The 72,089-nt window shown below is 44.5% G+C and overlaps 1 protein-coding gene across 3 annotated transcripts; it reads right to left on the reverse strand.

Annotated features, from left to right (window-relative positions):
* Positions 1 to 20,143: 20,143 nt before the first annotated feature.
* On the reverse strand, positions 20,144 to 33,555 carry vstm2a (V-set and transmembrane domain containing 2A). Of its 3 annotated transcripts, none has more exons than XM_068050036.1 (5): positions 32,927 to 33,553; positions 31,607 to 31,776; positions 27,238 to 27,288; positions 22,947 to 23,310; positions 20,144 to 21,227 (listed from the first exon to the last, which is right to left on the reverse strand). In XM_068050036.1, exons 1-5 carry the CDS (start codon positions 33,003 to 33,005, stop codon positions 21,142 to 21,144), a joined length of 750 nt encoding a protein of 249 aa, XP_067906137.1. In that variant the 5' UTR covers positions 33,006 to 33,553; the 3' UTR covers positions 20,144 to 21,141. The 3 variants fall into 3 exon arrangements, with proteins under 3 accessions (XP_067906137.1, XP_067906138.1, XP_067906136.1); XM_068050037.1 differs by having other exon boundaries at positions 21,139 to 21,346; positions 32,927 to 33,554; XM_068050035.1 differs by lacking the exon at positions 20,144 to 21,227 and adding an exon at positions 21,362 to 21,510 and having other exon boundaries at positions 32,927 to 33,555.
* Between the last annotated feature and the right edge of the window lie 38,534 nt (positions 33,556 to 72,089).

Genomic DNA, 72,089 nt, shown 5'->3' on the forward strand with positions numbered 1-72,089 from the left:
GCCCAGTACTCTGCATTCCTGTTACTCCTTCCAAAGTGAATCACCTCACACTTTTCCGCATTAAACTCCATTTGCCATCTCTCAGCCCAGCTCTGCAGCCTATCTATGTCCCTCTGTACCCTACAACATCCTTCGGCACTATCCACAACTCCACCGACCTTCGTGTCATCTGCAAATTTACTAACCCACCCTTCTACACTCTCTTCCAGGTCATTTATAAAAATGACAAACAGCAGTGGCCCCAAAACAGATCCTTGCGGTACACCACTAGTAACTAAACTCCAGGATGAACATTTGCCATCAACCACCACCCTCTGTCTTCTTTCAGCTAGCCAATTTCTGATCCAAAGCTCTAAATCACCTTCAACCCCATACTTCCGTATTTTCTGCAATAGCCTACCGTGGGGAACCTTATCAAACGCCTTACTGAAATCCATATACACCACATCCACTGCTTTACCCTCATCCACCTGTTTGGTCACCTTCTCGAAAAACTCAATAAGGTTTGTGAGGCACGACCTACCCGTCACAAAACCGTGCTGACTATCTCTAATGAACTTATTCTTTTCAAGATGATTATAAATCCTGTCTCTTATAACCTTTTCCAACATTTTACCCACAACCGAAGTAAGGCTCACAGGTCTATAATTACCAGGGCTGTCTCTACTCCCCTTCTTGAACAAGGGGACAACATTTGCTATCCTCCAGTCTTCCGGCACTATTCCTGTCGACAATGACGACATAAAGATCAAGGACAAAGGCTCTGCAATCTCCTCCCTAGCTTCCCAGAGAATCCTAGGATAAATCCCATCTGGCCCAGGGGACTTATCTATTTTCACACTTTCCAAAATTGATAACACCTCCTCCTTGTGAACCTCAATCCCATCTAGCCTAGTAGCCTGAATCTCAGTATTCTCAACAACATTTTCTTTCTCGACTGTAAATACTGATGCAAAATATTCATTTAACACTTCCCCTATCTCCTCTGATTCCACACACAACTTCCCTCTATTCTGCCCCAACAATGCTTTGGTAATAACCTTAGGCATGCACCCTCTGTGTCTCTGTGGGAGCTGTCATCCTATGATCTTTTTGACTAAGATTGCAAATTTAGTCTGAATGAGTACTGCACTATGATAATTTGAGGCTGAATGTGGTCTCCTATATCCACTAAAAATTGATTTGAGACTGTTCAAGCTCATTGCACTGTAGATGGAAAAAGATTGGATATGAAAAGACTGCAAGCTTGAACAAAATCATAGAGTAAAAATGGGCCTGTTATTTAAGTTAACAATCTGAAGATACTGCAGGGTTGAACGTTCTTGTGACTTGGATTGATAAAAATTGCACTTGATTATATTTATTAACTGTAAGGACTATAGTGCTACTGCTGAACTCAAGAGGTGAGGTGAGAGTTACTGCCCTTGACATCAAGGTAGCACTTGACTGAGTATGGCATCAAGGAGTCCCAACAAAACTGGAGTCAATGGGAATCGGGGGAAAACTCTCCACTGGTTGGAGTCATAGCTAGCACAAAGGAAGATCGTTGTGGTTGTTGGAGGTCAATCATCTCAGTCCCAGGACATGACTGTAGGAGTTCCTCAGGGTAGTGTCCTAGGTCCAACCATTCAGCTGCTTCATCAATGACCTTCCCTCTATCATAAGTTCAGAAGTGGGGATGTTCGCTGATGATTGCACAACATTCAGCACCATTTGCGACTCCTCAGATACCGAAGCAAGCCATGCTCATATACAGCAAGAACTGGACGACATCCAGGCTTGGATTGATAAGTGGCAAGTAACATTTGCACCACACAAGTGCCAGGCAATGACCATCTGAAACAGGAGAGAATCTAACTATCTCCCCTTTAGACTCGGAGGGCGGAGTTCCGGACTGGTAAGTATAAAAAACTTACCTCGGGGATTATCGGAGAAGACTCAGAGGGCGGAGTTCCGGACCGGTAAGTATAAAAAACTTACCTCGGGGATTCTCGGAGCAGACTCGGAGGGCGGAGTTCCAGAGCAGTAAGTATAAAAAACGTACCTCGGGGATTCTCGGAGAAGACTCGGAGGGCGGAGTTCCAGAGCGGTCAGTATAAAAAACTTACCTCGGGTATTCTCGGAGCAGACTCGGAGGGCGGAGTTCCAGGGCGGTAAGTTACCTCGGGTGGGGAAAAAAAACCTGAAAAAGTGATGTCACAAGAAAGCTGTGACCTGATTGGCTGGTAGGGAATCTGTACCGAATTTGAAAATAAAACTGATAAAAATTGATTAAAACCCTAATTAACTAATTAATAAGTAGAGTAACTAAACCAGAGGGAGGAGATTACTGTATTTAGTTAGCATTTAGTATTTATTGTAGAGATCTAGCACTAGGGAAACTAGGGAGTTTGCAAGTTCTCCCTGTGTCTGCGTGGGTTTTCTCCGGGTGCTCCGGTTCCTCCTACAAGCCAAAAGACTTGCAGGGTGGTAGGTAAATTGGCCATTATAAATTGCCCCAAGTATAGGTAGGTGGTAGGGAAAATATAGGGACAGGTGGGGATGTGCTAGGAATATGGGATTAGTGTAGGATTAGTATAAATGGATGGTAGATGGTCAGCACAGACTCGGTGGGCCGAAGGGCCTGTTTCAGTGCTGTATCTCTAAACTAAACTAAAATAAACGTATAGTTAAGTGTATCATAATTTAGTAAGGGTTTAATAAGTATTTATTTATTTTATATTAACTAACTAATTAGTGCTAGAAATGACAGTTAGAGGGGTGAAGTGCTTGACCTGTGAGATGTGGGAGGTCCGTGCCACTTCCAGCGTTCCGGGCGACTACATCTGCAGGAAGTGTACCCAGTTGCAGCTCCTCACAGACCGCATGGATCGGTTGGAGCGGCAACTGGATGCACTTAGGAGCATGCAGGTGGCGGAAAGCATCATAGACAGGAGTTTTAGCGAAGTGGTTTCACCCAAGGTGCAGGCAGATAGATGGGTGACCGCTAGAAGGGGCAGACAGTCAGTGCAGGAATCCCCTGTGGCTAACCCCCTCTCTAACAAGTATACCGTTTTGGATACTGTTGGGGGGGATGGCCTATCAGGGGAAAACAACAGCAGCAGCCAGAGCAGTGGCACCACAGCAGGCACTGCTGTTCAGCAGGGAGGGACAAAGCGCAGAAGAGCAATAGTTATAGGGGACTCTATAGTCAGGGGTTGATCCGGATGAAACTGACGAGAACAGCTGCCGATACTTTAATCTCCGTTCCTGCTGTCTTCACAGTCCAGAGTGTCTGCAGCCACGGCATGCGGTAAGTCCATTGAGGTGAAGAAGGAGCTGCGGGACCCGAGAGAAGTCCTGTGAAAAGGTGCCCCGAACACCCAAAACATCCACGAACGGCCCCCTCGGCCGCAACTTCAAAGCGCCCGCGGGAGATGGCTCGGAGAGCATCTGCAGCGCACTGTCGGCAATGCTGCATGCCTTTATTTAAACCACTGCAAAAAAAAACCCTGAGCAAATGTAATCACCTCTAAGTCTGCCAAATGATGCTTCACCTCCCGAAGGACGTGGATGAGCTTTCCGGACGTCGATGGTGGGCACTGAGGAAATGGCTTATTACCTGCACCAGATTCCACCCCCCCTCCCCCCCCCCCCTTTACCCCCCTTCCACCCCCCCCCCCACCCCCGTCCCCTTCCCTGCTCCACCCTCTCAGCTCACCCCCTCACAACCCCGTCCCAGCCCGCACCCCCCTCGCACCATCTTCACCCCGCACCCCCTTCCCCTGCACCCCCCCCCCACCCCCTCCCTCTACCCCTCCCCCTTGCATCCCCTCCTCCCACCGGCACCATCCTACACCTGTGTAGGGGCCCCAACAACCCCACTGCCTTGTGGGCGTCTCGGGAGAGACCAAGGCTAAGGGAGTAAACCCTAACAGAAAATCCGGAGCGGAACCCCGTAGGCGGTCATGTGTCACCTTTGGCATGTTTCCGGCAGTTCCTGCAGCCATACTGGTGCCAAACGTCGTGTCCTGCACTCCTTTGGACCCCACCAGAAAGGCCGAGAGGGGGGTTTTGACGACTGGGCAACTCTCAACCTCCATAAATTTGCCCAGGCATGCGCCATGGAGAGGTCACTCCATAGTTGCCTCACAGCGACTGAAACAACACGGAAGGCAGCAGTTACGGGTTATAAGTCCAGATAAATTGGCGTAGAAACTGGGCGCCACGGGTTGCCTTTGTCGGTGGGAGAGGTCATTGCACCTCACTGGACAGCTACCGCCCGCCTCAAACCGGGCAGCCCCCGGTCAATAAGGTTCTGTCCCGCCACAGTCTGCCTGCTTCAATGGGTGCTTGGAGCTCAGGGTCATTGCCCGAAAGGTGGACTGATACACCGCACCAAACAACATGAAAAAAGGAAAGAAGGTACCAGCCCTTCGCTTTGCAAGCTGGAACGTCAGAACTATGTGTCCTGGCCTGTCGGAAGACCTTACACAAATCAACGATTCTCGGAAGACCGCCATCATTAACAACGAGCTCAGTAGACTCAATGTGGACATAGCAGCACTTCAGGAGACTCGCCTCCCCGCGAGTGGCTCTCTAGCAGAGCAAGACTACACCTTCTTCTGGCAGGGCAGGGATCCTGAAGAACCAAGACAGCATGGAGTGGGCTTCGCCATCAGAAACTCCTTGCTCAGCATGATAGAGCCTCCCTCAAATGGCTCGGAACGCATACTGTCCATCCGACTGCTCACCACCTCTGGTCCAGTACACCTACTCAGCATCTATGCTCCAACACTCTGTTCCGCACCTGAAGCTAAAGACCAGTTCTATGAACAACTCCATAACATCATTAGCAGCATCCCCAACACCGAACACCTATTCCTGCTGGGGGACTTTAATGCCAGGGTTGGGGCCGACCATGACTCATGGCCCTCCTGCCTTGGGCGCTATGGCGTTGGAAGGATGAATGAGAACGGGCAGAGACTGCTTGAGTTGTGTACCTATCATAACCTCTGCATCACCAACTCGTTCTTTCACACTAAACCCTGTCACCAGGTTTCATGGAGGCACCCAAGATCACGTCGTTGGCACCAGCTAGACCTCATTGTCACAAGGCGAGCCGCCTTAAACAGTGTTCAAATCACACGCAGCTTCCACAGTGCGGACTGCGACACCGACCACTCCCTGGTGTGCAGCAAGGTTAGACTCAGACCAAAGAAGTTGCATCATTCCAAGCAGAAGGGCCACCCGCGCATCAACACGAGCAGAATTTCTCACCCACAGCTGTTACAAAAATTTCTAAATTCACTTGTAACAGCCCTTCAAAACACTCCCACAGGGGATGCTGAGACCAAGTGGGCCCACATCAGAGACGCCATCTATGAGTCAGCTTTGACCACCTACGGCAAAAGTGCGAAGAGAAATGCAGACTGGTTTCAATCTCATAATGAAGAGCTGGAACCTGTCATAGCCGCTAAGCGCATTGCACTTTTGAACTACAAGAAAGCCCCCAGCGATTTAACATCCGCAGCACTTAAAGCAGCCAGAAGTACTGCACAAAGAACAGCTAGGCGTTGCGCAAACGACTACTGGCAACACCTATGCAGTCATATTCAGCTGGCCTCAGACACCGGAAACATCAGAGGAATGTATGATGGCATGAAGAGAGCTCTTGGGCCAACCATCAAGAAGATCACCCCCCTCAAATCTAAATCGGGGGACATAATCACTGACCAACGCAAACAGATGGACCGCTGGGTTGAGCACTACCTAGAACTGTACTCCAGGGAGAATGCTGTCACTGAGACTGCCCTCAATGCAGCCCAGCCTCTACCAGTCATGGATGAGCTGGACATACAGCCAACCAAATCGGAACTCAGTGATGCCATTGATTCCCTAGCCAGCGGAAAAGCCCCTGGGAAGGACAGCATTACCCCTGAAATAATCAAGAGTGCCAAGCCTGCTATACTCTCAGCACTACATGAACTGCTATGCCTGTGCTGGGACGAGGGAGCAGTACCCCAGGACATGCGCGATGCCAACATCATCACCCTCTATAAAAACAAAGGTGATTGCGGTGACTGCAACAACTACCGTGGAATCTCCCTGCTCAGCATAGTGGGGAAAGTCTTTGCTCGAGTCGCTCTGAACAGGCTCCAGAAGCTGGCCGAGCGCGTCTACCCTGAGGCACAGTGTGGCTTTTGTGCAGAGAGATCGACTATTGACATGCTGTTCTCCCTTCGTCAGATACAGGAGAAATGCCGTGAACAACAGATGCCCCTCTACATTGCTTTCATTGATCTCACCAAAGCCTTTGACCTCGTCAGCAGACGTGGTCTCTTCAGACTACTAGAAAAGATCGGATGTCCACCAAAGCTACTAAGTATCATCACCTCATTCCATGACAATATGAAAGGCACAATTCAACATGGTGGCTCCTCATCAGAGCCCTTTCCTATCCTGAGTGGTGTGAAACAGGGCTGTGTTCTCGCACCCACACTTTTTGGGATTTTCTTCTCCCTGCTGCTTTCACATGCGTTCAAATCCTCTGAAGAAGGAATTTTCCTCCACACAAGATCAGGGGGCAGGTTGTTCAACCTTGCCCGTCTAAGAGCGAAGTCCAAAGTACGGAAAGTCCTCATCAGAGAACTCCTCTTTGCTGACGATGCTGCTTTAACATCTCACACTGAAGAATGCCTGCAGAGTCTCATCGACAGGTTTGCGTCTGCCTGCAATGAATTTGGCCTAACCATCAGCCTCAAGAAAACGAACATCATGGGGCAGGATGTCAGAAATGCTCCATCCATCAATATTGGCGACCACGCTCTGGAAGTGGTTCAAGAGTTCACCTACCTAGGCTCAACTATCACCAGTAACCTGTCTCTAGATGCAGAAATCAACAAGCGCATGGGTAAGGCTTCCACTGCTATGTTCAGACTGGCCAAGAGAGTGTGGGAAAATGGCGCACTGACACGGAACACAAAAGTCCGAGTGTATCAGGCCTGTGTCCTCAGTACCTTGCTCTACGGCAGCGAGGCCTGGACAACGTATGCCAGCCAAGAGCGACGTCTCAATTCATTCCATCTTCGCTGCCTTCGGAGAATACTTGGCATCAGGTGGCAGGACTATATCTCCAACACAGAAGTCCTTGAAGCGGCCAACATCCCCAGCTTATACACACTACTGAGTCAGCGGCGCTTGAGATGGCTTGGCCATGTGAGCCGCATGGAAGATGGCAGGATCCCCAAAGACACATTGTACAGCGAGCTCGCCACTGGTATCAGACCCACCGGCCGTCCATGTCTCCGTTATAAAGACGTCTGCAAACGCGACATGAAATCGTGTGACATTGATCACAAGTCGTGGGAGTCAGTTGCCAGCATTCGCCAGAGCTGGCGGGCAGCCATAAAGACAGGGCTAAATTGTGGCGAGTCGAAGAGACTTAGTAGTTGGCAGGAAAAAAGACAGAGGCGCAAGGGGAGAGCCAACTGTGCAACAGCCCCAACAAACAAATTTCTCTGCAGCACCTGTGGAAGAGCCTGTCACTCCAGAATTGGCCTTTATAGCCACTCCAGGCGCTGCTTCACAAACCACTGACCACCTCCAGGCGCGTATCCATTGTCTCTCGAGATAAGGAGGCCCAAAAGAAAAGAATAGTCAGGGGCACAGATAGGCGCTTCTGTGGACGTGAAAGAGACTCCAGGATGGTATGTTGCCTCCCTGGTGCCAGGGTCAAAGATGTCTCTGAACAGACAGGGGGCATTCTGAAGGGGGAGGATGAACAGCCAGAGGTTGTGGTACACATCGGTACCAATGACATAGGCAGGAAGAGTGATGAGGTCCTGCAGGGGGAGTTTAGGGAGTTAGGTAGTAAGTTAAAAAACAGGACCTCGAGGGTTGTAATCTCTGGATTACTCACTGTGCCACGTGCCAGTGAGGCTAGAAATAGGAAGATAGTGCAGCTAAACACGTGGCTGAGCAGCTGGTGTAGAAGGGAGGGTTTCAGATATCTGGACCATTGGGCTCTCTTCAGGGACAGATGGGACCTGTACAAGAAGGACGGGTTGCATCTAAACTGGAAAGGCACTAATATCCTGGCTGCAAGGTTTGCTAGCGTCACTCGGGAGGGTTTAAACTAGTGTGGCAGGGGGGTGGGAACCAGAGTATTAGGACAGCTAGTGAAATAAATGAGGAGGACATAGTAAATAAGGCCAGTAGGACTAAGAGGAAGAGCAGGCAGGGAGATGTTGCTGAGCACAGCGGGACTGGTGGTCTGAAGTGCATTTGTTTCAATGCAAGAAGTATAACAGGTAAGGCAGATGAACTTAGAGCTTGGATTAGTACTTGGAAATATGATGTTGTTGCTATTACAGAGACTTGGTTGAGGGAAGGACAGGATTGGCAGCTAAATGTTCCAGGCTTTAGAAGCTTCAGGCGGGATAGAGGGGGATGTAAAAGGGGTGGGGGAGTTGCATTACTGGTTAAGGAGAATATCACAGCTGTACTGCGGGAGGACACCTCAGAGGGGTCATGCAGCGAGGCAATATGGGTGGAGCTCAGGAATAGGAAGGGTGCAGTCACGATGTTGGGGGATTACTACAGGCCTCCCAACAGCCAGCGGGAGGTAGAGGAGCAGATATGTAGACAGATTTTGGAAAGATGTAAAGGTAACAGGGTTGTAGTGGTGGGTGATTTGAACTTCCCCAATATTGACTGGGACTCACTTAGTGCGAGGGGCTTGGATGGGGCAGAATTTGTGAGGAGCATCCAGGAAGGCTTCTTGAAACAGTATGTAGATAGTCCAACTAGGGATGGGGCCATTCTGGACCTGGTATTGGGGAATGAGCCCAGCCAGGTGGTCGAAGTTTCAGTGGGGGAGCATTTCGGGAGCAGTGACCATAATTCCATAAGTTTTAAGGTACTTGTGGATAAGGATAAGAGTAGTCCTCGGGTGAAGGTGCTAAATTGGGGGAAGGCTAATTATAACAATATTAGGCAGGAACTGAAGAATTTAGATTGGGGGCGGCTGTTTGAGGGTGAATCAACATCTGACATGTGGGAGTCTTTTAAACGTCAGCTGATTAGAATCCAGGACCAGCATGTTCCTGTGAGGAAGAAAGATAAGTTTGGCAAGTTTCAGGAAGCTTGGATAACACGGGATATTGTGAGCCTAGTCAAAAAGAAAAAGGAAGCATTTGTAAGGGCTGGAAGGCTCGGAACAGATGAAGCACTTGAGGAATATAAAGACAGTAGGAATTAGGAGGGCTAAAAGGGGTCATGAAAAGTCATTGGAAAACAGGATTAAGGAAAATCCCAAGGCTTTTTATACGTATATAAAGAGCAAGAGGGTAAGCAGGGAAAGGGTTGGCCCACTCAAGGACAGAGATGGGAATCTATGTGTGGAGCCAGAGGAAATGGGCGAGGTGCTAAATGAGTACTTTGCATCAGTATTCACCAAAGAGAAGGACTTGGTGGATGATGAGCCTAGGGAAGGGAGTGCAGATAGTCTCAGTCATCTCATTATCAAAAAGGAGGAGGTGTTGGGTGTCTTGCAAAGCATTAAGGTAGATAAGTCCCCAGGGCCTGATGGGATCTACCCTAGAATACTGAGGGAGGCAAGGGAAGAAATTGCTGAGGCCTTGACAGAAATATTTGCATCCTCATTGGCTACAGGTGAAGTCCCAGAGGACTGGAGAATAGCCAATGTTGTTCCTTTGTTTAAGAAGGGTGGCAAGGATAATCCAGGAAATTATAGGCCGGTGAGCCTTACGTCAGTGGTAGGGAAACTATTAGAGAGGATTATTCAGGACGGGATTTACTCCCATTTGGAAGCAAACGAACTGATTAGCGAGCGACAGCATGGTTTTGTGAAGGGAAGGTCGTGTCTTACTAATTTGATTGAGTTTTTTGAGGAAGTGACGAAGATGATTGATGAAGGAAGGGCAGTGGATGTTATCTATATGGACTTTAGTAAAGCCTTTGACAAGGTCCTGCATGGCAGACTGGTACAAAAGGTGAAGTCACACGGGATCAGAGGTGAGCTGGCAAGATGGATACAGAACTGGCTCGGTCATAGAAGACAGAGGGTATCAGTGGATGGGTGTTTTTCTGAATGGAGGGATGTGACTAGTGGTGTTCCGCAGGGATCAGTGCTGGGACCTTTGCTGTTTGTAGTATATATAAATGATTTGGAGGAAAATGTAGCTGGTCTGATTAGTAAGTTTGCGGATGACACAAAGGTTGGTGGAGTTGCGGATAATGATGAGGATTGTCAGAGGATGCAGCAGGATATAGATCGGTTGGAGACTTGGGCGGAGAAATGGCAGATGGAGTTTAATCCGGACAAATGTGAGGTAATGCATTTTGGAAGGTCTAATGCAGGTGGGAGGTATACAGTAAATGGCAGAACCCTTAGGAGTATTGACAGGCAGAGAGATCTGGGCATACAGGTCCACAGGTCACTGAAAGTGGCAATGCAGGTGGATAAGATAGTCAAGAAGGCATACGGCATGCTTGCCTTCATCGGTCGGGACATAGAGTATAAAAATTGGCAAGTCATGTTGCAGCTGTAAAGAACCTTAGTTCGGCCACACTTGAATATTGCGTGCAATTCTGGTCGCCACACTACCAGAAGGACGTGGAGGCTTTGGGGAGGTTACAGAGGAGGTTTACCAGGATGTTGCCTGGTCTGGAGGGCATTAGCTATGAGGAGAGGTTGGAAAAACTCGGATTGTTTTCACTGGAACGACGGAGGTGGAGGGTCGACATGATAGAGGTTTACAAAGTTATGAGCGGCATGGACAGAGTGGATAGTCAGAAGCTTTCTCCCAGGGTGGAAGAGTCAGTTACTAGGGGACATAGGTTTAAGGTGCGAGGGGCAAAGTTTAGAGGGGATGTGCGAGGCAAGTTTTTTACACAGAGGGTGGTGAGTGCCTGGAACTTGCTGCCGGGGGAGGTGGTGGAAGCAGATACGATAGCGACGTTTAAGAGACATCTTGACAAATATATGAATAGGAAGGGAATAGAGGGATATGGGCCCCGGAAGTGCAGAAGGTGTTAGTTTAGGCAGGCATCAAGATCGGCGCAGGCTTGGAGGGCCGAATGGCCCGTTCCTGTGCTGTACTGTTCTTTGTTCTTTGTTCTTTACATTCAATGGCATTACAATCACTGAATCCCCCACTGTCAACATCCTGGGGCTCCATATGACCAGAAACTGAACTGGACAAGCTACATAAATGCTGTGGCTACAAGAGCAGTTCAGAGGCTGGGAATTTTGTGGTAAGTAACTCACCTCCTGACTCCCCAATGCCTGTCCACTATCTACAAAACATAAATCAGGAGTGTGATGGAATTCTCTCCACTTGCCTGGATGGGTGCAGCTCCAACAACACTCAAGAAGGTCAACACCATCCAGGACAAAGCAGCCCACTTGATTGGCACCCCATCCACCTCCTTCAACATTCACTCCCTCCACCACCGACGCATAGTGGCAGCAATGTGTACCATTTGCAAGATGCACTGCAGCAACTTCAACAGAAGGCTCCTTCAACAGCACCTTGCAAACCTGTGACCTCTACCACCTAGAAGGACAAGGGCAGCAGATGCATGGGAACACTACCACCTGCAAATTCCTCTCCAAGCCACACACCATCCTGCCTTGGAACTGGGTCAAGATCCTGGAACTCCCTTCTGAACAGTACTTTTGGTGTACCTACACCCCAAGGACTGCAGCGGTTCAAGAAGGCAGCTCACTACCACCTTCTCAAGAGAAATTAGGGATGGCAATAAATGCTGGCTTAGCCAGCGATGCCCACATTCCCGGAACGAATTTTTTAAAATTGGAAAGCTTCGGGCAAGAGCCTGGCAAAACACCAAACTCACAACTGCCACAAGACTAAGAATCTATATTGTCTACATATTAAGTAGGCTGTTGTATTTTGCTGAAACTTGGACTACGTATCAGAAGCAGGAACATAGATAGAATTCATTTCATATGTGTGGCTTGAGAAAGATCCTTAGAATCCTTTGACACTATAGAGTCCTCAACACAGAAGTACTGCAGCTCTCTAATTCAGAAAGTATCAAGGCAATGCTCAAGCAATGTTAACTACGATGGCTCGGCCATGTCATTAGAATGGATGATGGTCGCCTACCAAAAGATGAACTGTATGTTCAGCTTGATGGTGCCAATGGACCCACTGGGCGGCCAAAGCTAAGATACAAGGACTCATACAAGTGAGACATCATTTCATGCCAGATTGACTTAAACAGCTGGGAACAGTCTGCACATGACTGAAGCATTTGGTGCTGAAGTCTCCACACTGGAGCACAGAACTTGGAAGAACTATGTTTCAGATTTCCATAGAAAAGCACCACTGCAGGAGGGAGCATGTGACAGTAGCCCCTGCATCAGTGAATGACGACCTATGATGCTCTCATTCCAACTGGCAATGCCTTGCTCGAATTGGACTGTTCTCCCATCTGAAGACCCACAACAATGAGCAGTAGATGTGAATCATCGGCAATGATGCAAAGCCAAAGAAGAGAAAAGTAAGGAGTTACCTCACTTTAGACAATGGGTGATTGTGGTGAGAGAATAAACATTACAAAGTTGAGCAATAGCAGCTGAGTGAACTGCAGCCATAAACCACTGAAAGGTATAAAAACATCTTTTCTAGAACAACAGACCAGGAGATCCATGAGGAAGGGAAAGAGTTGCTAACTTCCCCTTAAAATGAAGAATAAAGAACCAACACTACTGTTCTCTCAAGATGCAGATTTGATTACCCTGAACTCTGAGTCACATGCTGTTTGTGCTGCTTATAATGTTTGAACTGCCATCGGAGATTGTCAGTAAAATGTTTGATTTTTAAAAAAAATCAGTGGCCATTGTCTAGACTCTAGGGGCTGAATTTTGTTGAGCTCCCGATGTCGAGCTCCGTGATGGTGGGGCGGGGGGGGCGGGGGTGGTGCAGAAGATTGCAGCGGCAGTGGCCCACCAAGTAGCCTGATGGTGGGATTGCCAGGTCCGATCTTCCCAGTGGCTTCGAAGCTCCGTGGTGGCACCCCCCACCCCCCACAACCCGCTGTTTGGCGACGTATCACAACTTTAAATATTGATATAAAGGACATGATTAAATTAACATACCATTCCCTGTGATCTTACCGGATGTCTGCGATCTTCCGTGCGATGGCCGACATTCACACACCTTCACTTTCCTGTCCACAGAAAGCTGGCACCACTGAGGTGGGGAAGGGGGATACTTAGGATTTTTAGTGTCGTGTTTGGGGAAAATGGAGTCAGCTCTGTATTTCTAGTGTAGGGGGGTGTGGGGGGGGGGGGGGGGGTGGGGGGGTGGGGGGAGAGGGGGGAAGGGATGCCTGATAATTGGCTGCCTGTGAGAAGATGGCACAAGTGGGCAGCCCTCATTTAATAAACAATGTTTTAGATGCCACCCGAGAAGTCCAGTGTGTTGACCATCTTCCAACTCAGTTCCCACAATCCCATTCACAGAGAAGATTTTTGCAACTTACTTGTGACTTCTTCACTCTTGAACCATGCAATCACACTCACTCACAGCAAAGGGTCCACAATTACCCATTGAGAGAAAACTATTTGCCCACTCTTCATTAGCCCCATCCTCCACATCTGGCATTCAACACTTTGTGCTCAGTAGACGCAATCCACCTCACACAGTTGTTTGTTGATACCACACCCTGCATTGGCACCATGCACTGCGAGAGCTGTATATTTTCTTACGAAATGCAGGACCATTGCCGCTGATACACCAGAAGGTGCATTAGGTGCATTTGTTTTAAATACGGCCATTAAAATGATTGGACCGCTTTTGTAACAGGCTTAGGTAGTAGTAATGGGTGAGGCTTTTGGCATATTTGCAATAACTTTGCAGTAAAAAAGCATATTTAGGAAACTGAAAAATGTTGCTATAAAATTACGGCAGTGAATTCAAGAGAATACTTGGTCTGTAAATTATTTTAATGCGTAACATTTACTTTTCTCTCCTGTATCTTCCTTTTAGTTTACAGTTGTGTGTCAGACAACAGGAGCTGGTTAAAGTGAAGGTCTTCCTCACAAGAGGAATAGAAATGCTTCCGTGTTTCTGGAATATGATTGGATCTTTCTGAAGGATTCAGTGGTCGACAATACCTGTCATCTGTTTTCGAGGTCAGGTTAACTTCACTTACATTGTGTTTTCAAATCATTGTGCTGTTAAATCAATAATTCACCTCGTAAAGCTAAGAGGTGCTAAACATTCTTTCGCTTGCACCAAGCCAAAGGCCAGTGTTTGAAATGTGATCTTCCTCTGCCTTTCTCGTTGTTGCTAATATACTCATTTGTAGAAAGGGCATACGCCTGCTTGATGTCTGTGGAAATAATGGAATTGGTTATACATCAGTCTGCCATTTATCTTCTCATTGCCACAAGGACTTAAGTAAAACTCTCGCAGCAACTTCACATTTCAACATTTGGGAGGGGCAAGGGAGAGCTGAAAACTACCTTGATGACCTGGACCAAGAGCCGTCAAGGGAGGGTGGGGATAGTGGGGGGTGGTTATGAATTGCACTTGTTGGACAAAATGTGAGAGCTCGGCTGTACGTTAGGTGCCCATTGATCTTGGCGCATTTAAAACTGTGGGCAGTGCCTGCAATTTCCCAATTTGTTCCCCTATCATTAGCACTTTAAAAATTGGCCCACGAACTTATTCTTAGGTGCACATTATCTAGTTCCGAATACATATTTCATCCGTTTATTGAAAACGAGTGACTGAGCAAATGTCACCATCACTGTCTGATATATGGTCGATGCCGCTGATGTAAATTTCTATGCCTCCGAGGGTCAGACTTGTAAAAATCGTCCATACACGTTACAGTCCCAAGATATCATCAGCTTCAACATCGATATGAACAAGCAATGTCGAGCCATTGGCGGCAAATGCAAAAGGACATTTGATTTTTGCAGTAACTAGTCGATCTTTTGTGCGACTGACTCAGTGATCTGAATATATATCAGATACTGGTGAGAAGACTGGCTCGCTGGCTTTTGCGTCAATCCTGTTTGCCTCACAGTACGAGAGTAAACTGTTAAAGAAATGTTAAATTATCATTGCTTCCACATTCTGAAGTAAACGAAGCATTAAACCCATCTTTCTCCATGTTATTCACTTATCAATAGTGTTTCCAATTTCATTCAATAGAACAGGCAAAAGCTGATCTAACCTGGATCATTGCCGAAATGACGTGTGTTTATGCCGATTTATTGTAAAACACTTCCCTCAAACTATAAGCTCGCAACAGTGCCAATGGTAGAGCTACTGTCACAACTGCAGGTTTAACATTTGATTAACAGTAAACATGCCGGGGTTGTGCGAGGGTTCAGTTCTTTAAAAAAAAAGGATTCCGTGGCAGCTTCCGGATTAGCAGCTCCGTCTCTGCATAGTCTCTCCCATTGTGTTTTTATTCATAATAATGAATAAAGTCGATCTAATTTCCTTTTCAAAAATCAGTGTTTTGGTGAACATTCTACTGTAGCACTTCCTTTTTAATTCATAATAAATTTCCGGAATTTTTGAAAATGTATTTGGGGATGTATTTATTTAAACACACAATGCAACCACAGAATTCACTTTGAAATCCATCTTTCTATGATTTGTATATTTAAATCATTGTTATAACAGAAATACGCATGACCTTTTCCCGATGCAAACATTAAAAATTCTCAACATTTTTTTTTACACGAACACTGTGCTCTATAATGTCGAAACAAGCCTTTTTAATTGTTGAACGTTGCTTTTGACTACAAAAGTGAGGAAGCTACACTTCAGCTGTACAGAGCCTTGGCCCAGCCCATCTAGAGCATTGCATTCAGTTCTGGGCACTGCACCTCAGGAAGGATATATTGGCCTTAAAGGAGTGCAATGTAGATGCACCAGAATGATCCTGGTCATTCACTTTAGATCTAATAAAAACAGATCAGAATGGTGAGAAGCTAGGAACAGTGGGGGAGCAAAGAGATTTAGGGGTCTATGTACAGAAATCACCAAAAATTAGTGATGAGGTGCAAACATTAAAAAGGCTAATGGTATGTTAGCCTTCATCTCGAGGGGGGCTGGAATACAAAAGGCTGAAAGTTATGCTAGTTATATAGAGCTCTGGTTAGAATGCACCTGGAGTACTGCATTCAGTTCTGGGCACTACACCTCAGGAAGGATATATTGGCCCCCCAGTGCAGATTCACCAGAATCATACGAGGCTAAAGAGGTTTAACTATGAAGGCAGGTTGCATAGACTGGGCTTGCATTCCCTTGAGTACAAAAGAATTAGGGGTGATACAATTTGGGTATTTAAGACCATTAAAGGATTTGATAGGGTAGATACAGAGAAATTATTTCCTCTGGTGAGGGACTCCAGAACAATGTGGCATAATCTTAGCTTGGCCTTTCAGGGGTGGTGTTAGGAAACACTTCTTCACACAAAGGGCAACGGAAATCTGAAACTTTTCCCCCCATAAAGTTAAGGTTAGATCAATTAAAAATTTAAATACTGAGATTGAAACATATTTATTGGGTAAAAGTATTAAGAGATCTGGGGCCAATGTGGGCTCATGCAGTTAAGTTACAGATCAGCAATGATCTAAGTGAATGGTGGAACCATGTGGGGAATGTCTGGGTGTGGGTGGGGTGGGTGTGGTGATGGTGGTTGAATGACCTACTCCTATACCTACATTCTTCACGCCAAATATCTAAATCCTATCTGCAGCATTCGGTCTCCATTGACAAAATGAAAGGGACCAAGACAGCACACCCTTCATTAGTTAGTCCTATTAGGCATCCTTTCCTTAGCTTCTTAGAGATAGTGACAACCATGGCTATGATCTACCCTTATCTTTTGCCCTATACAGTGGGCTCATGGAGTCAAAATGTTGATGGAGAAATGCAAGGTCTAACCTTTCAGTGTTGCTCATTCTGAGATAGCGGGTTGCTGGAGATGAGGGAAGGGTGAGGGAGAGGGGAACATTCCAACAGAGAAAGAAAAGGTTAGCTCGGTTTGTCCGTGACTCCTCCAAATGCAATGTGGAGATATTCTGAAAACCATACTAGACAAAATCAGGCACAGCTAAGGGTAAGTTAAAATTTCAACGATTTGAAGTTCAACACACCTTGAAACTTACTAATCAGGTACATACTTCACCAACTCTTAGATTTGGAAGTTTGCTTTAAAAAAATGTGTTCTAGAAATACCCGTCAAATTTAAATATCAATAATCCATCTTTGTCTGCACTTATAGTTGAGTCGCTGACCGCAGTTTGGGTTTGAGAGTTCTCCCCCAACTGTTAAAAATGTTAATGTTCAGGCAATATGCATGAAATGCACTGCTGAAAGTGCTGGAAGCAGCTCCAACAGCAACTTTCAAAAGAGAAGTGAATCTCTGCTTAAAAAGGAAAACATTACTAGGCTATGGGGAAAGAGCAGGAGAGTGGGTCTAACTAGCTAGCTCTTTCAGAGAGACACAAGCACAATGGGCCAAACCACCTCCTTCTGTGCTGTATGAGTCTATGATAGTAGGCAGGAAAACCTCCTGCTGTCAACACATTTAAATTAAGGTTTGGTAGGTCACATACCCAAGGACCTTCTGTATGACGAGGTAGCCTGGGCCAGACTACTAGTGAGGCGCCCAAAGCTCTGCTTCAAGGATGCTTGCAAGCGTGACATGAAGGCCCTAAATGTCAACTATCGCACCTGGGTGTCACTAACTGGTGAAAGAGGAAAATGGAGACACATCCTGTGGACTGGTGCGCATTACCATGACCACCAGTAGCTACAGCAGTTTGGCAACAGGGGGCAACGTCAAAAACAACAACTCACAATGTCACTTGGCAGCTTCAAGTGTGGCATTCGTGGCAGAACCTGCCTCTGAAGGATTGGCCTTCACAGTCATCAGGAAAGGTGGACCAAGAAGACACCCCACTTAAATGGATTGTTTGTTGCCTGTCCATCATCTTTTGTAGATGGAAGGATGTCAATCAACCAGGTTTATAAACTCCCCTGGGTCAACGCCCATAGCACATTGTAAACTAGGTTTCCCATCATATTTTATTTATACTGCTTGTGGTCTTAACCCGAGCAGTTTAAAGGCTCTTGCCACTGGGGAGAATCTAATTCCATTTTACGCCGGACTTGGGTCGGAACGGAACACAGCAAGACAGGTTTGACGTTGATGCAAAGCGGAAATTGCTTTGCGCTGACACTTGCAGTGCGAATGCGCTCTTTAAACACGTTCCCAGTTCCGAGAGAGGGTAGGGAATTTGACTGAGCAGTATGCACAATTTCTGATCAGAGCATTAAAAAAAAAATCACTGGCCCCATTGATTCTTGTTGGAACCATACCATCTGTAGCTGAGTGGAAACTTAACTTGGGGGAAAGAATTCTAAGGAAAAGAGTTCTCAGTGGATGTGATAGATATTACCACAGGAAGGAATCTCAAATAATGGATATATTCCCTCTTAAGGTCATTCTAACTCCTTTCTACCAGCACTGGAGGAAAGCAGAATATAGGAAATGGGGCATTAACAAGCTTTATTTATGCAACAAACTGGCCGATTTCAAATATCAATGTTACTGCCAGGAGTGATAGTCAGATGTTGTATTGAATAAATGTGGAACAAAATAAAAACAGAAAGTGCTGGAAATACTCAGCAGGTCAGGCAGCATCCGTGGAGAGAGAAGCAGAGTTAATGTTTCAGGTCAGTGACCCATCATCAGAACACCCAGTTACCCGACTACTCATCCGACCGGGCGATTTGAACCTTCCTGGAGTCTTAGATCAGTTCCAGCTACAGCCATTTCCAGAAACTTCCAGAAAATAATTTACTGCAGGCCATCATAACCTGTCAGCACCTGAGGGGGAACTCAATCATCTGCTTAACTTGGTGATTCATATCCAACAGACAGAACTTAAACCGCGTGAAGGGGCGCCATCCTTATGAAGCCAGTCATTGTTAAAGAGCCTCAGCTAAATGCATTATTATCACAAAAAACAGCGGGTGCAGGAGAAACCGTGATCTGTGTCCGTGCCATTTATGCCCTTGCAGCATGTTAACCAACAAATAAGAGAAAAGAGTCTGCCAGTTATTCAAAAAGTTGGCGCCGATCTGATTTTCCGGCTGGGCATCATAATAAAGCTGTAAATAGGCAGGAAACATTTGCAGGGCGGTGAGGGAGGAAAAGATTAGGAGAGCGGGACCAATTGGACAGTTCTTTCAAAGAGCTCGTACAGACTGCATGGGCCGAATGGCCTCCTCCTGTGCTGTGTTATTCTTTGATTCTACTATAAAGAAAGTTTTGCATTTATACAGTGCCTTTCAACACCCCCAGATGTCCCAATCAGCTTAACAGCCAATGAAGTGTCGCTACTGCTGTAATTTAGGAAACGCGGCAGCTAATTTGTGCACAGCAAGCTCCCACAAAAATAATGTGAGGATGACCAGATCATTTTATTTTCCTGATGTTGATTGAGAGATACCAGGCTAAATCCCCTGCTCCTTTTGGAAATAGTGCCATGGGCTCTTTTATGTCCACCTGAGAAAGGCATCCGTTTGACATCTCATCGGAAAGATGGCACCTCCGACAGTTCAGCATTCCCTCAGTATGCCCCGGAGTATCAGCCTAGATGTTTCTGCTCAACATTATATACACTAAGTGTGGTGCAGCCTGATGAATCATCCTGAGAGATTCCCGTGTTCCATTTGAACATTTATTTATTCATAGATACTTTAGCAATAAAAGACGAGCCAATAATGTAGGTAAATCCTCACCTTCAGTGTCCCAGCTCACAATATCCTTCTCCAGGGAATACATATTTGGAATGAATGGATGGCAAGCTGCATTGAAAGTACTGAATGTTCCCTATAACCTTCATGGTTTACTAAGAGAAATTAGTTTGAGAAGCACACGTTGTCTCATTCCTTTCACATCCTTCCGCACAATAAAGATGATTAAACTAATACAGACGGTTGGGGGGGTGGGGGCACACATCTTGCACATTTAGTTTCAACATTTGAACCGACCAGGACAGCAGCAGCTGTTCCTTAATTGCAATTGGAAACAGAGACGAATGAAATGAAAATAATAGAACATAGTGCTTGATCTTTTGTTTAATTCTAGGTGTTTTAGTCTCTACATAATACTTCCAGTCAGTATCTTTACGGTCTAACTTTCACCGTGTTACGATTGGGTGAGGGCGGATCACACGAAGATGACATTTTATTACAGAGAAATTAAACATGACCTAGTCAACATCAACGCGATTTGAAAGATAATTCTCAATATTCTCTTATTTTCTTTCTTAAAAATAAAACACTCACAACATACCGTCAGTTTCTTTTTTGTATTGTTCACCCACAGACCGTACGAAAATTGTTTTAAATACACAACTTGCATTTCGATAAGAGATTGTCCAGAGGCTTGAGTGAACATGTTAATCGAGGTGAAAAATCACAGATCACACAGTGTGGTATTATTAAAATTAGAATTCAGCCAGTTATTTAAAAAAAAAACCGTACTGGTGTCACAACGAGCTTTGAAATGGCAGGGGGAAGCTTTGGGCCCTTTATGGGGAAGGGTATAACGACAGCACACTGAGAAGAAGTAAGTTATCTGGGTTAGGTCGGCCCTGCACATACAGGAGATTCCAACGAATTGATATATCAAACTAGGACAGGTAAAATGAAACATCCAGGTGCTGAGCGGAGTTGCACATGTCCTGAAAGTGTCTCTATTGCAATGAGAATCCTGCACACACTTACACAGATATTTATGATGAAAATCAAGGCTTCTTATACCTTCAAAGGATGATCAGGATACCATTAAAGTGGAGATGGTGCATTTCAAATCTTGCACACACGCTGAATTGTCAGGCGTCGATGCGTTTCGTTAGTTGACAGATTTAGTTGCACCGCTAGTCTCCTGGTGCGCAATTGTGTAAGAGGATGCCCCTAGACTTGAAATCTTGCACATGATTTGCCCCCAACGTTGTTCATTATCAATATCAAATCCATTTGCAGTAAATATCCTGAGCAATGCCGCCAGTGCTGTTTTATTTCTCTGCCTTGCTCCTCTCTAAGGGCTCCCGTTTCTAGAGAATTACAGTACATTGGGTGCAGAAGGGTAGGAGTTTAAAGTCGATTTTGCTGTCCAATCCATGGATTTTACCATCCAATCGCTCTTTGCTTTAAGAGAAAGTGATAGTGGAAAAGTCAGCACTAAGACTATAGCAAAGCACCCTTCACAAAGCCACAAAAAAGCAGCAGGACACCTAGTCCATCGCTTGCAGTTACGATCGTCGTACCTGCGGAAGAAGTTAAAACATTCGCTCATCTGGAAGATTTTGTTTCCCAATATTTCTTAGTAACGTTTTTCAACACATGTACTTCAAATTAACGCTGGCATTTCCTGTTAATGCCCGTCGCTTGGCTTGGCATGCATTCACGCAACATGACATACAGTCCGACCCTGATAAAACCAAAGGGGCAGGAAGTGATCTTAAGAAGAAAGCAGGATTCTCAGAGGCAACATCTAGTTACTGAAAGAACAAAACAGCATGAGAATGTTGTGTCTGGAGCATCATAAACAGCCGGACCCTTTGGGGAAGAGCCTGGGAGGTTGCAGTTTAAACAGCCAGAGGTTCTTACCTGAAGGGGTCTCAATCCTACCTTATCAAAGATCATTTTAAAACAAAACTGCACCGTACACATTGGAAAACCCGTGTGTAATACAACATATGGGGCTAATTATATACCATAGTAATATAAATAATTACAGTCGAGTACAAGCATTATAGACTTATAGGCTTACACAATTAGACCAAATATATTACACACAGACCGGATAGAATAGATTCGAGGGGGGCAAGGTGTATCCTAACAGGGAAATAAAATAACCCATGACTAAAGGGGCAACTCTATCTTATCGGCTATTTAAGATACTGAATATATGGATACATCTGTGAATATTTGCAGAGTTTACTTGCCATTACAACCGGAATCACGTGATCTTTACTCATTGAAACATGCCCTGGTCTAAACAATCTTAAATAATGATGTTCCCTTACAAATACCTTGCATCGCGTTCAAGATCTCAAGGAACCTGGAGGCCTTTGCCCTCCTCCTCAACTGCTTGGCTCTTGTGGACTGTGATGCCATTACATTCAATGGCAGCTCGCTGTTGACTAGTGATCCATATTCATTTATGCTTAAGGCATTGCACACAGATTGCATACGCTTTATGAATAAGTACATTATATAGATATATTAACGTGTATATGGCTCCGGCTAATACTCTACAGCTGCCTCCTGAAGGAATTATAGCTTCTAGTTTCCTGGTCAACATTCTTCCCTCAAGCAACATCACTGAAAATGGAATCACTTGTCATTCATCCCATTTATACAGAAACGTGGCTGTTGCTTTTGCCTGCATAATAGTGAATGCACTTCCAAAAATTACTATTTGCTTGGGAAGCACTTTGAAATGTCCTGAGGCCCTGATAAAGGGTATCACATAATGGGAGTTCTTTCTGTAGCTCATTCTTTCTAAATTACCCAACCAGAGTGCTCCATATTATCCCTATGCAGCTGTTAGTCTATAGGCACATACACTTACTACAGTATATACTTTTATTACACATCATGAGTAAGTAATGTAGACACTTCAGATATGCATCCATCTATTGGCATATGGTCACTAGAATATAGAATATAGATTTTAGAGTACTTTCTTTTCAATAATGAATGTTTTGTTTCTATACGTACACCCTTAGTAAATATAGGTATTTCTCCAGGACATATATAAAGGTTATATATCATCATGCTTCATAAATGGGTTAACAGTCGGAAGTGTGAATGGGCCCCGCCTGATACTGGCACTGCTGGTGAAGGCTAGGCCTTGCCTACCTGATGTGGATGTGGCGCTCTGCCTGAGGATTGTGGCCGCGGGCCTGGACGTGGCTCCTGTCTGCCCTTTGTGCGCTGCTCGGCTGCTGGGGGAGCGGCGGTCCGGTCGCTCGCTGGGAGGCGCCGCAGCCGCGGGAGGGCTCCGCATGCCTTTGCCGTCGTGCAGGGGCAGCGGCGGCGCCTCGAGGGCCTGGAGGGCCCGGGCGTGGCTCGCGTTCACGTACAGATGCCCCTGAGCCTTGTACTCGTGCAGCTCCCCATTGTTGGCGTCCGTGACCCGGCATTCGTACAGCCCTTCATCATCCTTCCGCACTTTGGAGATCTGCAGTTTATGTGAGATGTCACTGCCCATCACTTTCACTGTCTGCAAAAGGGGGGAAAATGACCAGCTGATAAATAGACCATTGTCAGCACCGCCATCATCACCCTCACCCTCATCAACATCTTCATCACCCTCATCACCCTCACCACCATCACTACCCTCATCAACATCTTCATTACCCTCATCACCCTCATTACCCTCATCACCATCATCACCCTCATTATCCTCATCACCATCATCACCCTCATCACCCTCACCACCATCACTACCCTCATCAACATCTTCATTACCCTCATCACCCTCATTACCCTCATCACCATCATCACCCTCATCAACACCCTCATTACCCTCATCACCCTCATCCTCATCATCACCCTCATCACCATCATCACCCTCATCACCATCATCACCCTCATCACCCTCATTACCCTCATCACCCTCATCCTCATCACCATCCTCATCACCCTCATCACCATCATTACCCTCATCACCATCACTGCCCTCATCATCACCCTCATCACCATCATCACCCTCATCACGCTCATCACCCTCATCATCACCCTCATCACCATCATCACCCTCATCACGCTCATCACCCTCATCACCATCATCACCCTCCTCATCATCACCCTCATCACCATCATCACCCTCATCACGCTCATCACCCTCATCACCATCATCACCCTCATCACCCTCATCATCACCCTCATCACCATCATCACCCTCATCACGCTCATCACCCTCATCACCATCATCACCCTCATTACCCTCATCACCCTCATCATCACCCTCATCACCATCATCACCCTCATCACGCTCATCACCCTCATCATCATCATCACCTCATTACCATCATCATCCTCATCATCATCATCACTATCATCAGCCTCATCACCCTCACCCTCATTATCAGCATCACCCTCATCATCATCACCCTCACCCTCATTACCAGCATCACCTCATCACCCTCAACACCATCATCACCCTCATCATCACCCTTATTACCATCATCACCCTCATTACCATCATCACCCTCCTCACCATCATCACCCTCATCATCATCATCACCCTCAATACCATCATCACCCTCATTACCATCATCACCCTCATCATCACCCTCATTACCATCATCACCCTCATCATCACCCTCATTACCAGCATCACCCTCATCACCCACAACACCATCATCTCCCACATCACCCTCATCATCATCATCACCCTCATCATCACCATCATCACCCTTATTACCATCATCACCCTCATTACCATCATCACCCTCCTCACCATCATCACCCTCATCATCATCATCACCCTCAATACCATCATCACCCTCATTACCATCATCACCCTCATCATCACCCTCATTACCATCATCACCCTCATCATCATCATCACCCTCAATACCATCATCACCCTCATTACCATCATCACCCTCATCATCACCCTCATTACCATCATCACCCTCATCATCACCCTCATTACCAGCATCACCCTCATCACCCACAACACCATCATCTCCCACATCACCCTCATCATCATCATCACCCTCATCATCACCATCATCACCCTTATTACCATCATCACCCTCATTACCATCATCACCCTCCTCACCATCATCACCCTCATCATCATCATCACCCTCAATACCATCATCACCCTCCTCACCATCATCACCCTCATCATCATCATCACCCTCATTACCATCATCACCCTCATCATCACCCTCATTACCAGCATCACCCTCATCACCCACAACACCATCATCTCCCACATCACCCTCATCATCATCATCACCCTCATCATCACCATCATCACCCTCATCACGCTCATCACCCTCATCATCATCATCACCTCATTACCATCATCATCCTCATCATCATCATCACTATCATCAGCCTCATCACCCTCATCCTCATTATCAGCATCACCCTCATCATCATCACCCTCACCCTCATTACCATCATCACCCTCCTCATCATCATCACCCTCAATACCATCATCACCCTCATCATCACCATCATCATCCTCATTACCATCATCACCCTCCTCACCATCATCACCCACATCACCAGCATCACCCTCATCACACTCAATACCAGCATCACCCTCATCATCATCATCACCCTCATCATCACCATCATCACCCTCAATACCAGCATCACCCTCATCAGCATCATCACCCTCATCATCATCATCACCCTCATCATCACCATCATCACCCTCATCACCCTCATCACCAGCATCACCATCATCACCCTCATTACCAGCATCACCCTCATCAGCATCATCACCCTCATCACCCTCATCAGCATCATCACCCACATTATCCTCATCACCATCATCACCCTCATCACCTCATCATCACCCTCATCACCCTCATCAGCATCATCACCCACATTATCCTCATCACCATCATCACCCTCATCACCTCATCATCACCCTCATCAGCATCATCACCCTCATCACCCTCATCAGCATCATCACCCACATTATCCTCATCACCATCATCACCCTCATCACCATCATCACCCTCATCACCCTCATCATCACCCTCATCATAACCATCATCACCCTCATTACCATCATCACCCTCATCACCCTCACCATCAATATCCCCACAACAGCATATAAAATGCAGCTGACCACATCTTATGCAAAAACTAATTTTGTTCAAGGGCTGAAACGTTGACATATTGTGCTCCGTTGTACCGCTCCAGAGATAATCAAAATGTTGCCAGTACAGGAAGGGTCTGGTCAGGGTACACCTTCCTATAATTATCCAATGTGTTTATGGCATGATTCGAACTGCGGGTTATTCAAAGAGAGCTGAAGGTGTTAGAGCCGAGTTAAAGAAGGCTCTGCTGTCAATTGGTTGGCAAAGAAAAGCTCAATAATGTAAATTATTTAATGTGGAAAGGAGCAGAATCAGTGCAATAAAAACAGAAAGTGCTGGATATACTCAGCAGGTCAGGCAGCATCTGTGGAGAGAGAAGCAGAGTTCATGTTTTAGGTCTGTCACTTTGATGAAGGTCTCTCTCCACAGATGCTGCCAGACCTGCTGAGCATTTCCAGCACTCGCTGTTTTTATTTCAGATTTCCAGCATCTGCAGTATTTTGCTTTTAGAATTAGTGCACTGTCTGTCAGAATTACTGGGTAAAAGGAAATTCCCTATGGAGACTGGAAACAGTCCGAATGTAGGTTGAAGTTTCTGGCCCTTCTACATCAATGTTGATATTTGATGATGTGATTTAGGGTCAGACTAACGAAGATCAATGGGCGCATGGAATCAGATGGTGGTAATGATGGTGTGTTAAATTAGGACTAACGTCAGTTTGGGATTACTTGTGGGACTGCGTATCCTCGTGTTGAGATTGGTTTGAAGGACACGGTACCGCCGATTAAATTTACAACTCCAAAACAGTTTATTGAGCTTCTTATGGTAAATCCCTCGTGCGTATTTGGTTACATAATGATGGTGACAGTGACCAATTAAAGGAGCAAGATTGTTAATTAACATTATCATTCATCGCTTTTTACTCCATTAGGAATTAATCGGATTTAAATGAACTTCAAGTGCTAAATTTGATTATATTCATTAAAAAAAAACCCCTGTTGCACTCTTCCTTTAACATTGTCGCCTTCTGCAAGAACACGGTAACAGACGAATGTATAATACATCATGTTACTGGTATCCGTGTTTTCGATGGCAGACATTGGACGGCAGCTGGTGCTTTATACCCCGGCTGGTAAACGGATCACATCTCCCCACCTCCCAGCCTCGATTCCAGCCGGTCCATTTAAAGAACCCCCGAGGACTGCCCACATCTCCCAAACCGACCGTATGTCAAACACTGGCCACATCTCCCTCCCTTGCCCGTCCACGGCGACCCCGAAGCTTTCCACAATTGCAGCAAGGGGAACACGTTTTGCGCAGATACCTATCCCGCCTTAGCGAGACATTTACTCACACTTATTTTCGTCTCGTCGTTGATCATTTCGCTTTGTGGAAAAGTGTCCAACTGTATAAAGACAACACAATTGAACACTACATGAGATATAGACATCACTCAGGGCGAATAAGGCTGGCACCATTATATTTCAGATGGAAATGTACCGGTACAACACTAACATTGCAATTCCTTCCTATCAGTGATAATACAAAAGCCCTGTCGCAGGCTGAACATCACAAGTTAAATCTCGCATTTCAATCGTCCCCGATGTTTGGATCAGTATGAATTAAATTACTGCTTAAAACCTGCCCATATTTCCTGTTTACTCGTGTTAAACCGACCGCATTAATGGAGGAATCTCATGTACCTAGATGTGATTTCATATATTGCTATGGCTGGGCAAGTCTCTAAATGTATGTGTTTGCCGGTATTTTTACCGTAATGCATGATATTATAAAATAGCTAACTTTTCCCAATGCTGTACTTGGTACACGGCTGTTGGTTGTTCTTTATTTCCAAGTAATTGGGCAGGCACGGAGTCAGTTGTGAAGCCTGCCCTGTATCACTGGCTGTGTGATATATTAGCATCAGAATGGGGCAAGGCAAAGAGATTCCCTCTCCTCACCATCACAGCAGTGTGGTAACGTCTGTCTGTTAAAGGCGAGATAATTTGATGTGTTCATGCGGCTGCAATTCACTCGAATCACGGTCTGCATTTAGCCTCCACCTTTAACAAGTGACATTGCTCGGAGCTTCTCCTTGTTTCCCGTTTCTTGCGCATTTAGATTCCCGAGCCCGTCGCAAGGCTCGCCTCTTTCATCGAATCCGCGGAGAATCTTCTTGCCCGGCAAACAGACGCACAGATTTATGTTTTTATGGCCGATTTTACGTTCGTGAATCTGACAACAAAACCCAAATTTGGAGAAAAGTGCCAAACCTTAACACGAGCTCTGTTCTGTGGGCAACAATTAAGGTTACAACGACTGGATTTCCAATCAAACGCGCGGTGCGCCCTGTCGCATGTAAATCATTGTTCAATACCGCAATAAGTCACATTCTTCTTTCAAAGGCTCACATCGGAAAAAAAAAACTAATCCACAAATGGGGCAGTGCAGTTTTGGTCTACTCCCTACAATATGTATGTATTATATTTGTGTTTTATTTCATGTGTCCGAGTTACTGAAGGGTTTGGGAAAGGAGACACCACCAAGTATAAAAATCCTCTCCAAATCCAGTTAACTTTAAAACCCCAAATGGAATAATCGCCCACGTTTAAGTAAATAGATCAATTTAGCGATCCAACTGATGCAAACCAGGGTAAAAAAAAAAGCAGTATCAGAGAATGGGAGGGAATGTGAGTGGGAGTGTGTGAAGGAGGGGGGGGGGGGGCGGGGGGAGTGTATTTAGGTCTTTGTGAGGGACTGTGTGAGTGTATATGAGCCCCAGAGTGTGTGTGTGTGTTTTTAAGTGCGTGTGTGAGAGAGGGAGAATGTGTGTGAGTTTAAGGCTGTGTGTGTGTGAGGGTGAGTGTGCTTGAGGGTGAGTGTGAAGGAGTGTGTGTAAGGGTGTGTGAGGGAGTGAGGGAATCTGTGTTTGAGGGGTGTGTATGTTTGAGGGTGTGTGTGTGAGCCTGAGTGTGTGAGTGAGCGTACATGTCTTTGTGAAGGGGTATGAGTGTAGTGTCTGTCTGTGAGGGTATGTCTATGTGAGGCTGTGTGTGTATTCGTGAGGGTGTGTGAGCATGTAAGGGAATGTGTGTGTATGAGGGTGTGTGAACATATGATGTGTATGTGTGAAGGAGTGTCAGTGTGAGGGAGTGGGTGTCAGGCAGTGGGTGTAAGGGAGTGAGTGTATGCGAGGGAGTGTGTGTTTGTGAGGGAGTGTGTGAGGGAGTGTGTGAGGGTGTGAGGGAGTGTGTGAGGCGTCTGGGAATGGGGAGGAATGTTTGTGTGAGGCTGTGAGAGAGAGTGTGTGTGAGGGAGTGTGTGAGTGTGAGGAAACGTGTGAGGGAGTGTGTGTGAGGCACTGTGATTGTGAGGGAGTGTGTGGGTGAGGCAGTGAGGGAGAGGGTGTGTGTGATGGTGAGGGTGTGTGTGAGGAAGTGTATTTGAGGGACTGTGTGTGAGGGAGTGCGTGTGTGTGAGGGAATATGTATGAGGGAGAGGATGTGGCTATGTGTGTGTGAGGCAGTGTGTGTGTGAGGGTGTGTGTGTGTGAGGGGGTGCAGGATAGGGTGTGTGTAAGGGAGTGTGCGTATGTGTGAGGGAAAGGGTGTGTGAGGCAGTGTGTGTGAAGGAGTGAGTATGTGTAAGGGACAGAGTGTGAGGGAGAGGGTATGTGAGAGAGAGAGGGAGTGTGTGAGGCAGTTTGTATGAGGGAGAGGGTGTCTGTGAGGGAGTGAGTGTGAAGGAAAGGGTGAAGGAGAGGGCAAATGTGAGGTGGTGTGTGTGAGGGAATGTATGTGTGTATGACAGTGTGAGGGAGTCTGCGTGAAGGTGTGAGGGAGTGTGTGTGAGGGTGTGAGGGAGTGTGTATGTGTATGTAGGTGTGAGGGGGTGTGTATGTAGGTGTGAGGGAGTATGTATGTGTATGTGGGTGTGAGGGAGTGTACGTGAAGATGTGAGGGAGTGAGTGAGTGTGTGAGGGTGTGAGGAAGTCTGTGTGTGAGAATGTAGGGAGTGGGTGTAAGGGAGTGTGTGTGTGAGAGAGTGTGAGGGAATGGGTGTGTGAGGGAGTGTGTGAGGGTGTGAGGGAGTGAGGGAGGGTGTGTGAGAAGTGAGGGAGGGTGTGTGAGGGAGTGATGAAGTGTGTGTGAGGGAGTGAGTGTGTGTGTGTGTGAGTGAGGGAGTGTGTGTGAAGGTTTGTGGGAGTGTGCGTGAGGGAGTGAGGGAGTGTGTGTGAGGGTGTGAGGGAATGTGTGTGTGTAAGGGTGAGAGGAAGTGAGGGTGAGGGTGTGAGGGAATGTGTGTGTGTGTGTGTAAGGGAGTGAGGGAGTGTGTGTGAGGGTGTGTGTGTGTGAGGGAGTGATGGAGTGTATGTGTGAGTGTGTGAGGGAGTGAGGGAGTGAGGGTGTGTGGGTGTGTGTGAGGGAGTGTGGGTGTGTGTGAGGGTGAGGGAGTGTGTGTGGGGGTGTGAGGGAAGGTGTGTGAAGGTGTGAGGGAGTGTGTGTGAGGGAGTGATGGACTGTGTGAGGGTGTGAGGGAGTGTGTGTGTGTGAGGGTGTGAGGGAATGAGGGAATGTGTGAGGGAGTGCTGGAGTGTGTGTGTGAGGGAGTGATGGAGTGGGTGTGTGTAAGGGTGTGAGGGAGTGAGGGTGTGTGTGAGGGTGTAAGCGAGTGTGTGTGAGGGTGTGTGTGAGGGTGTGTGTGAGGGAGTGTGTGAGGGAGTGTGTGAGGGAGTGTGTGTGTATGAGGGTGTGAGGGAGCGAGGGAGTGTGTGGGGAGTGATGGAGTGTGTGTGCAAGGGACTGATAGAGTGTGTGTGTAAGGATGTGAGGGAGTGAGGGTGGGTGTGAGGGAGTGTGTATGAGGGAGTGATGGAGTGTAAGGGTGTGAGGGAGCATGTGTGTGAGGGTTTGAGAGTGTGTGAGGGAGTGTGTGTGGGGGTGTGTGTGTGAGGGTGTGAAGGAGTGTGTGTGAGGGAATGAGGGAGTGTGTGTGAGGGAGCGCATGTGAGGGTGTGAGGGAGTGTGTGTGTGTGAGGAAGTGATGGAGTGTGTGTGAGGGAGTGATGGAGTGTGTGTGAGGGAGTGATGGTGTGTGTGTGTAAGGGTGTGAGGGTGGGTGTGAGGGAGTGTGTGTGAGGGTGTGAGGAAGCGAGGGTGCGTGAGGGAGTGATGGTCTGTGTGTGTGAGGGAGTGATGGAGTGTGTGTGTGAAGGAGTGATGGAGTGTATGTGTGTGTAAGGGTGTGACAGAGCATGGGTGTGAGGGAGTGAGGGTGTGTGTGAGGGTGTGAGGGAACGAGGGAGTGTGTGTGTGATGGAGTGATGGAGTGTGTGTGTGTATGGGTATGAGGGAGTGAGGGTGTGTGTGAAGGTGTGAGGAGGTGAGGGTGCATGTGAGGGTGTGAGGGAGTGTGTGTGTGGGTGTGAGGGGGCGAGGAAGTGTGTGTGAGGGAATGATGGAGTGTGTGTGCGAGGGAGTGAGGGAGTGTGTGAGGGAGTGAGGGAGTGTGTGTGAGGGAGCGAGGGACTGTGTCTGAGGGCGTGATGGAGTGTGTGTGAAGGTTTTTGGGAGTGTGTGTGAGGGAGTGTGTGTGAGGAGGGAGTGAGGGAGTGTGAGGAGGGTGAGGGAGTGTGAGGAGGGAGTGAGGGAGTGTGAGGAGGGAAAGCTGCACACTGCAGGCGGCTGTTATCAGGAGCGCTGCGGGTTGCCGGGGGCCGGTACCTGGATCTTGCTGCTTTCGGGACTGTATTCCTGTTCTGATGGGGCTCGGATAAACCACCACTGGATCTCCAGGTAATAGGACGGGGAGCCGCTGCCCCTGAAAGCACAGGCCATTTCCACATTGTCTCCTTCTCTCGCCGTCACACTCTCGGGGAGTTCAGTGAATCGCGCTGCAATTAACAAATGGTCAGATTTTACCAAAAAAAAAACAAAGTGGAGTTAAAGCCGGACTTCTCCCGCCTAACCATTACATGGTTACATGACCAAGCTGAGCTCCATGATTCCACTCCCCCACACGTAGAGCCCGAGTGTGCAACAGCTGGACTCGCTGTTTTTTTTAAAGACCTGGTGTTAATCCATTCATTAAATCAGTCCACATTCTCTTCCACCGTGCATGTATTAATAATTATTTATAATAATACATTTAAAATACAAGTGAGGCGGTGAATACAAATGAGAACCACCGTCCGCAGATAATTCAACCTTTTTACGTGGGGACCTAAAGTAATGATTCACATTAAGTGACTGACAGTAAATTTATTCTCTCTATATATCCGCTCTCCATCCAATCTTCATTATATCCTTTCCTCAACCATTTTTACTTTCTAGTTATCCTTTCCCTTCATTCACTCCATTACACAGCTCCCTTCCTCCGACTTTTATTTTCATTTATCCTTCATTTCTCACTTTCTCCCTGTGCTCCCCATTTCTTCCCCCTTCTCGCTCTTCGTTTTCCAGTCACACATTCATTTTCCCTCCCTTCCTGCTTCCCATTCTTCATCTCCCCTTCACTTCACCGTTTAATCAAATTCCTCCTCTGACAATAGCCAAGTCTAAGCCCCACAGTAAATCTCACACACAAACACATCTTATTTTTTGCAGGACTACAATGCAAGGTTCAATCGTTGTTGAACCTCGAACTGCTGGCACAATCAGCGGATGCGCTCGGTGGACACGAGCTTATTATTCGTGGTCATTGTTTTTGCAGGTCTTTTGCTTGCTGTCGTTACACTTTTACCTGCATAACTGACTGACCGACACCATCTCTTCGCCAACAGCCCAGAACCCTGACAGTTTCTTCCAACCGCGATATTTTCTGCGCTGTTTTTTATTTTGCCCTTCACATTCCAACAAATTGTCCCCAAACCCCGTAAAATTCAAAAATTCCAATTATCAGTTGCAAACAGCAACATGTAACTCTATCTCTATGCCTTTCTCTGTCTCTCTCTCGCTCTGCCTTTCTGTTCCTTTCTCGTTTTAATCGATCACTGGAACGTTAAAAAAAGGGGTTTATTTATTTTAAAAAAGCCACAGACTTACCTTGGGATGAAAAACCCAGATGAGCGCAAAAAGCAAAAAAGCACCCAAATCCAAGAGAAAGAGGGAAGGTCCCCATCATCCCAAACAGACATGAGCAGCGAAGATTTCAGGCGTCCTGACAAATTATAAAAGCGAAACTGTGATTCTTCTGGGGAGCCGGTGTGCTAGCTGCTGCATTCTGCTCCTGGTTTGGTGAGTGTGTGTGTGTATGTTTGTTGGAGATCAGTATTTCTGGAGGTGAGCTATATTGCAGCTGCTTAGCCCAAAGCTCCGCTCCGGAGTGAAGAAGACGCTGCTGTCGAGCAGTGCCGGAGCTGCTGCTGTTCTCGGTACCTGTCTCCAGTGCGTCAGTCACTTCTCCCCATTGCGTCTTCACCCTCATCACATTCTGTAAGCAGCCCCAGGAAATATCCGCCCATCATCAGACCAATCAACCTTACACACTGCAACTTCCAGGGCTGCCGGTCCCCGTTCCGAATGGTTCAAACCGAGCAATCTGCGCTCTGCAAAAACAACATATTCGCCCACTTTTTAGCAAAAGGCAGACCAAACCAGAGCCATTATTTGCATCGCGAAACTCGTCTTCGTGACAAATGGTCGCAATCCTACTAATGCGCTCAATGCAAAAGACAAGCTTCACTACTTTGCATTCAAAGTATTTTTTTTTTATCCCTGCGTTGTAACACATGCAGTTTAGACCGCTGGACTGGGGTGGAGGTTAAATGCTGTCGGTGCCTTATTGTGCACTGCAACTTCTACAACGTATCCCTAAAACAACTCGGTGCTCATCGTTCATTTCGACTGCGCCGAGCGAGGTCGCGATTAACAATTTGTTTCCTAATCCAGTTCCATTTTGTTTTACTGTCATCTCCAGCAGCAGAGGTTTCATTTAAAATCAAGCCGTTGGGCAAGAATAAAACAAACTTCGCAAATAGGTAGTGAACTTATCCAGTAGAGTTTTTTTTATCCATCCACTATCGCTCGTTTGGTCCCCTATTAAAATGATAACCAAAGTGGGCACTGCAATATGACTAGATAATTAAACAATCTAATAACCTTCTTCATGGACAGAACATTCTTTGCCTCTGATCCTGTGTTATGCAATACTTATAAATGATCAAAGAGTTGACTGAAGGGACCAGAAAGCTTATAATACAGGCGGAACACACCCAGCCTCCATTTTCAGATCGGGATTTGGTGATTTGAACAGCAAAAGGAAGGATTTAACACACTGGGAAAACAGTTCCCCGACCACTTTTCCTGCCATCACATCGTACCCGGGCTTTTACTGCTTGTAGCTTCCTGACTCATATGTCTAATAACACTCCTAAGGATTTCATATGGACTGGAATCAAACAATAGGCCAGTTATATTTTATTAACTTTATATCATCAACAACTTGTATTTATATAGCACCTTTAACGCGTCCTAAGGAGCACTATCAAACAAAAGCTGGTACTGAGCCATATGGGGAAATATTAGGACAGATGATCAACAGTTTGGTCAATGGGGTAGGCTTTAAGCTGTGTCTTAAAGGAGGAAAGAGAGATAGCGAGACAGAGAGCTTTAGGGAGAGAATTCCAGAGCTTAAGCCCTTGGCAACTGAAGGCAGGGCCACCATTGGTGGAGCATTTAAATCGAGAGGCCAGAGTAGGAAGAGCGTGGATATCTCGGAGGAGATTGCAGAGGTAGGCAGCGGTGAGGCCGAGGAGAGATTTGACCGGGAGCCAATGTGTCAGTCAGCGAGCAAAGGGGTAATGGGTGAAAAGGACTTGGTACAAGTTAGGAGATGGCCAGCAGAGTTTTGGACCTCAAGTTTACAGAGGGTAGAATGTGAAAGGCTGATCAGGAGTGCACTGGAATAGTCAAATTTAAAAGTAACAAAGGCAAGAGTGAGGGTTTCAGCAGCAGATGTGCTGAGGCAGAGGTGAAGTCAGGCAATGTTACAGAGGTGGAAATAGACGGTCAAGTGTGATGGCATGGATATGTGATTGACAGCTCACCTCGGGATCAAATATGACACCAAGGTTGCGAACAGTCTGGTTCAGCCTCATTTAGTCACCAAGGAGAGGGGTGGAGTTGGCAACTAAGGAATGGTGTTTGTAGTGGGGTCCAAAGACATGGAAGGACAACAAATTTGAAGAAGGATACAGTACCTGAGGAGTGAGAACCTTTAACAATATCAGCTAACATGGGAGTCAGGAAGGGAAGTTGGGTGGGCCGCTGTTAGTGGGACTAATGAAATACATTATTTGTTCACAGTAAAGAGTGTTTGGGAGCGTGTTAGAAACAGCCTTGTAGAATTTTGGCCTGAGGAATGTTATCTAGTAGAAACAGATTGCTCTTGGAGGTTACGTCACCTGATCTCTACTTCCCAAATAACCTTGTGGCCCATTCTCTGTCTTATTTTGTTCCATGCTCACTGCAGGTATTATACAAATGATGAACAATAAGATTCGGGATGTGCAGATAACCCTTTGCGTCATCAGCAGGTCAGAGGCAGTGAATTAACATCATTTTCACAACAGATTGAGAGTTTCAGGCTCTGTTCCACTCCCCCATATGCCATATGTCACGTGCCCTGTGTCACATCCTGTACATGCTCTATAGAGCTACTTGTTAGTGTCTGTGTAGGTTACTCAGCAACAGCAATGAATTCCCAATGTAACAGAGTGTATGTACACAGTACCCTCAAAGATTGTTAGCTAGTTCTAAGGCAATGAAATATCATGAAAAACATTTTGGAGTCATTCTGTTTATCATTCTTTTCTTTAGGAAGAATACATGTCTCATTTTGGGCTGGGAGGCAGGAGAGGGGAGCCTGACGTCTTCCCAGTACCATGCCATATTGCCAGCGGTGGGAAACTTAGCGGCTCGGCCACCAGCAGGTGGTAAACCGAGCTACTTAAGTGGCCAATTAAGGGCTCCTTCCTGCCTCTATGGGCATTTTGCCCACGTCAGGAGGGCCCGCCACCATATGGGGAGACTGCCAGGTAAACCCTGGCAGCCTCCGAGCGGGTTCTGGGGAGATCCCCCTTTATGGGCACTCCATGGCCCATGGAAGGGTCCCCTGGTGGCAGTGGCCACCATGCTGCAATGGCACCACCAATGCTCCATGCAGCCCCACCCCCGATCTCTGTGGCCTGACTAGCCAGGCCCCTGCTATCCCCAACCCAATTCACCTGTCTTTGAGGGCACCTGACCATTGAGGTGCCCTCTTCCTGGAGCTGCTGCCTCAGCACTGGCCACCATTAGAGGTGGTGCTGCTGAGCTGTTGTTCCTCTGAATAGGCTTCTCAGTCCTCTTAATGGGCCACCGGCAATATGCCGCCCCGGGTCCTGCCACCCGCCGAAGTGGGGTCACCTCCAGGTAAGCGGCAAAATTCAGCCTTTTAATTCAGGAATGTTTTATTACCTTTATATGGTTTTGTTTAGTTACATTCTGCTCTCAGTCAAGTTTCTAAGTGCCATTATTGCCAACGGTAAAACAAAAACTATTACATCCAAATAAGATGCTCAGGAAAAAGTGTTTCATGTCTATTGTATTTTCACTATTGGCAAAATGAATGGGCAAGTAATAACATAGATCAGTCTTACATTATAGAGTAACCCCTCATCACATTACTGTCTGGTAGCTTACAAATTTAAATAATTTGCAGGTTGAGCATATCCCTCCTCCCATTTGTCTAATGGCTTCTCTTTCTCATGTTCCTTTATTTTCCCTCTCTCTCTCAGTATCTCCTTTTTCTCTCTATTTCCTCTTTTCCATGATTTTCCCAATTTCCTCTGAAGTTTCTTATCTCTGCTGTTTCCTCTGTGCGATTCTGGAGTCTTCTTTCTTTGGCTTGTGGGTTCAGTTTTTTCTTTTTTCCATATCTATGCCACCTTTCCCAGGATTTCTTTCTTCCTCACTTATCTGCACTGTCAGCCTGTATGCTTTTCTCTTGGCATTAAGTTTCTCTGTCCCTGAGGTATAATCCCTTCATCCTACAATATTGTCTCAAATTTCTACCTTAGAATTTAGCCTGCTTGATTGGCACTCCATCTACTACTTTCAATATTCACTCCCTCCACCACTGACACACAGTGGCAGCAGTGTGTACCATTTACAGGGCTGTTAGGGAGAAAGTTCCAGGGTTTTGACCCAGCGACAGTGAAGGAACAGTGATATAGTTCCAATTTGGATGTTGTGTGGCTTGGAGGGGAACTTGCAGGTGGTGGTGTTCCCATGCATTTGCTGCCCTTGTCCTTCTAGATGGTAGAGGTCGTGGGTTTGGAAGGTGCTGTTGAAGGATTCTTGGTGAGTTGCTGCAGTGCATCTTGTATATGGTACACACTGCTGGTGGTGGATGAGAGTGAATATTGAAGGTGATGCATGGAGTGCCAATCAAGTGGTCTGTTTTGTCCTGGATGGTGTTGAGCTTCTTGAGTGTTGTTTGAGCTTCACTCATCCAGGCAAGTGGACAGTATTCCACAACACTCTTGACTTGTGCCTTGTAGATGGTGGACAGGCATTGGGAGTCAGGAAGTGAGTTACTCACTGCAGCATTCCCAGCCTCTGATCTTCTCTTGTAGTCACAGTATTAATATGGCTACTCCAGTTAAGTTTCTGGTCAATGGTAACTCCCAGGATGTTGATGGTAGGGGATTCAGCGATAGTAATGCCATTGAACATCAAGGGGAAATGGTTAGATTCTCTCTTGTTTGAAATGGTCATTGCCTGACCGTGCGAATGTTACTTGCCATTTATCAGTCCAAACCTGGATGTTGTCCAGGTCTTGCTGCATCTGTACACGGGCTGCTTTGGCCTGACAATATCGCAATCAATATGAATTAATATGTTAGCTTAGCCAGATCATCAAAGTGTACATTTACTTTTTGATCTGTGGAATATTCCAAAGTTGCATGTCCACCTAATTAATGTTAGGTTCCATGGCCATGACATATCAGATATTTCCTTTTCATGAATTAATGGGAATACCCTCCACATCCAGTTTCATGGTTCAAATATTAATTGATATTTAGCATTGCAGAGATTATGTTAGAATCTACTGAGTAATATGGAAATGCAATTTAGTTGACTTACAGTAACCCAGTTATCCAACTTTCCTATCAATATGTCTTTAATGATGTGCATCCTGCTCCTGTCTCATATTCCTCCAATTTACTGATTTTTTCACAATGCAGCTCTTGTATCATTAGACTGTTTGACTCACTAAGGTGCAATGTCTTCCCTCACATGGAATTTAGCACTGCCCCCAAGCTCCAGTTGTCTTTTTCCTGAACATTTGTCTTGGGAACTCACCATCGCAGTGAAAGAAAAGGTGCAGTGACCTTTATACTTTCACAGGCCTGACATCTAGAATAGTCATTGTAAAGCCGTCTTTTGCAACACCTCCAACTCTTCAAAAGTCTCCTCAAAATCTGATTCCCCAATTAAGCTCAGACATTCCTACTAACTCTCCCTCAACTGTTCCATTTCTATTGATCTCCTGCTTTGTAAAGTATTTTGGAATGTTTTGATAATATGTATAATGCTATATAGGTGCAAGTGATTGTTGTTGCTGCCGTTGATATCTTCTGTATTTTGCATTGGCAGTGAAACCTAATCCAGGGGATGGTTTAACACTCCAGTCATCATGTGCTTGTGGTATATCTTCAGCCAGCAGTACCTTTCCAAAGTAGAATCTCAAAATGAAAACGCAGCAACAATGTGTCTACAGAAAATGACACTTTGATGCTATGGGTAACAATTATTTATCCAGTAACCATTTGGCTATGCAAGCCTGTTTTGTATTAACTAGTTTTGCAGATTTCCCCCCCATTGTATGACAATTCCTTGGCTATTTGAATAACTACTTAAATTCAAAAGAAGGAATACATGTACCTTTCACCTCCTCAGGACCTCTCAAAAAACTTCACAGCCGATAAATTACTTTTGATTTCCAGCTACTGTTGATAAGTACAGCAGCTGATTTGCACATGACAAGATCCTGTAAACAGCAGTAAGATGAATGACCAGATAAACTGTTCTAGTGGTGATGATTAAGGCAGAAACGTTGGCTGGGACACCAGGAAAACTCCAGAACTCTTCTTTGAATGATGCCATGAGACCTGTTATGAAAGATTAAGGGAGTGGACAACATTGCGGCTGGAACTTTTTTTCAAAACCTGATTTGTCCATGGTGTCACATGGTTTGCATGGGCTAATTATATGACCTGATTGGCAAAGAGTGTCACATGGTTAGAAAGAATATTATGGACATAAAAGTCTTAGTATACATAAGAAACTATAAAATAATATTTATTTTTCATGTATTTGTGACACATTTGGAATGACTCATGAGCTTTTGTGAGTTACATGACACTATGGAAATAAAATCAGAGATTTGAAATGTCCTTTATTTAATTGTAATCATTGAGATGACCATTCAGGATCATTCAGTGATAATATCAATCACTCCTATGTATACAGTAATCAGACACCATGGAGTTCTCTGCACATTGCCCAGGTAATGTGCTCATACCCAAGCTTTACTGCACTCTTGTGACATTCAGTGTTTTCTCATTGTTCCCCTATCTTCTCTAAATGTGCTTGCAGAGAGCTGGCACAGACACGATGGGCGAATGTTCTCCTTCTGTGCAGTAACCTTGCATGATTATCTGATTCTTCCATACTCTGGCAACTGTCAACTACCTTACTGCATGACCTGCAGAATGGAACAGCCTCTCTACATCAATCAGAGTTCTCACTTCTGGATTCCAATTTTCCAAAACCCCTAAAACAGCAAAGAAAAAATGTAAAAAAATATAGAATTCAGATGTTTAACTTTATTTATATTTTTTTACTTTTTCTCCAAGATGGCCACTTGATTGAAGTATATCCCAACCTCATCCACTTTGAAACATATGAAAGTGTGACCTACGTATTCTCAACAGGAGACATATTAGATCAATTAAATGCTACTTTCTGATACCACTTAAAGGGTTGCATTTTACCTAAAAATCTAATTTTAAAATTGTGGATCTCGCAGTATAATGTAAATGAAGTCTGACAGCTGCTCTATTTTAGATGAATTACATTCTTCAAAGTATTTATTTTTGATAGAGGCACTTTTTAATAAATGACTTCAATAAAATTGTTTAACAGTTGAAAATCTTTACAGCTAAACTTGTGAAATAAAATCCCCATGGAAGTCATTCAAAGAAATAATAGTTTTTAGATCCCTGTAATTCACAAAACATTGGGAGATTTAAGCTCTGTTTAACAATACACTTAGAACAGGAAGGGAAAAATAACATCAGTAAAATCAGGCTTCTGTGATTTTGTTGCAGTGCTGTCTTTTTTCAGCATTTTGCATTGAGGGAATTGGGAGCAGGAGAGGAAAGTGACATCTCCTTTTCTGCATTGGCAGGAGGTGGGGATTCTGAAAGGTTTCAGTTTTACTCAGGATAAAGACGATTAGTCTGTTTTTTTAAGTGTAAAAGAAAGCAGAGATTACAGCTGATATTCAAATTTCAGAAAGCACAGCAAGCCCCTGAAGTATTTTTTCATTGTCTGGGGGGCTATGTTCGTCCTCCTTTTCCTTTCTGAAACAAAATATGAAAGCAGAAATAGAGAAATGCCTCCTTCCCCTTCACTAACAGAGAGTTATCACCCAGTCCAGTTCTAACACCACAGACAATTCATTTCAGTAGAACGGAACTGCCAAATGTTTTTCAGGTGCTTCTCTTTAGCATCATTTAAGACAACAGACAGGGCACAGAAGTTACCAGGCGGCTTTTCACCAGGATATAAATGGAATTTGCATTTACAGATTTATATAAATGAAGTAAACAGTTCAGACAGTGTGGTAAATTTTAGACCCTCACGAGCAGTGGCCAATGGTCGATCTGATCTCTTGGCCAGGAATTGCCATGCAGTATTAGGATATATACGCTTGGTACCATTTTAGTTTAGTATTTTTATCTTTCTCATTCTCTTGCTCTCTCTCTCTCTTTCTCTCCCTTTGTCTGTCTCTCACTTTCTCTCTCTGGTTTCTTCATACTACACATCATTACCAATGGCCCAGTGTATCCAGCCACTGGGGGGCTCCTAGGATCCACTGTGTCACATCCAAATAGTTGTAAATATGGACAAAAGAAATCACGATTGTACAGAGGAGATTAGTTCCAGAAGAGATACACTTGCTCCATTGGCAACAGAAGGGGAGATGTTTCCTCAGGGACTCCTTTCTGCTATTGGTCCAGCATGGCACTGTTCTAAAATTCCACCAGCGGTTTGTTGGAAGGAAACAGTCTTGCAGGTATGATGTACCTGCCTTAGAACTTAAAATTACTCTGTCTTCAGGGTTTGAGATGGAGTTTCTAGTCTGGGGCTTAGGGGCAGACAGGGTTCCATTCCCACACACTTAGGTCAGTGGAATTTTGAGGCCAGGAATTTAGCAGTCAGCTAAGCCAAAATCTTGTACCAAGTCTACCCAAATAAAATATTGTGAGTTTTGCCATTACGGGATGAAGACAGGAATACAATGCTGCATGACTGGTTCAGTTTGCACATGATTCTCAGTTTCTTTGTAAATCAAAGATTTCCAGTAATTCTTTTCTGGTATATAAATAAAAGAGTTTCTCTGTGGAAAATCAAAGAATCTGTTTTGACCTTCAAAGAGAAGAATGTTTAGAAAATACACCAGAACATAACAATGTCAACCTGTTTTAATAGGCTTCATCTCTTTAATTTAAAAGTTCAGTTTTCCACTTCCATCTTTGGTGTGCTCCCTCTCAAATTGGCACCTGATGCTATGCACAATAATGCTGGAGAATTGAGTGCTATTAGGACTTTACTGGTCTGTTAAGATTTGCATCGGATCTTAACTATTTAGTATTGATTTGCCCCAGTGCATGAAAATCAGCCCCAAAGGTCAACCAGTTTTTGCCTAACAATATTTTGGTAGATCCACAGATCCCTCCCCAGAGTCCCTCCTTAGCCAACCACCCTCCAGTCTTGTTGGTAACCTAGATCCATACAGTGAACAGGATTCCCATAGCATCATCAGAGCTTACTGGTCTCCATAATTCTCAGACTGCAGGTATCCAGTAATTCACTGTGACTGAGAGATTCTGCACACACTGGGTAGCAGGGTCCCATTAACCTGCACGTAGGTTTAGGATTCTAAAAGTTTAAAAAAATGTAATGAGTAAAATGCCTATCCATGTACTGCAGACAAAGCACACACAGTGCCCAGTTAGCCCGTAGCAAGCTCGTACAACATTGCTTGCTGTTGTCACCTGTTTCTGTTTGGTTGTCGAAATCTCAAGATGAACCTCAGGAGACTCTGGTGTTGCCTCCTTTTTATTATAGCTGTGGCGTTGCTGTAATATAAATAGAGTCTAACCAGCAGTCTACAGTCGGCAAAGTAAGGATGACACGAAGATACTATCTCCCTGTATAACATTTATGGCTGCGTGACAGCTCAGTGGAATACACAGACATTTTAACAAAACCAGACAAGTGTTAAACAGTGGACACTTTCTAACCAAACAAAGATATACAGCAACCAGCAGACACTGTCATACCAAGAGTTCTCCAGTGAATATAGAGTGATAATAAATGCAAGAGAAACAAAACAATAGCAGTTCATGAAAAAGATAGGACTTTAATAGCTAATAATAATAAATTAATGAGCTATCTGGTTCTGTTTACTCAGAGGCAGATGTGTAATCCTTGGTGGAGAAATGTATTAACAATTTTCAAGTACAAAATCAACAAGATATACTAGAAAACAGTAAACACCTAGAGGATACAGATTTAAGGTGACTGGAAAAAGAACCAACGGCGACATGAGAAAAAACTTTTTAATGCAGTGAGTTGTTATGATCTGGAATGCACTGTCTGAAAGGGGATGGAGGCAGATTCCATTGTGGCTTTCAAAGGGAATTGGATAAGCACCTGAAAGAAAATAAAATTGCAGGGCTACGGGGAAATATATGATTCTATAACAGTCTCAGAGATCCTACAAAACTGTACACTACTAATCCAAAATGCTTAAAATTGCAGAGACTAAAGCTTTTCTCTGTCCTCATTATCGATTTTTTAATCAGAGCACTATAATTCTTTTTGTCACACCTCCATATTTGATTTAATTTAATCCCTGGTGGAAATGCATTTTTCCTTTTAGAGTGCAGTATACCGTCACATTCTCCCAATGTCAGTTTGGGATTAACTGTGCTAAAGGTCTTCCTTCGTGAGGCAGTCTTACACTACTTGGGTATGCACCAAATACAGTTTAACTCCAGTCTGGCGTGAAGCCACAAATTAAAAGCAGTTGGTTGGAAAGTTGGATGAGTGTGAAAGTTGGAATTAAATCTTTTTAATGTTAAGAAAGGTGAACCCCTCTACATGCAGTCCCATAACTGTAAAAACCAGTTCCCTGGGAAGTGGAGCTGTGCGTATGACCGAACACATATGTATGGTGTTCCTTTATGTGAAATTCAGATCCTGTATTGTACTGGAAAGATACTGGCCTGAGAACAGTAAGTGTACAAAGCAGTGGACTAAATAACTATATTAATAACAAACGGGGTATGGTAACGTAGTGGTTAAGTTACTGAGTTGGTAATCCAGAGGTCTGGACTAATAACCCAGAGAGCATGAGTTCAAATTCCACCATTGCAGTTTGAGAATTTAATTCATTAAAAAAAAATCTGAATATTAAAAACAGACTTCAGTAAAAATGATCATGAAATTGTTGGAATGTTGTAAAACCCCAGCTGGCTTATTAATGTCTTTTGTGGAATGAAACCCACTATCCTTACCCTGTCTGGCCTATATGTGACTCCAGTCCCCTTTGAAGTGGCCTAGCAAGCCACTTAGTTTGTATCAAACTGCTAGAAAAGATATTTTAAAAAAATTGGACTGCAGCTGTTCAAGAAGATCCAACTCTACAACATTCTCTGGGCACCTAGGATAGTCAATAAATGCTGTCCTTACAAGTGATATGCACATCCCAAGAATGAATAAAAATATGTGGCAGTTATATCTAAATGGGCATCAGATTGCAAAAGTCTGTCATTTAAAAAAAATCTGTTCGTTGTAATGTATTTACGAGACTTGTTTTAATGAGTACTATAATAGAGAACACAATGTAACAAAAACAAAGAAATATATCAAAGGAAACTGAATTTAATTAAAATATAATTTAAAATCCCTCTGTAGTTCACTGCTGCTTTACTGTTATTCAGCTAAAAGATTTGAAGCTATATTTATCACAAACTTTAAGGGCTGTGTTTAAGGCTGTGAAACATTTCAGGCAACAATGATACCTGCACCTTATCAGAGTTTTTCACAGCCTGCTTATTCTAATGTAATCGTGAGCCATTTCTGATTTATGTCGATCCAATGTAATTCCTCCTGTTTTAAGATAGAACAGCGCCTTCTCAATGTAATGAATTAAAGCAACATCACAGCTTCCAGCAACTGAATGTTAACAATGAAAAGGAAATCCTAAACCTTTCCACACCTAGTCAATGTAAGAATAGCTTTGTGATTCGTTTCATGAATATATTAACATCTAAATAACTCAAATGTGGAATTAATCCTTTAATCCCTTCTAACTGTTTAGCAACATTTCAAAATTACACTCCTGTTCTCTTGGACCTTGTTTCCTTTTCCCTTCTTCTGGATTTTTTTCCCCATTTTACTTTTATGTCTGCCTTTTTATTTCTTCTCCTGATTTTCTCCCCTGAAATCATTGACTTTTGCTCTGAACAGCTGCTCTGTCCAAGTGTTCTCTGATACCTTATTCTTTCTTTCTTTTCTTCTTTCTTTTGGGCCTCCTTATCTCGAGAGACAATGGATACGCGCCTGGAGGTGGTCAGTGGTTTGTGAAGCAGCGCCTGGAGTGGCTATAAAGGCCAATTCTGGAGTGACAGGCTCTTCCACAGGTGCTGCAGAGAAATTTGTTTGTTGGGGCTGTTGCACAGTTAGCTCTCCCCTTGCGCCTCTGTCTTTTTTCCTGCCAACTACTAAGTCTCTTCTGATACCTTATACACGTGTTCTAAGGTACCTTGTCTAAATGCCCATTTTATACATGTAAACCCTGGGATTGAGTTCCAACGGGTTATATCACCATGTGAGTCATCACTACTGATCCTAATTACACCCAATCTCTACATCTCCACACTTTCTAGAAAAAGTAATTGGATAACAATTAGAAATGGGAACCTTGGTTAATGTGCCCCGGCCCCACCTCCCTGTAACTGTAGTGCTCCAGCTGATGCTTTGTCTGAAATTACCCATTATCACCGATTGAGAATTGAGCCCCTGGTCCTCATGGCTTATTGGTGTCTTCATTCTCTAATCCAGTGGCCACAATAAGTCTCTGGGGTCACTTGCAGCCCAGTCACCTGATGCCCTCCACAGAAAACGGTGTGGGATATGGAATGAGTCAGTAATCAGGTTTTTCATGAAAAAAGGCAAAATAATGTTAGTCAGAGCTGGGTTTCTGCAAAGTACAGCAGAGTCCACATACAACCAGTCAATTTAGTTTTCTTTTGGCATCAGTTGAGGGATAAATGTTTTTTTTATTTTTATTTTTTATTTAGAGATACAGCACTGAAACAGGCCCTTCGACCCACCGAGTCTGTGCCGACCAACAACCACCCATTTATACTAACCCTACAGTAATCCCATATTCCCTATCACCTACCTACACTAGGGGCAATTTACAACGGCCAATTTACCTATCACCTGCAAGTCTTTTGGCTGTGGGAGGAAACCAGAGCACCCCGGGAAAACCCACGCAGACACAGGGAGAACTTGCAAACTCCACACAGGCAGTACCCAGAATTGAACCCGGGTCCCTGGAGCTGTGAGGCTGCGGTGCTAACCACTGCGCCGCCCCTGTGTTGACCAGGACGTTGGGAGAACTTCCCTGCTCTACTTCAAATAGAAGTAGAATTTTACATCTACCTGAGCAGGCTGATAAGGGCTCAGTTTACAAAGACAGAACCTTCGATAATGTTGCACTTCCGCAGCACTGCACTGAGTGTAAGCCTAGTATATCTGCTCTGGCACACTCCTGCATGTCATCACTATGTCTGAGCATCTTTAGGCAAACATCAGGGTGCCATAAACAGTAATGGAATGAATGATGGAAATACCCAGCAGGTCAATGCAGCATCTGTGGAGAAAACAGAAATTAGTTGTGTTTCAGGTCTTAAACCCTGCCTCAGGACTAGGAGTTATTACAGATAAAAGCATGAAAATAATTTTAAAAATAAGGGAAAGGAAAAAAACAAACAAACACACAAAGGAACAGAATAAGCTTGGGTGGAGAACAGGAGATGGTTAAATGGCAGATGTGACATTGGCAGGAGACAAAAGAAGAGAAACCAAAGATATTTATGGGACACAGAGAGGGCAATGTAGTCATGGCTATATTCAACTAATTTGCATAATGGTTATAGGCCACCGAGAGAGGGATTCACAGACTTAGCTGCCCTGTGTTCAATGGTCAGACAGTGTGTGATGTGAGGAGAGTGTCTCACAGCAGCAGCACAGGATCAATCAGTTAGCACTCATATTAGCAGCAGCTTTGTATCATCGCAGAGTCCTGCAAAAGTGGCAGTTGATTCTGCCTCTGAGATGAATGATGCTACAGAAACTCCAGTAAAGAGATCTGGTCCTGATGCAGCTGCTTCAGGGTTTGTTGCAAATATGGGTATTGTACCCTTGGTATTCCTGATAGCTTGTAGCAGGTTATGGAGCTACCTGCAAGGATGATCTAATAGAATAGTGGAACAGGCTTGAGGGGCTGAATGGCCTGCTCTTGTTCCTATGCTTACTCCCTCAGCTGTCAATGCAATCATAGGCCAGGAATCTCCTCAGATCTGGTCCTGCTCCATTGCTGCAACTTCACTGGAAGTGGCTAAATGCTGATAATGTTATAGTGACTGAGTGGGGCGAAGTTCCAAGCACATTCCTGGCCATAGACTTCGACAGCACAGAGGGAGACCATTCAACCCATCGGGCCTGTGCCGGCACTCTGAAAGAGCCATGCACTTAGCGCCATTCCTCTGCGTTTTCCCCACACATTTAAAACATTTTTCTTTTCAAATATGCATCCACTTCCTTTTTAAAAGCTATTAAGGATTCTGCTCACAGCACTACCTGTTCAGATGAACCAACAAACAACTGATAAAGTTTACCACACATTAAAGGACAAACGCACCAACTAAACACATTGATCACAAACCACAAGCTCTAAATCACCTAATAGAATTAATCCACTCTGAGTATATCCTGCAGTCTGTCATTCTTTTATTGTATCAATCAGAAGATGGTGCTTGCACAGTACAATGTATGCAAAGATATGCTTAAAAGATAAATCATGGACTCCTGTCCTCCACATGACAAGTGACAGGGCCAGGGAAAACAGGGGAATTCGGATTATGAATGTCAATGATATTTGCAGGTAACAGAAATTAAAACTAGTGCTGGCATTCCTGATAGGTTCAGTGAGTTTGTCGAATGAGTGGCTGAGTGATATAGTGGCCAATTTTGCCCAGATGATCCAGTTCAAAGAGCATGGTGAACCAGAATAAGGGTCAACGACTGATGCATACATGAGTGAAGTGGGATCAGAGGGACATGGGAGCTGGGTGGGAGGAGGTAATTAGAGAGGGAGGAGGTCTGTGTGTGTGTAGTATAAAAACTGACGTGGGCCAGTCGGGCTGTTTTCTGTGCTGCAGATACTGTATGAAGTTGGGTCTCTGCCCTACTTGTGCCAGGTGCAGATTGCCCGGGGAGTAGGTTCAGGATGATCCCACCTAAAACAGCTGGGAACTTCATTAAATTACTAGGGATTGACGTCCTTACGCACCTGTGCCATTCTTTTGTCTGTGACGCTCCACCAGTGCAAAATTAAAATCATCCCCATATATGTTGGGATCCAATTATATTGAAAATCAGATGCAGGAGAAATTAATTTAAAGAGCAAAACAAGATGATCAAATGGCTGGGTTCCTCAACGCGACACCAGTTTCCTTAACTTACTTTCTGTTTCCACTTCAGCTCTCATGAGCCTTTTTGCTAATTGCACAACAGCTTTTTTTCTGTATTGCCACCACAGCTACTGTCAATGGGTTTCCCAATGGGAATTCCCCTTTCTGGTCTATATGGAGGTGAATCAATGGAGTGATACCAGACTGGCCAGGCTGCACCAGAGGTTTTCTGTGCCCAACCACTGGTGACTGCACTTACCTCACCCGTGCAGAGGATGAGTCCCTGCGAATGCTCCAATTCGCAAGGTTGCTGGTAACAGCCGACTCAGTCATACAGATACATGAAGGTTGATTAACTGAAATGTGAGATGGTTCTTCCGAAGTACCTCAAATAATTGTCATACTCTTAGTGGTACAACACAAAAGAAGACATGCCAGAATGAACCCAGAGTAATTCCAGAGGTGATTCAAGGGCCAGCAAAGCATACTTGGCCACCTACATCAACATGCCACCAATTGCAGCTGCAAGCTTGTACATCAAGAGTGTGAACTTGGATTAGATGCCAGAGGATCACTGTTGCCTGCAGAGCCGTCCCCAGGCTTTGCAGGAATGTTTCTAGCAGAAAATTGGAATAGGAAAAGGTAATGGGACTGAATTGCAGGAGTCCTGCTCCACCAGAAGAGTTTGGCAAAATGGAACCCCCGGTCACCCGTGTCCAACACACACCTCATCCCAAATCCTGAGGACTGGGCCATCTGAATAGGCAGGGAAACAAGTCCATATCCATAAAGACACATTGGTAATTTTAATTCTGAAAATAGGAACCACTGGACTTGAGCTGTTCAGCTGAGTGCAAATGACGACTGATCCTGTGAAGAATGATGCCCTCCTGATATTCCACCTCACATCCTCCTGTTCACTTATGTTCAGTGTCTCACCCTTCGTGATTTCTCTTTCGTCTCTCCCCTGACACCCCCCACCACACCCCGGGCAGATTCCCTAATGCCCTCCTGGGTGCATGTCTCTTGGCTGGTGCTTGGTAGGGAAATGGTGGATGATAGGCAGTGTGTTTCAGTGCTGGAAGAACTGGAAGAGGGAAGAATTGGCAGATATTCTTCCAATTCTGTTCTTCTGTACTGTTCAGAGGATGAGGAGAAGAAGAAGAGAAAGAGTAGAGGTTCGAATGGGCTGCAGAGGAGTAGAGTTCTCTTGGGACTCACAAAAGATGGGGTAACATAAATTTGCAGGACTGGCTCTGAATGTTGTGTGTGGCCCAGTAGAACAATGGAAGAACAGCAGAATGTCAAGACGAAGCTACAGCTGGCATTTGCTCTCCCACATCTGTACCAACATCCCCACTGTTGACTGCTCCAGGAGTTCCGGGACATCCTCTTCACAGAGCATGAAAAGGCTAAGGTTGGGCAGCCATTCTCTGTAGCCAGTCTCTTCTGTGCATTATGAGATAATTTCTCCCGTAAGAAGAATGCGGATAGCAAAATAGTTCTTTGGTTGGCGAGAGATACAATGCAACCCAAAGACCCTTAAGCAGACCTTTAGATGGTGATTGATTACTGTAGATACTGTGGAGACAAACTGTTTTCTCTCAAGTTAATCAATTAAGGTAAAGGTGCTTGGAAACAAGTTGGAGTGAATTTGAGTCTAGCACCTATTATGAGGTTGTCAGGCTAAAATCACCCAAGTGCCTGCATCTCTTCTGTTTACCAAAGGCCAGCGAAACAAATATTTAACTGAAAAGGTGGACTGTCAGATTGTCCCTCTTCTCCTGCTCACCTGTTTCCCCTCTGAAAAGGATGATGGGTTCCATGAAAGAAGAAAATACCATGTTGTTATCCTCCTGTGTTTGCTGTTTTATGCAACTCATTTAATGTGACTTACACCTCTATTTGTGTATACCACACAACCTCTCGATGCAGCTTTAAACCCAACTCCTACTGCCCAGTCTGAGAATTCAGGTGGATGCTAAATGATTCTGTGGGACTATATGAAGAAGGTAAGCATGTTCTCAAGGAACAAAGAACAAAGAACAGTACAGCACAGGAACAGGCCATTCGGCCCTCCAAGCCTGCGCCGATCTTGATGCCTGCCTAAACTAACACCTTCTGCACTTCCGGGGCCCATATCCCTCTATTCCCTTCCAATTCATGCATTTGGCAAGATGTCTCTTAAACGTTGCTATCGTATCTGCTTCCACCACCTCCCCTGGCAGCAAGTTCCAGGCACTCACCACCCTCTGTGAAAAAAACTTGCCTCGCACACCCCCTCTAAACTTTTCCCCTTGCACCTTAAACCTATGTCCCCTGGTAACTGACTCTTCCACCCTGGGTAAAAGCTTCTGACTATCCACTCTGTCCATGCCGCTCATAACTTTGTAAACCATAATCATGTCGCCCCTCCACCTCTGTCTTTCCAGTGAAAACAATCTGAGTTTTTCCAACCTCTCCTCAGAGCTAGTGCCCTCCAGACCAGGCAATATCCTGGTAAACCTCCTCTGTACCCTTCCAAAGCCTCCACTTCCTTCTGGTAGTGTGGCGACCAGAATTGCACGCAATATTCTAAGTGTGACCTAACTAAGGTTCTGTACAGCTGCAGCATGACTTGCCAATTTTTATACTTTATGCCCCGACCGATGAAGGCAAGCATGCCATATGCCTTCTTGACTACCTTATCCACCTGCGTTGCCACTTTCAGTGACCTGTGGACCTGTACACCCAGATCTCTCTGCCTGTCAATACTCCTAAGGGTTCTGCCATTTACTGTAAAGCTCCCACCTGCATTAGACCTTCCAAAATGCATTACCTCACATTTGTCCGGATTCAACTCCATCTGCCATTTCTCCGCCCAAGTCTCCAACCGATCTATATCCTGCTGCATCCTCTGACAATCCTCAACACTATCCGCAATTCCACCAACCTTTGTGTCCGCAAACTTACTAATCAGACCAGCTACATTTTCCTCCAAATCATTTATATATACTACAAACAGCAAAGGTCCCAGCACTGATCCCTGCAGAACACCACTAGTCACATCCCTCCATTCAGAAAAACACCCATCCACTGATACCCTCTGTCTTCTATGACCGAGCCAGTTCTGTATCCATCTTGCCAGCTCACCTCTGATCCCATGTGACTTCACCTTTTTTACCAGTCTGCCATGCGGGACCTTGTCAAAGGCTTTACTAAAGTCCATATAGATAACATCCATAGCCCTTCCTTCATCAATCATCTTTGTCACTTCCTCAAAAAACTCAATCAAATTAGTAAGACATGACCTCCCCTTCTCAAAAACATGCTGTCTCTCGCTAATAAGTTTGTTTGTTTCCAAATGGGAGTAAATCCTATCTGGAATTATCCTTTCTAATAGTTTCCCTACCACTGATGTAAGGCTCACCGGCCTATAATTTCCTAGATTATCCTTGCCTCCCTTCTTAAACAAAGGAACAACATTGGCTATTCTCCAGTCCTCTGGGACCTCACCTGTAGCCAATGAGGATGCAAAGATTTCTGTCAAGGCTCCAGCAATTTCCTCCCTTGCCTCCCTCAGTATTCTAGGGTAGATCCCTTCAGGCCCTGGGGACTTATCTACCTTAGTGCTTTGCAAGACACCCAACACCTCCTCCTTTTTGATAATGAGATGACTGAGACTATCTGCACTCCCTTCCCTATGCTCATCATCTACCAAGTCCTTCTCTTTGGTGAATACTGATGCAAAGTACTCATTTAGCACCTCGCCCATTTCCTTTGGCTCCACACATAGATTCCCATCTCTGTCCTTGAGTGGGCCAAACCTTTCCCTGCTTACCCTCTTGCTCTTTATATACATATAAAAAGCCTTGGGATTTTCCTTAATCCTGTTTGCCAATGACTTTTCATGACCCGTTTTAGCCCTCCTGACTCCCTGCTTAAGATCCTTCCTACTGTCTTTATATTCCTCAAGTGCTTCATCTGTTCCTAGCCTTCCAGCCCTGACAAATGCTTCCTTTTTCTTTTTGACTAGGCTCACAATATCCCGCGTTATCCAAGCTTCCCGAAACTTGCCAAACTTGTCTTTCTTCCTCACAGGAACATGATGGTCCTGGATTCTAATCAGCTGACGTTTGAAAGAGTCCCACATGTCAGATGTTGATTTACCCTCAAACAGCTGCCCCCAATCTAAATTCTTCAGTTCCTGCCTAATATTGTTATAATTAGCCTTCCCTCAATTTAGCACCTTCACCCGAGGACTACTCTTATCCTTATCCACAAGTACCTTAAAACTTATGGAATTATGGTCACTGCTCCCGAAATGCTCCCCCACTGAAACTTCGACCACCTGGCCGGGCTCATTCCCCAATACCAGGTCCAGAATGGCCCCATCCCTAGTTGGACTATCTACATACTGTTTCAAGAAGCCCTCCTGGATGCTCCTCACAAATTCTGCCCCATCCAAGCCCCTAGCACTAAGTGTGTCCCAGTCAATATAGGGGAAGTTAAAATCACCCACCACTACAACCCTGTTATCTTTACATCTTTCCAAAATCTGTCTACATATCTGCTCCTCTACCTCCCACTGGCTGTTGGGAGGCCTGTAGTAAACCCCCAACATCGTGACTGCACCCTTCCTATTCCTGAGCTCCACCCATATTGCCTCGCTGCATGACCCCTCTGAGGTGTCCTCCCGCAGTACAGCTGTGATATTCTCCTTAACCAGTCATGCAACTCCCCCACCCCTTTTACATCCCCCTCTATCCTGCCTGAAGCTTCTAAAGCCTGGAACATTTAGCTGCCAATCCTACCGTTCCCTCAACCAAGTCTCTGTAATAGCAACAACATCATATTTCCAAGTACTAATCCAAGCTCTAAGTTCATCTGCCTTATCTGTTATACTTCTCGCATTGAAACATATGCACTTCAGACCACCAGTCCCGCTGTGCTCAGCAACATCTCCCTGCCTGCTCTTCCTCCTGGTCCTACTGGCCTTATTTACTATGTCCTCCTCATTTATTTCACTAGCTGTCCTACTGCTCTGGTTCCCACCCCCCTGCCACACTAGTTTAAGCCCTCCCGAGTGACGCTAGCAAACCTTGCAGCCAGGATATTAGTGCCCCTGCAGTTTAGATGCAACCCGTCCTTCTTGTACTGGTCCCATCTGTCCCTGAAGAGAGCCCAATGGTCCAGATATCTGAAACCCTCCCTTCTACACCAGCTGCTCAGCCACGTGTTTAGCTGCACTATCTTCCTATTTCTAGCCTCACTGGCACGTGGGACAGGGAGTAATCCAGAGATTACAACCCTCGAGGTCCTGTTTTTTAACTTACTACCTTGCTCCCTAAACTCCCCCTGCAGGACCTCATCACTCTTCTTGCCTATGTCATTGGTAACGATGTGTACCACAACCTCTGGCCGTTCACCCTCCCCCTTCAGAATGCCCCCTGTCCGTTCAGAGACATCTTTGACCCTGGCACCAGGGAGGCAACATACCATCCTGGAGTCTCTTTCACGTCCACAGAAGCACCTATCTGTGCCCCTGACTATAGAGTCCCCTATAACTCTTGCTCTTCTGCGCTTTGTCCCTCCCTGCTGAACAGCAGTGCCAGCCGTGGTGCCACTGCTCTGGCTGCTGTTGCTGTTTTCCCCTGATAGGCCATCCCCCTCAACAGTATCCAAAACGGTATACTTGTTCAAGAGGGGGATAGCCACAGGGGATTCCTGCACTGATTGCCTGCCCCTTCTAGCGGTCACCCATCTATCTGCCTGCACCTTGGGTGTAGCCACTTCTCTAAGACTCCTGTCTATGACACTTTCTGCCACCTGCATGCTCCTAAGTGCATCCAGTTGCCGCTCCAACCGATCCATGCGGTCTGTGAGGAGCTGCAGCTGGGTACACTTCCTGCAGATGTAGTCGTCCGGAATGCTGGAAGCGGCACGGACCTCCCACATCTCACAGGTCAAGCACTTCACCAATCTAACTGTCATTTCTAGCACTAATTAAATTAATTAATATAAAATAAAGGAATACTTATTAAATCCTGACTAAATTATGATACACTTAACTGTATGGTCCCTAGTGCTAGATTTCTACAATAAATACTAAATGCTAACTAAACACAGTAATCTCCTCCCTCTGGTTTAGTTACTCTACTTATTAATTAGTTAGTGTTTTAATCAATTTTTATCAATGTTTTATTTTCAAATTCGGTACAAATTCCCTACCAGCCAATCAGGTCACAGCTTTCCTGTGACGTCACTTTTCAGTTTTTTTTAACCAGTGGTAAGTTTTTTATACTTACCGGTCCAGAACTCCTCCTTCGGAATCTGCTCCGAGAATGAAGGTCGCGAATCCCCGAGGTAAGTTTTTTATACTTTCTGGTCTGGAACTCCTCCTTCGGAATCTGCTCCGAGCATGAAGGCCGCGAATCCCCGAGGTAAGTTTTTTATACTTACCGGTCCGGAACTCCTCCTTCCGAATCTGCTCCGAGAATGAAGGCCGCGAATCCCCGAGGTAAGTTTTTTTATACTTACCGGTCCGGAACTCCTCCTTCCGAATCTTCTCCGAGAATGCTCCTGGTGTCCTGGCCAACATTCCTTCCTAAATCAATGCCAACAAAATACACAGTTCAACTCGTCATTCATCTGATAGCCATTTGTGAAATATTAAGCGGTACTTTGTTGAAAGTTCTTAAAATCCATATAGACAACATCCACTGCATTCTCTTCTTCAACTTTCTATGTTACTTCATCAAAAAATTCAATTAGATTAGTCAAGCATGATTTGCCTTTTACAAATCAATGCTGGCTATCCTTAATTGACTTGAACCTCTCCAAGTGTGTGTTGATTTTTTCCCCGACTGTTGTTTCTAAAACCTTACCCGTCACAAATGTTAAAGTAACCGGCCTGTAGTTGCTCAGACTGTCCTTACACCCTTTCTTGAATAAGATATCACATTTGCGACTCTCCAATCCTCTGGCACTTCCCCTGTATCTGGGGAACATTGGAAGATTATGGCAAGCCCTTCCACTATCTCCACCCCCACTTCCTTTAGCAACCTTGGATGTAAGCCATCCGGAGCAGCTGACTTATCTACCCTAAGCATAGCCAGCCTTTCCAGTACCTCCTCCCTTTCAATTTTTACCTTATACATTGCCTCTACTCTCTCGGCTTCCACTGATCATTTGTCAGATTCCTTTTCCTTAGTAAACGCTGATACAAAGTACTCATTAATTATTCTAGCCTTGCCCTGCAGCTCTAATCATATATCACCCTCTTTGTCATTAATAATTCTTCTGTTACCTATATAATGGTTTTGGATGAGCAGAAGTTTCCTTCAGCTAAATATTGGGAAGACCAAACACTGTGTTCAGTCCCTAGTCCTTGGACTGAATTTTACCCTTATCGGACGGGAGCCGTCCACTGACGGAAAAGTCAGTGGCGATTCCGCCTCCGCCTGGTCTGGCGATCTGGACGGCTTATTACAGTCCTCAGGCTTTTAATTGGTCTGAGGTGGGACTTCCACCTCATTGAGGCAGGATGTCCCGCCTAATGGAGCTGCCGCCAATCAGCAGGCCAGCAGCTCTTAGTCCCAGCAGCGCCACCAGGAGCGGTGGCCACTGGTGAGACTGCAACCCAGCTTCAAGAAGAAGAGGAAGGACAGCCCTTGGAAAAGGTATGTTTTTGGGGCCTCACCAGGGGTGATCGGTCGGGCCCCAACGAGGCAAGGGGGGATTAGGGGCGACGCGGGGGGGGGTGGGGTGGGGGTTGGGTGTTGGGGGTGATTGGGGCAACGGGGGCAGCCCTCCATTAGGCACAGGCTACCTGATCATGAGGGCCCCCCCATCCCTGCCTTTGTCAGGCGGCTTTTCTCAGGCCTGGGCCCCCCGACCGGCCAAGGGTAAAATCCCCATGGTGGCGGGAGGAGGCCCTTAAGTGACCGTTAACTGGCCTGGGGTGTGTGGGCTGGTTTTTGCTGCCGCCACCCGAAGTAAAATGGCGGTGAAGGCAGGAGCGGGTTGGGACAGGCCGCCCGAGCCTCCCGCTCCATTTAACTCCCCCCCTCCCGCCAACAAACTGTTCTTTGTGTGGGGGGGGCATAAAACTCCGGCCCCTATCTTTTCCTGGCAACTTTTGGAAGCTGAACCAGACTGTTGACAACCTTTGCGTCCTATTTAACCCTGAGCTGAGCTTCTGACTCCATATTCTCTCCATCACCAAGACCGCATACTACCACCTTCATCTCAGCTCCTGCTCATCTCTGCTGCTGAAACCCTCAACCATGCATATGTTATTCATAGATACGACTACTCCAATGACCTCTTGACTGGCCTCCCATCTAGAACCCTTCGTAAGCTTGAGTTCATCCAAAACGCTGCAAGTTAGGGTATGTTTAGCAGTCAGTCCCATTCACACATCACCACTGTGCTCTCTGACCTATATTGGCCACTGGTCCGGCAACACCTTGATTTAAAAATTCTCGTCCTTGTTTTCAAATCACCCCTTGGCCTCACACCTGCCAATCTCGGTAACATCTGGTAGCCCTACAACTCTCCAGGATCTCTGCATTTCTTCAATTCTGCCCTCTTGTGCACCCCTGAGTTTCTTCACTGTACCATTGGAAGCCATGCTTTCAGCTGCCTATGCTCTAAGCTCTCCCCAAACCTCTCTGCTTCTCTACCTCTCTCTCCTCCTTTAAGATGTTCCTTAAAACTTATCTCTTTGACCAAGCTTTTGGTCACTTGCCCTAATTTCTCCTTATGTGGCTCAGTGTCAAATTATGTTTGATAATCGTTCCTGTGAAGTGGTTTAGGATTAAAGATGCTATATAAGTGAAGGCTGTTGTTGTTGTAGCAATAGTGACTGCACTTCAAAAGTAGTAACCTTGTGATGTGCTTTGAGAGATTTTGGTACCATAAGGTGCTATATAAATGCACATTGATTAATATGATCAGTCTGAAATTGCAGAGCGGCTACAATTAATTATATCTTCCCACCAAGTTGTAGGATTAACTGCTGTTTGTGAACCATCAGCAGAGAAACTTTCCACCATTTGAAACCTCTGCTAGAGAAGGGGAACCTATCCAATCAGAGTTTCTGCTCAAAATTCTCTTCATGCACGGTAATAAGCCAAAGTTAAAAATACCAACATATAAACAACTATTGCTGTAATTTCTTGGTTTTTGCCAAGACATTTCTTAAAATAAAATACCTTACACGCATGACCTGAAAACATCACACTTAATTACTGAACGATGAAACTTCACAATATCAGTGAGTGAATGAGACATTGGGACTAATTTGTTTTGCTCACGATAGGTTGTTAAAGTGAATTACATTTACTTAAAAATTAAGTGGAGTTAAAAGAATTTGATGGCTCAGTGTTAATAAAGATTACACTCTGCTAGTGTTTGAATAGAATAGTTATCTTGGTGAACAGTAATTCAACTACGTAACATGTAAATCGAGAATATATGACCATATATGTGTGGAATGCAATATGTTGGGAGATGGGAGGGAGCAGCAGCAGCAGCTGATAAATCAGAGTGGGGAAGAGTGAACCTGATTGGAAGCAGCAGCAGCAGTGGCAGCAACTGATAAATCAGAGCGGGGGAAGAGCGCTGACCTTCCACGGTGTTTTCCAAAACAAGCAAGGAGTCACGTCAGAGGAAAGCAGGTAGGCAGGTGAGTTTTAAGGCATTTCTTTCCTCTCTAGATGAGGGCAATTGTTTAAACTAGGTCTGGGAAACTATAAAGTACAGTATTAAAATTACAGCTTAGCTTAATTAATTAAATTTAAATTGGGGTAAATATAACAGTAAGTGAATTAATTAGAGTATTAGCCCAGAGCAGATCTAGAGGCATTAATTAAAATTAATAGTTTATACAAGGTACTAGCTAGATTATAAAAAAGGGAATGGAGGTTTTTTTTATTAAATCATGGATGGGCAGCTGAAGCCTGTTGCTTGCAAATTGTGCACCATGTGGAAACTTCAGGACACTTCATGTGTCTTGGGGGACCATGTGGGTAGGAAGTATCTCCAGCTTCCTGAGCTTGAGGGGCAGCTGGGTTCACCGTGGAACATCATTCAAGATGAGTGTTCCTTGGATCGTACTTTCCAGCCAGGGGTCACCCCACAGGCAGTGGGACTTCAGGATAGTAGATGGGTGGTCATCTGGAAAAGTAGGAAGAGGCAAGAAGTGTTGGAGTCTTCGGGGTGTGTGCTACTCTCAAACCAGTACTCAGCATTGGAGATTGCTGGGAGTGATGACACCTTGAAGGAGTCCATCCATGGCACCAATGGACAGGGACTGGACAGGAGGGAACAGTAAACAGCGAAATGCAATCGTTATAGGAGATTCCATAGTTAGGGGGACAGACAGGCATTTCTGTAACCGCCATTGTGATCCCCGCATGGTGTGTTGCCTTCCTGGTGCCAGGGTAAAGGATATCATAGCGTGGGTGCAGAATATTCTGCAGTGGGAAGAGAGTGAACTAAATGTTGTGGTACATCTTGGTACCAAGACATAGAGAGAGTAGGTATTGAGGCCCTATGGTCAGACTTTTAGAAGCTAGGGAGGAAGTTAAAAAATAGGACTTTGAAGATAGTAATCTCTAGATTACTCACAGTACCATGCAATAGCTTGAGTAGAAATAGGAAGATGGGGGGATCAATGCATGGTTTGAGGCATGGTGCAGAAGGAAGGTTTTCAGATTCTTGGGACACCCTAGAGGCACCTATTCAAAAGGGATGGGTTGCACCTCAACAGGACTGGGACCAATGCCCTTGCAGGGAGGTTGAGTAGTGTGGTTGGGGAGGCTTTAAACAAAATGGAAAGGGAATGGGCGTCAGCATATAGAAGAAGAAAAGAGGAATAAGGTGTATTAAGGAGTGAGAGTGTTGGATAGTACTAGAGAAGGAAGTATTACCATATTAGATAGGAGCAGACTAAGAAGGACTATGAGGAATGCAAAGACAGATTTGCAATGCATGTACTTAAGCACACTAAATGTGGTGAATAAGATTGGTGAGCTACAAGCACACATAGCTGTATGGGAATATGATATAGTGGCAATAACGGAAATGTGGCTGAAAAATGGTGAGGACTGGACACTTAATATTCAAGGAATACAAAGTGTTCAGAAAAGACAGGGAAGGAGAAAAGGGAGGTGGGTGGCAGTACTGATTAGGAAAGACATTGTAGTTTTGGAAAGGGAGGATATTCTTGAGGGGCAAGGACGGAATCCTTTTGGTTAGAGTTGAGAAGCAAAAAGGGTATGATCATGCGACTGGGGTATTCTATAGGCCTCCAAATATTGAGAGAAAGAAAGGGAGAGAGAGAGGAGCAAATCTGCAGGGAAATCACGGAAATGTGCAAGAACTATTGAGTGGTCATAGTGGGGGACTTTAATGACCAAAACATTGATTGGGATAATGTTGGAATAAAGGGTAAGGAGCTGGAGGAAATTCTGAAATGTGTTCTGGAGAACTTCCTTGACCAAGTGTGTTCTCGGTCCAACTATGAAAGAATTATTGCTGTATCTGGTGCTGAGAATGAGGTAGGCCAAGTGGACCAAGTGTCTGTGGGGAAACACTTGGGTAAGAGTGTTCATTGTATCATAAGGTTTAGATTAGCAATGGAAAAGAACAAGGAACAATCTGAAGTAGAACTTCTGAAATGGAAGAGGGCTAACTTCAATGGGATGAGAAGAGATCTAGCTGGGGTAAAATGGAACCAAGGATTGACAGGAAAAGCCGTAACACAACAATGGGTGATCTTTAAGGAGGAGATGTTTTAGGTACAGGCTAGGTACATTCCAACAAGGGCGAAAGGTAAGTGAACCAAAGCTAGGGCTCCTTAGAGTTTGAGGGAGATTGAGAATAAGATGAAACAAAATAAGAGGGTGTATAATGCATGTCAGATAAATTCTTTAAGTGAGAACCAGGCCAAATAAAATAAGTTGAAAGGGGAAGTGAGGAGGAAAATAAGACTGCAAAGTAGAGCGGCAGTTAATATAAAAGGGAATCCAAAAATCTTCTACCGGCAAGTAAATCATAAGCAGGTAGCAAGAGTGGGGGTGGGACCTATTAGGGACAAAGAGATTTTTAAATATTCTTTCATGGGATGTGAGCGTCACTGGAAAGGCCAGCATTTGTCGCCCATCCATAATTGCTCTTGACAACTGAATGACTTGCTACGCCATTTCAGAAGTAGGTTAAGAGTCAACCACATTGCTGTGGGTCTGCAGTCACATGTAGGCCAGACCAGGTAAGGGCAGCAGATTTCCTTCCCTAAGGGACATTAGTGAACCAGATGGGTTTTGACAACAATCATGATAGTTTCATGGCACCATTACTGATTTTTATTAATTAATTGAATTTAAATTCCACCAGCTGCTGTGTCCCAGGGAATTAGCCTGGCCTCTGGATTACTAGTTCAATGACATTATCTCTACACCACTGTCTGTGTGTATATATATATATATATATATATATACTTAGAAGTGCAGGGCTAGAATACTTAATGAGGGCTTTGTATTGGTGTTTACTAAGGAACAGAATGGTGACAAAATATCAGTCGAAGCGGAGATGTTAGAGATAATAGATGGGGTGAAAATTGATAGACATGATATACTGGAAAGGCTGACTATGCTTAGAGTGGATAAGTAGCCTGGTCTGGATAGCTTGCAACCCAGGTTGCTAAAGGAATTGGGAGTGGAGAGAGTAAAATGACTTGCTATAATCTTCCAATCTTCCCGAGATACAGGGGAGGTGCCAGGGGATTGGAGAGTGGCAAATGTGGCACCCTTATTCAAGAAAGGGTGTAAGGACATTCCTAGTAACTACAAGCCCGTAAGTTTAACATCTGTGGTGAGTAAGTTTTTAGAAACAATAATCAGAGAAAAAATCAACAGGCACTTGGAAAGGTTTGAGTTACTTGAGGAAAGCCAGCATGGCTTTGTGAAAGGAAGATTATGCTTGACTCATCTAATTGAATCTTTTGATGAAGTAACAGAGAAGATTTATGAAGGGAAAGCAATGAATGTTGTCTGTATGGATTTTACGAAAGTGTTTGACAAGTACTACATAAAAGGCTGCTTAAAAAAATCGAGGCTCATGAAATAGGAGGTTCAGTTTCAGCTTGGATAAAAAAAATTGGCTTAAGGACAGGAAACAGCGAGTTGTGGTAAATTGTTGCTATTCAGACTGGAGGATGGTAGACAGTATTGTTCCCTAAGGTTCAGTGCTTGGACTGTAGTGTTGTACTGTTTTGAAATTGCAATTGGATTGTGCATTGTGTACTCTAGAGGGTGCTGTAGAACACAGATGCTAGCAAAGGGAAAGTGAAAGTAAAACAGAATAAAGAAGAAGCCTTTGTGTTCAACAGCCTGCAATCCCTGTCTCACATATCTTGTACCAAACCTGGGTAAACTGCACTCAAGTCCTGAGGACATCAGAAAGACCATTGCTTTTTATGATACATATAAATAACTTGGATATTTGAATACAGAGTAAAATCTCAAAATTTGCCAATCATACCAAACTTGGAGGTATGGCAAACAGTGAGGATGATACCAATCGACTGCAACAGGACATAGATAGGTTAGCAGAATGGGCAAACAAGTGGCTGATGGAATTTAATACAGAGAAGTGTGAGTTATGCATTTTGGCAGAAGGGATAGGGAGAGGCTATATAAACTAAATGGCAAAGGTCTAAAGAGTGTAAAGGGACAGGGGGGAGGGTGCTTGTGCATCAACCTTTGAATGTGGCAGGACATAGTGAGAGAGTAATTAACAAAGCATAAAGGATCTAGGTCTTCATAAATAGAGGCATTGAGTATAAAAGCAGAGAAGTTATGCTGAACCTTTATAAAGGTCTGGTCACCACAATTTAGTGAGGACATGAGGGTCCATGAGAGGGTGCAAAGGAGATTTACCAGAATGGTTCCAGGGCTGAGGGATTTTAGTTACAAGGCTAGGTTGGAGAAGCTAGGGTTGTTCTCATTGGAGCAAAGGAAAGCGAGGGGAGATTTAATAGAGGAGTGCAAGATTATGAAAGGTTTAGATAAGGAAGACGAAGAAAAGCTGTTCCCATTAGTTGATGGCACAACGACTGAGGGACACAGATTGAAGGCTTTGGGCAGGAGGTGCAGGAGGGATGTGAGGGGGAACATTTTTACACAGCGAGTGGTACTGATCAGGAACTTGCTGCCTACGAGGGTGGTGGTAATGGAAATTGGATTGGCACTTGAGGGAAATAAACTTGCAGGGCTACGAGGATAAAGAGGATGAATGGATCTGATTGGATTGCTCTACAGAGTGCTGCATGGACTCAATGGGCCGAATAGCCCCCTTCTGCGCCATAATGACTCCATGACTCTGACCTCCAGTCTTACTGCTCAGAAGTAGTTAGGAGTCTGCAACATGGTTTTAATATTTGGCTGTGAACTGACAGCTGATGAATCCCTATTTGACGCAGTAACCACATTCATTCTTGAGATTTGAAAACCGAACTTCTGAGCCAAACTCTCAAATGTACAACAACTTGTATTTATGTAGCACCTTTCTCATAATAAAATGTCCCAAAGCACTACACAGGAGCGTTATAAAGCTAAATTTGACACTGAGCTACATAAAACAATATCATTGCAGATGGCCAAATGCTTGGTCAAAGAGGGAAAGCTTAAGGAGTGTCTTAAAGAAGGAAAGAGGGGTCGAGAGGCAGAGATATTTAGGGAGAGTATTCCAGAGCTTAGGGCCTAGGGAGCTAAAGGCACTGCCACCAGTGGTGGAGCAATTAAAATTGAGGATGTTCAAGCAGCCAGAATTAGATGAATGCAGATGTCTCAGAGGATTGTGGGGTTGTGGTTTGAAACTAACTGCAGGAAAGTCTGATATTCAATATTTCCTTTCTATTAAGAAAGAAAATCGGCCTGGATTTTGCAACAATATTGATGGCAAAACTGTCAGTGCTCTCTGTCATTACTCCACTGAAACTGACGGCAATCTCTGGAGTCCACACATCTGCGGAATAACGTGGGAATTTAGACATTGCTGTCAATGATGTTACATTCCTCCACAGCAACACTGTTGAGGTCTCCCCAGAGAGCAATGCCTAAGCAGTCAGTGAACTGACAAAAACGTCAACCCTTATGCTATTAGTCTCACTGTGAAAATGCTTGAAAAAATTACACCTTGTTGAATGAAGTGTAACTGGGTTTTTAATGGTGTACTAAGTTCATAATTACTGCTGAACACCCTCACTAGCTCTGAAATTTTTGTATTTGTAGAATGTCACATTTTGAGATTGTAATAAAAAAATCCATATATTTTTAAAGTAATACTTTTTTGTTAGTGTTATTTTATCTTCTAGATCAATTCAATCACAATCATTTTTTCGCTATCTGTAAATTTAAATTAAAAGTATTGGGATTCAGTGCTTTTAACTTCCTAGTTTGTTCTCTTTGAGAATACCTCAATGCGATTGGCTACTTAACCTGCTTGCGGACATCACTGCTGCTGGTCACCTGGAGATTCCTTTAACTGGCACCAGATTTAAACCGCTGTCGAGAAAGTGGATATCCATACCATAAAGTCCAGCCCAAATTCTTAGTTCTTATTGATTCAGAGGGATTAATAGGGAAGATCCAATGGATAGCAAAACTTCCAGCTACAATGGGTCTTTGTTTGCCATCATGAACAATATGTAATATACATGTCATCATGCTTTGAATCTGAACATCGATGCAAAAAAAAGTAAGCTTTTTCTCCTCCAAAATGCAATGTAATGTCTAAAATATCTATAACTAATTGTGCAGGCTGAAGGTTTTGCGTACTGTTGCCTGCTCCATTCTGGTTTGGAGCTTCTCAGAAAGCTATTGTAACTACAGAAAATGAAGAAAATAAGGATGATGGTAATAAGTGAGCAAAAATGAAAAGGAGAATCCTGGATATGGCTTTTCTGCCACTATTCACTCTATTATGATCACAACCGTGTAGGAATGTGGTAAGAGATTCATCAATATTCTCTGCATATTTTAATTATTGTAATGGATATAGCCTCACATTTCAAAGGACACATCATCTAACCTCACTCAGTCCTGTTACTTTTAATTCAGTTTCAAAGACATAATTTTATGAATATTAACAGTTGGGGATGAGGCACACACTATATTTTCTATTCATAATCTAATTAAATACAGAACAATTTATTTGTAGAGTTAAATTAAATGAACATTTATTAAGTTATTTTCTATCTATAATTGATCACCTTAATTATTTTAAAACAAAAGTTTAGACAAAATTCAAACATTTACCCGAAAACAAACCCTTTTCAAAACCAATTCAATTAATCAAATGGTATGTCAATGAGTTTTAATTGCTGTTGTTGGAGACTTATTCAATTTGATAGATATTAATCTGATCAAATTGCTTTAATGACAGTAATCATCCAAAATTATTATTTTAACCTCATGACATTTTTCTCAAATGATTTTAATCAGTTATATTATCTGTAACAAATCAAACCACATTAAGATGAGCATAAATGTACGACAGCTAAGGATAATGTTAGCCAGAGAAAACCCTCTACTGCTTCGCAAAGGAAGTTTTGAAGTTAAGAGCTTTTAAATTAAAATTTCATTGCAATTACTGATATTAGCTGTAAAAATATTTTCATCAGAATCTTCAGTTTCAGTTGTTCTGAGGGCACGGGGCACGCACTGTGTCGGTAAAATTAAAAATGTGAAAAAGATGGACAGGGAAGGGCCAGCTGAAATCAAATCTGTTCCATGGAGGATTGTTGGACTGAACATTATTGGCTGAATTTTACCACCCCCTCAATGTCACGGGTCGCGGCACCGGGGCCGGTAAAATGTTGCGGGGAGAGGCCCGCCTCGACCTGCGATGTTGAGAAGGGCCCGCCGCATATTACTGGTGGCGGGGGTACCTCGGTGCGGCCCCCCGCGCCACCTGGCGGCCGGCCCTTCATCTAAATATTCAAATGAACCTAAATTAGATGCTAATAAACCAACCTGTAGGTGGCGGACGTCCCACGCCGATTTTACCGACTCTGAACACAGCTCACGCGTCTTCAGAACTCTGTTTGGAGTTCTGAGGCAAGAACCTAGTGGGAAGGGGGAGGAATAATATTTTCAGGGTTGGAGGGATGGAGGGGCAGGGAAAACATTTTTCATTGGCTGTGAGGATGGTGGGAAGCGGTTGAAGGGTAAAGAGTGCAACGTTTGGGGTTTAAAGTTCATGACTGTCAAGAATGGTTTTCGGGGGGAGAGGGAAACAAGTCTATTGTGTGATCATTGGGGGGGGGGAGGGGTGGAAGTGGCGCTTTTATGTGTAATTTAGTGTTTTTATTAAAAATTAAATTCCTGGTCCCTTTAAAAATTGAAATTGCTGCTAAGGGCTTCAAGCCCTTTAAAAATGGTGCAGTGGTGGCAGACGCTGTTGCCGGGGATGCAGTGGCCGCACCCTCCACGTCATCAGGAGCGGACGCTCCGCCCCCACTATTTAAATGGGCCCCCTACGTGAAATATTGCGGGGGCTCCTCGGCAGTCCTTCCGTGTCGGAAGGCCGCCGAGTTGAAAGCGTGCCGCTGAGGAATGTGGCGCGTAATTAAAATTCAGCCCATATGACCTCCTCATAATCCTCACCCACCACCAGCCTTACAATATTCTGGGGGAGGCAAAAAGCCAAATTAAAAAAAACTTAGGCCATTTTGGGGGAATATACTTCTGGGAAGAAACTTTCTGAGGCTGAAGGTGATCAACAATTAGTTACAGGAGACACAGGGACCATGTGGGACAAATTCAACATTCCACTCATCTTTTGTATGCAGTGATATCAGTCACAGCCCAGCTCCCTTTAGAACATGTAGTAAATCCATACTCATTGCATGAACCAGCAACATGTTCCAAAGTTCAATAATCCTCTTGGAAAAGGAAAAACTAACATCAAATCTAGTTCTTTGTTTATTATGTAACTTACACACAAGAGGTGGGGCTCCTGGCGCCAGGCCGAAAAGATGGGGGGAGCCACAGATTGCCCACAGAGGAGGGACCCACCCTCTAAGCCCGCATGGAGGGCGCCTCATTTTACAGGGTGTTCTGCCCGCATGGCGGAGGCCACACCCATCCCCCCGCCCCCAAAAAGCAGCACATTTTTTTTGCCTGAAGTTTTAAAATTAGGAGTAATTTGATCATATTTTCAAAACTGTTACATTAATTCCTAGAGAGGGTGCCATCCAATACTAATGTTGATAATAGGGCGGCACAGTGGCGCAGTGGTTAGCACCGCAGCCTCACAGCTCCAGCGACCCGGGTTCAATTCTGGGTACTGCCTGTGTGGAGTTTGCAAGTTCTCCCTGTGTCTGCGTGGGTTTCCTCCGGGTGCTCCGGTTTCCTCCCACATGCCAAAGACTTGCAGGTTGATAGGTAAATTGGCCATTATAAATTGCCCCTAGTATAGGTAGGTGGTAGGGAAATATAGGGACAGGTGGGGATGTGGTAGGAATATGGGATTAGTGTAGGAAACAGGGCCTGTTTCAGTGCTGTATCTCTAAACTAAACTAAACTACTGGTAAGATCCCATTAATTGGCCACTTAAGGGCCTCAATTGACCTGGGCCAGGAAGGTGGTCTGCAGGGGAACGATGCCCCTGCCTCCGTGCCTACCTCCAAGGACAGCACAAAATTCTGCCCAGCATTCCAGCTATTACCTAATCAAGGCCTCATACAAGGTCACCATAGTGCTTTTTGTCTTATATCGGATTGTCCTAGCATTATATCTGAATACTCTATTTACTTTTGCTATAGCCTTGTGGCACTGGTCATAGTTCTTTGGAGCCTCATGCACTAGAATACCTAGGTCTCTTTTCTGCTCCACAGACTGCAATTTAGAGCCCTCATAGTATACAAATAATGCGTGTTTGTCCTGCACATGTGCATAACTACATTTATCTACATTAAATGTCTTCTGCCAGATGTGGGCCCATCCCCCAATCACATCTAGTCATTTTTCCTCATCCAAGATTCTAACATTGGCACAAATCTTTATGTCATCTGTGAACTTGCAGACTTTCCTGCAACAACTTTACCCAAGTTATTGACATAAATCATGAAGCGTAATGGCCAAAGTTCCCTGTAGGCTGTGCAGACATGCAGAAACCCAGAAGTCCTCATGGAGGCTGCGCACAAATCGGCCCCTTTAAGGTACCTCACGTGCAGCTGTGCAAAAAATTTAAAGGGGTCATGCCCTTAAATAAATCACCTATGGATTCCAAAAAATAATTAGAGGTAACATCGGTAATAGTCCTAACACCGATCCCTGTGGTACTCTACTAGTAAGTGGTCTCCATGAGTAACCACAACCATTAATAACCTTCAACAATGTAACCTATGAAGCTAACTGTGGAGGAACTGAAATTGCTGCAGAATTCACCCAGTAAGTGTGACGGTTCCATGGTTTACTCCTAAGCAGCCCATTATAGTTTCAATGGGTTTAGTGGTACCAGTGGTGCCTGTCAGCTGACATAGTAATTTAAGTGTATAGAGTTGGTTAAAATTGCTTTTCTTTTGGGCCTCCTTATCTCGAGAGACAATGGATACGCGCCTGGAGGTGGTCAGTGGTTTGTGAAGCAGCGCCTGGAGTGGCTATAAAGGCCAATTCTGGAGTGACAGGCTCTTCCACAGGTGCTGCAGAGAAATTTGTTTGTTGGGGCTGTTGCACAGTTGGCTCTTCCCTTGCGCCTCTGTCTTTTTTCCTGCCAACTACTAAGTCTCTTCGACTCGCCACAATTTAGCCCTGTCTTTATGGCTGCCCGCCAGCTCTGGCGAATGCTGGCAACTGACTCCCACGACTTGTGATCAATGTCACACGATTTCATGTCACGTTTGCAGACGTCTTTATAACGGAGACATGGACGGCCGGTGGGTCTGATACCAGTGGCGAGCTCGCTGTACAATGTGGCTTTGGGGATCCTGCCATCTTCCATGCGGCTCACATGGCCAAGCCATCTCAAGCGCCGCTGACTCAGTAGTGTGTATAAGCTGGGGGTGTTGGCCGCTTCAAGGACTTCTGTGTTGGAGATATAGTCCTGCCACCTGATGCCAAGTATTCTCCGAAGGCAGATAAACAATATGATAACCAAGGGTGAGACAGGAGTGTACCTTTGTGACCTGAACTGGATATTCATGACTTTTCCATATGTCCTCCTCATTCTCCCCAACAATTATCCAATTGAACACTTAGTGAGACAATGCTTGATATGAATTGCTAAGTTGCTTTGTTTAATGTCGCATGAAAGACTGCAGGAGGATACAAATAGTCTAGTAAGGCAGAGAGAAAGGTGACAGATGTAGTTCAGATCACAGGCAACCAGGGATGGGCAACAAATGTAACTGCCAGTGTTGCCCATGTCCTGAGAACAAAATATAAAACTATTGACTAGATAGCAGACATTAAATATTCCTTTGTGTAGTCCACCAGGGGTTTGTTATACTTCGCAGTTACCGATAAAGTGAAGATAAAAAGCTACAATGAATCCTAATTTTTTTCTCATTGATCCTTCATAATGCTTTATTGATAACGAATTCTCTTTCCTGTATATGATTTCAAGATGAAACCCCTTCAGTAGCTAAGGACTAGTTTTATATTAATACAATTTTTTTGGAATTGCAGTTGTGATGATATCAGTATTCAGAAGGACAATTGTCAGTGAAGCATTCTGATTATCTGAAACTTGATGAGCTTACACCGAGACAGTTAACAAAGTTTCAAGATATACTGCAAACAAGACAACAACCTTCTATTGACAAGATTACATCTTCTTGACTGCAAGGTTGACACCAATTCGGATACTCACTTGCGAGCAGAAAACATGCCACCATGAAGACAATCAACCAACACAGCTGTCAGCAGCTCTATACAATATTTTTGGTAGTAAACCAAAGTCCTTAACGAAAAACAAAATAAAAGCTTTCCCTTATTGGGATTACAGATGGAAGCGGGGGAGGGACAGTGGATATTCTGGTTTACAAAAAGAGGACAGCACATAATTTGTGACTATTTAAAAGAAACATTAGATTGTTACAAATATCAATTCTCACACAGTGCTCTAAGTTAGGTGTCAATACAATATTCTTCCTTGTGAGCTTCACATTAGTAAATCTCTTCTTGACCTGTTGCTCGGTTCCTTTAATCTTTGGAGGATGAGCTTGTCTACCACACAGACATTCTGAGATGTATGACAGTGTGGTTTAGGGGTTAAGTGCGTTTTTGTCTGCATTTGTTTCCTTTCTTAATTGAGCTGTCATTGAGAGTACATTTCATGAAGTTATTTTTGGCTGGCTGTTCACAAATATATTTTATGAAATATATAGGTGTCCATTGACATGTAGTTTGTGAAGTTAGTACATACGTATGTTTATACTGCATTATATAGGTGCACATTCATACATATGTAGAAATACATAGTAGTTATAACATGGAAAAAGGCCATTGGGCCTGACCTATCCATGTCAGTGCTTACTGTTCATGCAAGCAAATTGTTCCAATCGCACTTAATCGCTCTTTTCCCATATCCCTTTACCTCCATCTCCTTCATTCACCTATCTAATTGAATCTTGAATGTTGACGCAGTTTCTGCCTCAACCATTAACCCTGGAAGCAAATTCCACATCCTCACAACTCTGCATGAAGAAGTTTCTCCTGTCCTCCATTCTAAATCGCTTGCATTTAATCTTGTATCTACAGCTTCTAATTCTATTTACGGAACCACTGGAAACAGTCTGCTTTTATCTCCCCTCTTCCATCTTTTAATAATTTTAAACAATTCTATCATATCACCCCAGAATCTGCAGTGTTCTAATAAAAAACAGCACCAATTTTTCAAGTCTTGCTCATATTTGTATTTCCTCATAGCAGGCAGCATACTAGTGAATCTGTGTTATACAAAAGCCTCAATAATCCTCCTTTAGTGTGGAGTCCGATACTGCATATAGCACCCTAACTGAGGTCTTATTAACATTTTATAGAGGCTCAGCATCATCTCTTGGCTTTTATCTTCACTATGTCTTGAGATAAAACAATAAATTCCATTAGATTGTTTACAGCATTATCAACCTGAGGTACTGCATTTAATGTCCTTTCAACCTGCACTGTAAATCATTCTCCTCTTCCACAGCACCAGAGTAATGTTACGGCTGTAAATTATTTACCAAAATACATAACCTCACATTCATTGACTCTGCATCATATCTGCCACATTTTAGCTGATTTTCCCATCTTATTAATATCCCCTCACAAATTCATTTGGTCTTCTGAAAAAAATAACTGTGCTTCCTATTTTAAAATTGAATCCTGTGGGATACCACAGCCCACTTCCGACCATTCTGAACAACTGCCCCTAAATCTCACACTCTGTGTGTTCGCCCTTCCCGATTTGAATTCAAATTGTTATTATCCCACTCATTCTATAAGCCTCAAATTTCTCTAGTAATCTCCCATTTAATACTTTGTCAAAGATTTTCCTAAAATCTATGTACACTGCATCCATTGCATTTCTGCAGTGCCTGTTATCTCCTCAAATAATCCTATGAGGTTTGTGAAGCGCAATCGTTCATTTTGAAAGCCATACTGGCTCCTTCTAACTATTTTCTCTTTATCTAGATACATGATAATTCATCATTAATTAAAGTCTCTAAAATATTTCCTACTACTGATGTTACACTAACTGGCATGTAATTGCCTGTATTATCTCTGTTTCCCATTTTGAAAATGCGACTACATTGCCCAGTCCTCCAGACCCCAACACTAACTTATCTGAATCTTCCTATTATCCATCATATATATTGCTCATCTCGCTCTCAACCACTTCAAGATTCACCTTCCCTCTGAATATCCTTCTCATTAGTAAGGACCAATGCAAAGTACATCGTAAAATCCACTTCCATTTTTTGATTACCTACAAAGTGTACTGCTTTGCTTTACATATTTACTCTGCCTTGAATGCTTTTATAAATACCTTTCTGTTCCTTTTCAATGCTTTATGATTTTTTTCCCTCCTACCCCATCTTAGCTTTCCTTAACCTGTCCTTAACCTCTTTTTAATGATTTAAGGAGTTACTGACATCCTGACAGCAGGGTTCCTGTGAGAGGAATAACTACACATGGAGCGATGCAAGGGGTAGACCCAAGGCAACCTGTCTGGCCTTTAGGTTCAGGGTCAGTTGTGTTGGGAAGGTGGAGAGGGGCCACCGCGTGCTCATTGTCAGGACTTATTTCTGAGCCATGGGCGAAGTACCAAAGGTAGACTGATGGCCCAGAAGTCATCACCTACAGAAGAGGAGAAAAGGGGAGAAAATTGGCAAAGAAAAAATAAAAATAAAAGTAAAATGTACAGCAGCGGAATTGAAACTGGGATAGAGCAGGCTTATTGTTACCAGGTTATCCATATGCCAAACAATGTAAAATGTTAAGTCTATTCAATTGGATGGCCGAGGGATCACCAGTAGTCACTGGAGTCAGCTCATCCAGCTCCTCATGCTGTGTGTAATATGCAGAGGTAATTCATTATAGTTTTGCATCATAATTTATGAAGTTGTTCAAATTGATTTTCTGCAATTAAATGCAGCAAATATTCCAGAATTGATAGTTTAGAGATGCTTTAAATACATGAATAGTGATAAACCCCTACATATGGGTGAGAATGGGGCTGTGCTTCAATATTACCTTGTAGCAGTGGACTGAGACAAAAATCCAGCCCTGTATTTTAGTCATTTATTATTGAACCAGCTTAAATCTGTGGGAGGCTTAATATGAACCATTAACCACTAGTATAAGCCCCTTGCTGCGGTCTTGCATCCATCAGATCACAGAAGACTGTGCAATGTAGGATTTAATTGGGAAACACCTCCCTGCTTGCTGTGCTTCACAGTAAGCATGTGATGTTAAAATATATACTTTAAAATATTTACACTGCATGACAAATTATTAAAATAAGGATTAGAGTGACTACGAAATCGCAAAAATGTATTCATCAGTTATAGTCCCATGTTTATGGCATGAACTCTCTGTTTTCTTAAGCACTTATTGTTCAGTGGTTGCAGTCTCTGTCAGTTAGATAACAGCAGTGTGATAACACATTTTCTTTACTTTTGACTG

Source organism: Heterodontus francisci, chromosome 2 (genome assembly GCF_036365525.1).
Source record: "Heterodontus francisci isolate sHetFra1 chromosome 2, sHetFra1.hap1, whole genome shotgun sequence".
Lineage (NCBI taxonomy): Eukaryota > Metazoa > Chordata > Chondrichthyes > Heterodontiformes > Heterodontidae > Heterodontus > Heterodontus francisci.

Coding starts and splice junctions, on each gene's coding strand:
- vstm2a (XM_068050035.1), bottom strand. CDS start 33,005: ATGATGGGGACCTTCCCTCTTTCTCTTGGATTTGGGTGCTTTTTTGCT. Junction 31,777..32,926: donor TCTGGGTTTTTCATCCCAAG/GTAAGTCTGTGG, acceptor TGTTAATTGCAG/CGCGATTCACTGAACTCCCC. Junction 21,511..22,946: donor GAGCGCCACATCCACATCAG/GTAGGCAAGGCC, acceptor TGGTTTTATCAG/GGTCGGACTGTATGTCATGT.